Below are 71,285 nucleotides of genomic sequence, written 5' to 3'. Positions count from 1 at the left end.
TGTGCATGACTTAGCATTGTGCTGCTTCGAGCTAACGACTAGCATCAGTGTGCTAACAAGCTTAAAAATGACAATTCTGACATACAGGAACCATTTTCACTGTTTTAGTTCAATGTTTAATATCTAGCATGAAACACAAAGTACAGCTGAGGCTGGTTAGGATGCTTTTATTTTGGAAGTTTTGGTCATGAACTCCAAAAAGAACAATAAAGCATCAGTGTGCTAACATGCTAAAGTTGACAAGTCTGAGCTGCTAATGCTCAGCGGGAAATTTTTTAGATATTAAACATTGAACTAAGGTTCATGCTAACATGCTAAAAATGACAATTATGTCATGCTAATGCTAAGCTAACCATTGTCACCTTCTTAGTTCAATGTTTAATATCTAGCATGAAACACAAAGTACAGCTGAGGCTGGTGAGAATGCTTTTATTTTGGAAGTTTTGGTCATAAACCCCAAAAAAGCAAAAAGAAAACCGTAAAGCATCAGTGTGCTAACATTGAACTAAGGGTCATGCTAACATGCTAAAAATGACAATTATGTCCTAATAATGCTAAGCTAATCTTTGTCACCATAGTTCAATGTTTAAAATCTAGCATGAAACACAAAGCGCAGCTGAGGCTATTTTGAAGTTCCGACATGCTAATGCTAAGCGGGAACCATTTAAACCATTTTACCCCCCCGCCCCACCCCTCCTCTCTCTATTTCACCCAACATGCCGAGAGTCATAATTTGCTTTTCCACTCGGCGACACACTGACATCGGCGCCATCCATCAATCGGCGGCTCCTGCAGGAGGCGAGTTATGACTTCAGATCAGTCGGCCTTTTCAGCGCCAGTGATGGATTCGTGTGGAGGGTTTGTCAACACACACGGGAACATTAAGCGTGATCACCACCTTCACACGCCAGCGCGTGACGGAGCGCTGCGACGTCAGGATGGATGGGCCTCGACTCTGACTCTGGATTTTGCATATTATGCAGAACATGCTTCTGCTTTTTGCATTCAAAGGCCTTAAAAACGGATATTATTAGGTTCTTGTTGGGAGTTATGGGCTCCAACATGAACAGACGCTCCATTATAACTATATCTGGATGTTTTATAGTGAGATGTTTCTGGATTTTTATGCATTATGCGCTGCTTTTCAGTGTTAAATTTACATTTTTTTGGTTTCTCTTTACCTTCTCCTTGTTTTCCGTCTCGCTTTACATCCTGTAAATCATCCGTGCGACATGTCACCGATATGATTTAATGCGTTTGAAAGATGAAACTTGATTGATTCATTTATGATTTTGCTTTCTGCGCTATTAGAGACATTAATAACATAGTTCAGAGCGTTGGATATTAAAAAGTCGTCCGTATTGTCTTTCAAACTGCTCCTCTCCAGATTCCTTCGCCAGCGAGGAGCGTGAACATGCAGACGGGACAATAACCGTCGGATCAATTCGGAGATAAAGTCATTATCGCATCGGTCGTCAGTGGCAACTGCCGTCCGACTCTCGCTCGGAATTCCCAGAATGCATTCTGCTGGCGGAGACGACGGCGCGCCGCAGTTTAAGATTGAATCAGGACGCGGATGAAAGCTCTGAAATACAACTATCGATTGACTTGAAGAGGAAAATGAATAAAAGCCTCAGACGAGCAGAGGAAGTGATTCTGATTCAGTTTGAAGAGAAAATAATTCACACGTCTGAAACCCAGAAAAGGATTTCACGAGTGCAGCGACGCGGTCTCTCTTTAGTCTGCCTTTCTTTCTTCTTTCTATCATTTTAGTTTAGTTTTAAGTTACACATGAACTCAAACTACTTTTAAAAAAAAATACATGAATAAATAAATTCATAAATAAAATGAATTACAATTATATTGTTTTTTTAATTTATTTTAATAAAAAAATTAAATAAAAAAATTAATTGATTTAACATTATATTATAAAATAATTAAAAATAATACATTTATATTTAAATAAAAAAAACATAACATATTAAAATATATTTTATATATAAAATAAATACACATAATTATACACAATTAATAAAAAAAAAAGAAAAAAATGATAGAAATTGGAAAAGAAATGAGTTCAATAAAGAATAACGACCGACGATACGAACAATGAGAAGAGGACAGTAAAGCTGTCAAGTTATGGCAGTTGCACCAAATCAATAATTATTAACCCAACAATAAAGAAAAGAGAAGAAGGGATGTTGTTGGAGTCATTGTGTGTGTGTGTGTGTGTGTGTGTGTGTGTGTGTGTGTGTGTGTGTGTGTGTGTGTGTGTGTGTGTGTGTGTGTAACAAGCACAAACTCAGACATGAACAGATTTAACTCAGAGATAATCCAAACTTTGCACAATTTGCATAACTACCTTATTGTTTTTAGGTCACATATGTATTTACAGAAGCGTGTGAAGCAGCGCTGCATTAATAAAAGCCTCCGTTTGTCTCACACAGATAAGACTTCAGTATTCAGGTCACCTTGCAGCGCTGTGGCAGTGTTAGATCGGTGCGTTGTGTAACGAGGCGACGCGTCACAACGCCGGATGTTTCACATCTGGATAAAAGCCACAAAACGCAAACAATAGTTTCATATTTGCTCTCGAGGGGCAGATTCGCTCTACGGGGAGGAGGGTACGACATCACCTTCATATGATTATTATGTTTTTAATTATTCACAAGAAGGTGTCAAGACAAAGAGAAGCAGAGACGCCGTCGAGGTGACTTGATGCAGCCAGAGAGGCAGAAAGGCTGATCTCTGTGAGCGCTGCGCTTTTACGAAATACTGATACTAGCTGAGCTGTCAGGCCTCCTCCTCCTCCTCCTCTTCCTCCTTCTCCTCATGTAACTTTGCCAGCTGGCAGATGGGAAAAAAAGAGAAAAAACAACAAAAAAACAGACAAACGAGACCATTACAGTAATGGCTTTGCAGCGTCAGTAGTCGTGCCGTATGGTTTCTCTTTTGCCGTCACCGAGTGGATCAGGAATCACTGCGAGGTTCAACAGTTCCCTCAGCGGTGCAGAACATTTAGACTTCTTCATGTTTTGCATGTTCTCTAAACTCTATATTTGTCCAACAAGGATTTTGTTTTCAGGTTTGAAGATTATTTAATTCAATGAGGATTTGTGAAAGTTGGGAAAAGGCTGCTTCCTGAGCTAGCGCAGCATGCTAGCTGTCAAAATGCTAAAAGTACCAAATATGTTGACACAGTAAAAAAAAGTATTGTTATCGAACCACCGGCTAAAGTCTCAAGCTATTCATTTATTGTGAAGCAGTTTAAACGACATTAATGTGAATAAAAAGTGATAGCTAGGTAGGTAGTAAGGTAGTTTCTTCTTTGTTCTTTCGGTTATTAGGACAAATTCATGCGTTGTGTTTCCATTAAAATACATTTAGCTGTAAAATGTCCCCATTTTAAATGCTGGTGTGACTGGACCGTTACACTATTTGATTCTAATTTTAAAAAGTTTCTCTAAACTGAACAATGGAGCTACTAAACCTCCGTTCGCACTCATCTCCCTGATGATAAGCGCCATCCCTCTCAGATCAGAGAAGACGTTAATGAAAATGAAGCGTGAACAATCGAGATTAATGGACGTGACCTCGTACAGGAGCTCCAAAAACCTCAGTTTTGAACCGAAGTGACGACGCTCTGATGCTAAAACGAGTCGTGTGCGCTTCGTGCGGTTTCTCCTTTGAGCCTTTTTCCTGCCGTCTGCATCAGCAGAGACGTGACAGAAGGACTCTTGATGAGCGACATGAAGAGACTCGAGAGCGTGACGGGAGATAAAAGTCGGTCTGACTGCTGCAGTTGCTTCAAATCTCTGGAAAAAAAATGAGCCCAAATAAGTGTGACGAAAACTGAAGACTGACAGGAGTTTGTTCTGTTTTAATCTGGGTTGGAACATTGTCATTTTAGCGGGAGACGCTTGGCGTGATATGAAATCAAAACGCTTGAAACAGTTTTTTAAAGATAAAGGCTCTTCCTCTCCGCCTCACACTAGCCCCGCCCCTTCAGCTCCAATCCTTTTTAAAATGGCTCAGCAGTCCTCATGTGATACTGATGATGCGTCGTCTCTACTGTGCCGGTGATGGATTGTGTTCGGAGGCTAAAAGGAGCGGTTACATTAAGCAGAACTAGTGTTTATTTCAATGGCGGATTGCAGGAAGGAGTAAAGACACGGAAAAGTGAATTCACCACAATGTCGAGCGAGTAAACTCAGCCCAAAAAAACGCTGCGAATGTTCAAACTGTTTTTTCGCAACGCTTTTGTTGTGAACGCAGCATCAGAACAAGTTCAACACGTGAATTTCTGAAGCTTTAAGATGTGAAAGTTGTGTTTCACGCTCTGAAGTGGCCCAAAAAGAACGGATATTTATTCTGGGTTTAAAATCCTGACTCAGGGGCATATTTCATACATCAATTCAGTCTACAAGGATTTGGCATCACTGTCTTTACAAACCTTTTGAACACGGCTTCTCTTTCATTTCATACATAAGCGGGATGATAAACCCTGTATTCACCTTTGTGACGACCTCATGCGCGCGGCTGACATTGGAGACGTTCACTGAGTCTTTAAATAAATCAATGTGAACGGCCCACGTTCCGTCTCGCGAGGTTACGTCTAATTGGATGAACATAAGCGGCGACGCTTTTGAATAGTTTGTGCAACATCGTTGAAAAGCACTCATAACACGGCGTGAAAAGAGAGAGACTGAATGTCACAGCAACCCGATTAGAGGAGGAAGTCACCTGAGCTCGAGTCCTCGTATCGGAGGATCGGCTTCATTCGGTCACGACGCCACTTGCACATCCAGGAACACGAGAATCACGGCTTGAGGCAAACTGCCGTGTACAACTGCTTATGCAGAAAGTTAGCCAACGGCTACTGCAAACAGCTTTTTAGATCTCGTTGTTCTGAGTTTGTACTCGTGGTTGATGCACTTATTGTTAAGTGGCGTTAGATAAGTCAACTAAATGAAATGTAGATAACTGCAACACAAAGAGCTCCGCCCCCAAAAGATGAGAATCCTTTATTAGCTCCGCTGTGGGGAAGAACAGCAGCAAGAGACATAGTAGAAATAAAAAAAAGGAATAAAAACAGTAAAATAGTAATACAGAAAATTAAAAATATATTTTCAAATGTAAATAATAAATACAAAAAATGTTGAAAATTTTTTAATGTATAAAATGTTTAAAAAAATGTAAAGATTTTTTTTTATGTGAATTTTTTTTTTAAGAAATTGAAATGGAAGAAATTGAAAACATGGAAAAAGTAAAAAAAAAAAAAAGTTGAACTTTAAACAAAAAAAAAAATAAACATGTAAAGATTTTAAATGTAATAAAAGACATTTTAAAGAAATTAAAATGTAAAAAATTGGAAAAAAAATGTGGAAAATTGATAAAAAAAAATGTTTTTAATGTATTTATATTGCATCTGTTAAAGTATCCATGGTGATTGAAGTCTACATTTTCTCATAAATCTATTAAAAAAAGTTGAATTATTAACTATTTAATTAATTCCCACAACATTAAATCATGTTCATTTTTTTTCCCAAAAATAAAACCTTAAGTTGAAAGAAAAAAAACCATCTCAGAGTAAAAATATTACATCAGCAAGTTCATTTACATCAAGAACGTAGTAAAACATGTTTTTAAATTCCCTTTTGTCCTTTCAACAAGCGTCTGAACACAGCGTCTCCGTCAGGAGAGAACATCCTCCGTTATGCTCGCTTCCAGAGGATTACGGCGCCGGAGCTGTGGGCGGGAACGTGGAAAACTATTTTCCATAACGCGTCTGTACGCGTGCGATGGAGGAGCTTCAGTGAAACGTTTGCAGCGACGCCTCAAAACGACACGCCGGCGCCATCAAAAGACGAAGCCCCGCCTCCCGTGTGCCGACCGCAGGGAGGGATGAGCGGGCCGAGCCGTGGGTTCAGGGTTTTCTCCTCTTCCGGTCCAGTCGGCTCGGTAGCGACCAGCTAGCTGCAGCCACAGCCCGCTAGCTTCAGGACAAAACGATGAAACTGTCCTCCTCTCCCTCAAAACACTGCTCATGAGAAAGAAGTAGCGCTCTGTAAGACCGTGGCCTTCATCAGACGTTCTTATCCCGAGCCGTGCAGCCATTTTTTAAATTTTTTTTACACCCAAATGAAATTATTTTCTTTTGTGGCCTTGTAATATATTCATAGAGCAGGAAAACAAGCAGAGGATCAAGATCAAGCAGCCCGGGAATATCAAATGGAATATATTCACGCGGCTGTGTGGGTTCTCTCGGTGACAAAAAAAAGCATATTTTATACGTAGGAGACACCCGAGGACTGTAAGTCACAAAGAGCAGCACACCTCCGCATGTTGACGCCGGCTGCGCTGATTGTGAGATTATTATTGCAGAGTCTGGATTTATGTTTATGTCAGAATGTGAACTGAAAGATCATTACTGCTTTTGTTTTACCGCTTCAGGCAGGAAGATATAGAAGCAACAAGTATACCGAGTCATTTTATGAGCATTTTGTGTGTTTATGAACACAAAATCAAACTGTCTGGATTAATAAATATCATTTGTCGAATGCATGTGTGCATTAATATCTGTAAACAAGCATTATATTCTATATTACATTTGATTCCATAGTTGTAAATGAGAACATTTTTTACCAAATAAATTACACCAGCAACTTCTTTTCCTTCAAGTTCAAAGATCAAAATCAACAGAAAATAGCAAACAAACAATTTCTTCAAACAATATGAGAAATGAATAGAATCCATACCTGTTGCTTCTGAGGTTCAACACGAGCAGAGAGAGCGGCTAAGCTAACACCAAACATTTTATACCCATGCTTATTGAAGCGTGCGCTGGTTAATTTGGTCCCTCCAGAAACACGGGTTGCATTTTGGGTTCCAGTTGGTTTGGTTGGTTTGGGTTCTGCCCCCTGCAGGTCTGGAGCCCACAGACTCGTTTTTTATAACGCACGCTTATCACGATTAAAGAGATTTAAGTGTTTTTTAGAAGACATTTATAACATAGTAAAATTAAATAAATAAAATGTATAAAATAAAATGTAAAATAAATAAATTATATAATTAAGTTATATAGGATATAATTAAAGTATATAATTACATTTAAATAAAATAAATAAAATATGTTTTATGTATATCATAGACGGCAGTGCATGTTTAATATGTCACACTAAGAGACAAAAGGTTATGTATACACTTCTATATTTAACTTTTGGCCCATTCTGGATGATCAATGCCGGCACACATGTGGATGAAAAGTCACTCCTAATTGGTCCATCTGGGAGACATTGATCCGTGCATTAGAGGCTGACGTGCAGCCACTATCAATAATATGGATCGCATCGGGAAACCATACCAACACACATCTGGATGCTAATTAAGCTTTTGTCTTCATCCCGCGATGCTCTGCTAGTCTTGCATGTAAAATATAAAAAAAGTCATCACCTGCATGCATTACTGTGTTATTCAATCATCTATTTATTAATCTGCGCGTGCCGCCATCGAGCCGCCATCGAGCCGCCATCGAGCGGCTCTAAACGGATCGTGCTCACATGACGACTCGATCTGATTTTCTTTTTGATCCGATCTAAATTGGCGGCAGAAAGCCACGCGCCAGCTGAGGTTCCCACAGAAGAAGCAGAAGAAAGAAAAAAAAAACAACATTTCCATTCCAACACTTCCTTTGAACTTTGTGCCTATGAATTCTTTTTAAGTTTCAAGGCTTTGATATTGTGGCTCTTTGACGTCCAGATGAGCAGAGGAGGAAGGTGTGAACTACAGAGGGATCGGATGTGTGGACCTTGAGAAGCAGGGGACTGAAGTTCCTCCTGCTTTATTTTCACCTGCACAAAAAATGGACACACAAAAATGCATCCGTGACTTTCCAACGTCGATCTTCAGGTGAAACGTGGACGCTCGCTGACGTGATTTTGAGGTATAGGTTTTTAGCACGGATGGCTAAAATCCCAACTACCGTTAAAGTCGGCTTACAAGCCGCTACTCGTCGCTGAAGCCAGCTTGCGCTGCTGCTAGCTCTTCGCTAGGTTCTTGCTAGCTCCCCGACAAGCCCCGACTCTGGCAGCGGGTATGCGGGCAGTAGCAGCAGCAGCGGGAAGCTAGCAGCAGCACTAACTTGCTACATTGGGGAGCTAGCAGCAGCGCTAGCTTGCTAAAGCGGGGAGCTAGAAACAGAGGGGAGCTAGCAGCAGCGCTAGCTTGCTACAGCGGAAAACTAGCAGCAAACTAGCTTGCTACAGCGGGGACACCCACCGAAGGTGTAGGAGTGGCTCGTAATCCGATTTTTACGGTAATCGTGTTTCATGAATGTCAAGACACTTTGCAAGATGGTAGAAAGAGAGAGAGAGAGAGAGAGAGAGAGAGAGAGAGAGAGAGAGCCTCTTTGACTGAGAAAAGAGAGGCTCTGGCGAGCCCTTGTAGAGAGAAAAAAGGTTTCACGTTTTATGGGGATTGTCGCTTTCCACCAATTTGACATTTCGTCCCGATGACGACGACGTTAATGCGAGCGACGCGATAATGTCAAGGACTTCCTGCTCCGTTCAGTGGCATTCAAGGTTCCCTCTTTCAAATCCATTCGGCATCAAAGCGCGATCCGCCGCCCACACGCGTCGACACAACAAGAGGCATCCAAACGCAGAGCGGCGGACGCAGCTGCCAGATTCAACACCCTCTCAAGTGAGAAAAAACCTTGCAAAGTGGCTGTTGACTCTCTGCACCCTCCTGTCTTTGGACAGCGCATTATCGCAAAGTGGCGAGTACAATTCCCCGATTCCCCTTCGTTTCTCATTAGAAACTCGCCTCCCTGTGCGTCTGTGTGTTATTGATGTGGGAATTGTTGTACCTGTGCTCCAGACGGGGGTGTATACTCATTGGCAGAAACCGCAGTGGATCTGCCACACTGTCTTTTCTTTCTTCCAGCTGTCCATTAGAGGTGGAAGCGGCCCCTCTGGGTGTTGCAGAAACAACCCGGAGGCTTAAAGGATCTCCGAAAACGAAGTCCCAAGAAGCCGCATTAGACTAAAAGCAGCTTGACAAGGACAGTTAATCATTGTTTGATTCAAATTTCTGCCGACAAGCACGACTCTGATGAGATTAGATCGTTTCACCTTTGGAGCCGGTTCTCATGCGGCCTCATTTACCTCGAAAGAGAGTTTTTTTTAAAATGTTTATGCAGGAAGCTATAGCGCGCACAGCTGCCAACTTCTGAGACGGGAAACACTTCGAGCCAATGACTCGAACAGAACTACTTTGGCCGTTAGTGTATCATAGAAATCAAATCTGTATAGAGTTGATCCACTCCAACGTGGTGTCAGACGCCGCGGCTCGTCAATGGCTGCCAGATAATAACTGTGAACTTCACAGTACGTTTGATACAGTGCAGGAACGAAAAAGAAAAAACTTCCAGGATGAATATCCTATTTCAAATGATGGATATCATCTCTCCACACGAACTGTTTGATCGGGGATCGGTGTCGGAAGCGTTGGGTTTCTCTGGTGCCGTCTGAGTGGTATTGACCAAAAGGCTTGTCCCGGTGCATATGAATGCAGAACCTGTGTGCAGAGTTTACACGATGGGGAAGCTGATGTTTGTCGAACAAAGTGCAGGATTTTCCACCCTCGTGGCTTCCAGATATCCTACAAGAACTTGATCTTCCTCCAAATGGAACCATCACAAAGTGTGACGATGCTTTTGTCCAGATATTGTATTACAACGTGAGTAAACAAAGATGTTCTTTTCTTCTCAACGCAGGTCTGTCTGTTGCTTTAAAAAAAAAACACAATGGCGCTGTTTAACAATGATTTGCATTGAAATTTGCAGCAGAAACATTCATGGTCCCTAGCCCCTCTTTAAACACCCACAAACAACAAATGACTCACGACGAAGCTTTAAAGTATAACGTATCACATATCCACCGGTTTAATAATTAAACACGAGGTCGGCGGCGCAGTCAGAGTGCTTCATATTCAAATCGAACAGCTGGTTTTTGGGATTCAATCTGCCAAACTTCACGTCTCATACTTCATATTTCTGGGCTAGTTTTCCCCAGTGATGATCCTTCATGAAGGATTAACACACACACAAACACACATTTAATAGCAAATGTCTTTCCACAAGGGGCCGGACGTCTCGGGAGGATCGACGGAGATGTTCTTCTTTATTTCCAGCCACTTGTGAGCTGAAGCTCGTCCCCATTAATAGCCTAATAGGATAACAATTCTCCCCTGTTACCCGCCTATTTGAATTACATTGACACGGCCGAAACCGCCGTCAGTGTAATTGATGTTCTTCACTTACTGCGGCGCAAGGTGAGTAATGGCAATCTTCCCCTCCGTTGCCGGCTCTCCCGCCATCCCCCTAATGGCTCCTCCGAGAGCCATAATGGCCTCCGAGGCGGGGAGTCGAGCGCTAATACGCTCGTCTCCGTGTTACTTAGCGACATCTCGGGGTCCCGTACCGGAAAGAGAGCGAGAGAGCCGCGGTCGGATCGGAAAAGAGCGCGATTTAGCTAACGGAAAGTCATCTTAAACTTCCTTTTTTTCCCCTCCGATAAGCAGCTGGAACTGTTGGGTTTGATGAAGCGATATCGGCCCGCCAGCTGCTCTGACGATCGGCGCCGCGGAGAGGACGTCCTGCGGTACAGTCATCCGAGAGGGAAGACGGATGATCCAAACGGTTCTGCCGTGTTTACTTCAAGGGTCTAACCTGGATCCAACCCAACCAGGAATAACGGCTGCTGGAAGGTAGACGCGTTTGAAGTGTAAATATCCCACCGGTCAAGGGACTGCCACGGAGAAGTCCGATAACGGCACATTTCTATTCATGCAAAACAACTTTGATTTATGGCGCGACATATTTTCTTCTTCTTCTTCTTCTTCCCAGGCTGCAGACAATGTTGTTGATCTGCCAGCTGGTGGATATGAGTAATCTGTATTCTTATTTTTATGGTTTGGGTTTGAAGCTGTATTAAGAGTTTGCTCAGCCAAACAAAAGTCAAGAGGGATCCAGAGGCTTTCCTGTGAATGAAATATCTCATATTCAGGACCAAAGTGAGCGAATAAAACTCCTCTTGACTCGTCGGCGTCTCCCTCGATGCTGAATTAGCCGAGCCCACGCAGTCAAAGGCTAACTGCCATTTCCTTTTAAAAGACACCGTCGATGCTCAGCGTGCATTATCTTTTCAAACTCTCAACCGAGCCAGTTAAGCCGAATGTCCCATTATTGCAGGGAACTTGTTGTGAAGCCGCTCTGTGCGGACATGGCTCATTTAGTATTCATTAGAAGGGCTCCCATTAGGCAGAGGGAGGCCCAAAGTAAATGTCTGAGGCAACATATTAAAGGATGAATCCAGCTAATTCCAATGGGGGCTGTAATTTACTAGTTTTGGACATCACGGCTGCTGATTTTGCGGAAAATGTGTTTCAGTTCATTTAAAACCGCGTCCATGAGGCAAATGAATCAAAGTAAGTCCAACAAAATCACATTTAGTTTACATGCAGCTTAATAATGCAAAATCAAATCAATGTTTTCCGCTGGATAAACACTGAGACTTGTTGTTTGCGTTGCTCAAACGTTCCCATGTTTACTCGGCTCGCAAAACAAAATGAAGGCAACAAACAAGCTGCAGTCCAAACGTCCTTTGTGGTTAGGAACCTTCCTTACGGAGTGAAATGACAGGAAGTACCGAAGTGGCCACCGTGAAAAGTGCCGGTCGAATTCTCTAAACGCAAAGGAAAGGAGGTTCAATGCTTGCTAACTTAGCTCCTTTAGCATTGGACCCACTGGAACTGCCCTTATGGAAGGAAAGGAGCTTCAATGCTTCCTAACTTAGCTCCTTTAGCATTGGACCCACTGGAACTGCCCTTATGGAAGGAAAGGAGCTTCAATGCTTCCTAACTTAGCTCCTTTAGCATTGGACCCACTGGAACTGCCCTTATGGAAGGAAAGGAGCTTCAATGCTTCCTAACTTAGCTCCTTTAGCATTGGACACACTGGAACTGCCTTCACGAAAGGAAAAGAGCCTTAATGCTTCCTAACTTAGCTCCTTTAGCATTGGACCCATTGGAACTGCCTTCATGAAAGAATAAGCAAAATGGCGACATTGAGCGGCGGCGGTCAGGCCAGATGGAAAAGGTCAACGAGGGTTGATATTTCACATGCAAGACCTGAAGAAAGTGGTTATTTTTCAGAGTTTTTGGAGCCTGAATCCACAAACAATCCCATTGAGCAGTTTTGAAACTCCGGCTAACGTAGTTCTGCCGATAAGGGCACCGGATCGATGAAGCTCAACGCTCGTCCTCAACGGAGGCGTCTGGGCCGTGTTTTTCTCCCCGTACAGGTGCGCTGACTTTATAATCAAGTTATTTTAATCAATACGGCGTCTGCACAGCGGCTGGTGTTCAACACTTGTAACCCGACACATCGGAGCTGCTGGAGCACGAGCCCACGTTGAATAATGAGCCTGAACGCATCCTGTAACGGCTCTGACAGGACGGAGGCTGCTGCAGCTAACAAGCAGTGTGTATTCCCCATTTCCCTGATATTTACACACAGTAGTGCGTAATTATGCAGCACACTGTCTTATTGCCGCGCCGGTGTTATTGTGGTGCAAAGACTTGTTTAATTACTTTTTGGAATCGGCCCTATGAGCATTTTTTGGGGGGAGCGGCGCTCCTGCAGACAAATAAAAACTCTGCCGGTGAAGAAACCTCATAAGCACCAAGCCTATTCTCGGACAACAGGTTTTTTAAAACGTTTCCTTAATTATCTCGGCAACCAAAAGGTTGTTTAGCGATCAAAAGTCCTTATAAACCCCCAACTAGAACCTGTTAAGTCACAAAACAGCCAGAGACTTTTTTCAAACTCCTGAAGCCGTCCTGGTCGGCCCACATTTCTTAAACTACATCATGCAGCGAATGCGAAAGCTGATGAACATTTCAATACCCAGCATGCCCAAATCGGCCAATGTTCTGCCATAAAATGTTTTTTTTCTCCATTTTTGAACCAAACGACACAGTTTTTTGACGGAAACTCCTTCCTAACAGGCCAATGATTTGTGTTATTTTGATTATTTGTTGCCGATTCAGATTCTTTAGATCCTAATCTTTCCAAAAAGGTGTGTCATTGGTGTGTGGGTTGTTGTAAAGACCCTGAACCATACAGTTTGAAACCCGCTTGACGAGGTAGTTTTGTAGAATCCGGCTCACACCATGCTGGGTGCTCATAGCTGTCGAGCTGCATGAAGGAAATGAGGAAAACGTGCGCAGGTCGAATCATTAAAAGCCGAGAATGAAGTGAGGAAAACCCCAAAGAACAGCACAACGAGTGCAAGGCCAAGCAAGAGTTACATGTCAGCTAACTGCAGTACGACACACACCGTGTGCTTTTCCCAGGATGCCCTGGGTTACACCTCAGCTTTGGTGTATCATATTCTTTGGGGCTTTTGTGCCAGTGCTCCTTCCCACTATCGGCCCTCGGCTGAACGGCATCATGGAGCCGACAGCCCAAAGAAGTGTGACCTACATGGGGGAGAGGGTGTGTGTGTGTGTGTGTGTGTGTGTGTGTGTGCTGGTTGCACTTCTACCCACCTCTTCCCTAAAGTACCAGGGAAGAGCACTCAAGGCGTAAGAGCCTCCGGACGGAGGAGTATAATTTATCAAATAATCATGGGTCTGCTCTGTGTTTCTATGCACACGGAGACGAGATGTTCTGCAGCAGCTTTCTCTGCGTGTGTGTGGGTGTGTGAGCCATTAACTGACTTCACTCTCTAACCCGTCCTGTGGGGAAGCTGCAGCTGGTGTGAAGCGTACTGTTGAGAACAGATTAGAAGGCCAACGACTACAACGAATACATGCAGCAAAAGGAATAAAACTCCCAACATTAGTCTGACTTTATTTCCCCTTCAGGCAGCCGGTGCTCAACAATGTGACTCAGCGATAATCTCACGAGAGCGAGGCGGCCGCAGATTTTATCGCCACCGATTTTGTGAGCAAGTCACAGGATTTGTCACCTGCCCTCTTCTTCTTCTACAATGTCCCTGTTAGCTTCTTCTTCTCCTCCTCATTCTTCCTCTGTGGTGTCTAACGGCAGCTCGCATCCTCTTCGTTGCATTACTGACATTTCTTCTTTTTCCCCAAACACCTTAACTTTCCCCATCAGTCGAGCACCTTCTTCTTCTTCTTCTTCTTCTTCTTCTTCTTCGCAGCTTGCAGGAAGCAGCCGCTGCGTTGCATGTGTGCTGATCACATGATTCAATCCCCTCAGTTCCAGCGAGGAGTCGCGTCTCCACGAGGGAAAAGCAGCTCGAGCCGAGGAAAACCGAGGAAGAGGAGAAAGGAAGGAGGGAAAATGTGTGCGGCTTCTGGATGCTGCCAGTTAATATGCACCCTTGATTTACATTTCACTGATACCAGCAGACGTTGACATATCTTAATCTGTCATCTACGACTATTTCCTCTGAGACGCAGAGAGATCAAAAATTCGGGAAAATGAATCTGCCTTTTTTTTCCAGCTGTATTTTAGTTTTGGACATATTTTTTTACACGCCACAAACCCTCAGATTAATATTTCATCCGCTGCTCGGGGCGGTGTAGACACAGTCTCTCATAATATTGCACAATAGCTTGTACAACCTCACACAGACGTGTGACAGCTGGTGGCGTCATCCTGTTTAGTGTTTCCAGCAAAGCACAGGCCTTTTTTCCTTTTTTTAAATCCACTGTAACACAGCCAATATTCACAGCCAGCTCTCTGCTGAGGTTCAGTTTATTCCAGAGGGATTTAATATTTCCTCGCAGCCTCTATGAAATCACCTGCGCTGTCTCGTACATCCTTCCCTGCTTATATTGGTTCAATGGACTCATGGACTATCTTGAGGTGCGAGATGAACAACTGGGAGTTATCACCAAGTTTCAAGTTCATTCATCCTCTGGGGTCAAGTAGAGGTCACTGGCGTGCACGCTCTTACTGCAAGTGTAGACATTTTGTACAAAAGGCATTGCAGCGCGTGTTAAATGAAAGACATTAAATTAAATCTGCCATTAGACGTGTCTGTAACTAACCTTCTGTTAATGCGGCGGCCCGAGGCGGCGCCGCGTTCTTTATTTAAAACTAAAAAGAAACAGAAAGCCAAATATATCCGCGGTCTCTCTAATTGAACCGCTCCAGCTTGACGTGTCGGGGAAACACTCGGCTTTTTCTGTTTTACAGCAGCGCAGCTCGTCAACTGATCCATGAGGAAACGCAACATGCAGCTTCCCGCCTCGCTGCTGCGGCGGGGAGGCGAACGCCGCGGTGGAAACCCGATCAGGACGGCAGCGATCGCATCACTCGCTTTACTGTAAACGGATCAAGTGTACAGTTAAGAAAACGCACGCGTGTGTGTGTGTGGTTATGTATGCATAAGTGTGTGTGTTGTCGTTCAGGTTGTCGGACTAGAGGAAGCTGTTTTTCACGTCCGTGACGTTCAAGAGCTTCAACGTTGAAGCAAATAGTTTCTTCTTCTCGACGTCTTAACGAGGTTAAAGAACAAACGTGTAAAACTTCTGACTCGTGCGTCGCTGTTCAAGCTGCTGTGAAGTGACTCCCGTTCACGCTGGAAGTGTTCTCGTGTTTTTCAAAAGGTGAAGTCTTGTAATCAGCCGCCCGCTGGGCTCCGACGCTGCACGCTGGTTTAAAACAAACAATTAACAACAGTTTGGTTTAAATTGATGAGGACGAGGGAGTCGCAGCGCTCGGTGCAGACGAGCTGGAGGGAAAGCACGGAGCGTTACTACGCCCTCGCATTGTTGCATCCAAAAATGTCATCACTTCATTGTGTGCTATTATTTGTCATAATCTGCATGTTCATTCATGAGTTCTGGCTAGAAATGTGTGTAACGCTGCTGGAGCCGCAGCGCTGGTGAGGCTAAAAAGTCTCCAAGATGTTGACGTCAACATACTAGAAGTATCATCCGCATGTTTCCTTGAAGCTTCCGCCTGAATCTGAAAGTAATTGTTTAGTTTGGCGACAGAAATGCAGAGGAAAACAATATAAAAGTTTGTATTGAACTAGCAAACAAAAAAGACGATTGAAGGAACGCGAATCTCTTCATTAAACTGAAAGGTCTTCAAGGTCAGTTGTTGCTTCTAAATTCAGTCTCCATTGATTCTTCTTTGCTAATTGACTGTAATGGAGAGGAGCGATGAACCCTGAAGTGACCTCTTTCCCGCTTGTTGTTGCAGCCGCAACATGTTCTGTGGGCAAAGTCAACAAGCGAGAGGGAAATGTCTCCGTCTAGCAGCAGCTGGAGAACGTTGCTGCATGTGAGGCTTCAACAGCACCAGCGAGCTGATAATGAGGCCGCGAGCGGGTCAAACCCTTCTGAGAGAAAACAAAAAAACCTCCAGGAACGAAATTAAAACAGACTTCAAAGTACGAGTTGAGACGTGAGCGATAACGATGCGAGGAGCGAGCACTTCACCGAATGAAGGCTTATGAGGGAACCGCAGAAGTTTCTCTCTTTTGAGTTTAAGTACACGGCGAGCGGATCCGTAAAGACGCCGTGAGAAGGACTGGATGTGGTGAAAGTCCTCTGATTGAAGGGTTTGTTGCTGGATGTTTATCATCTTATTCATATTTTAGACGTTCAGTTGGATTTCATCTTTGGTTTCGTCCGGTTTTTGTAGGTCTGTTGTCTTTCTTTTGTCTCTATGAACTTGTTTGATTATCGTTTGTCTTTTGTTTCTGCCCTGTCTTCTGTCTCTTGTCCTTTCCTTAATTGTCTTGTTTTGTTGGACCTTTTTGTCTGCTTCATCTCCTGTCTTTGGTTTTAAATCTTTTTGTCTCTTGTTTCTTGTCTTGTGGCTGTTGTTTCTTGTCTTGTATTTATTTTTTTGTCAGTTTTTTTCATGTTTGTTTTCTCCTCTCCTGCCTTTTGTTTTTATTCTTTTGTCTCATGTCTTGTCTTCTATTTTTCTCTCTGACTTTCCAGACTAAAATGATCTGTGTATGTTGATGTTCGTCCAACAGTTTTAAAGTCTTCTCATTCACAAACTGTCGTGCATTTACGATCTGTTCACGGTGACATACCGACCCAGACAAAAACTAATTCATGTTGGGTTTATTATCAGACTTTCATCCATGAAGTGAGTTTCAGACTTTGGCGTTTCAAGCATCAAGTTTAAGGTAGTACCTTTAGAAACATCTTCTAAATTCCCAAAGCCAAAGCTTTTATAGTTTCCTCTGATGAAGGAGATCTCAGCGTCAGTGACCTCACAACCAAACACCGGCTATTGAACCCTACGTACTTCTGTGTGGACGGATGTACAGATCTCAGGGAGCAACTTCACCTCAAAGGATCGCTCACAAAGTGGAGGGGTGATTCTGAGAGGGAACAATTTCCAGCAAAAAGACTCCAGTTAAAGTTGTTGTATAATGCAAAGCGTTGGAGAGATTTTGTCAGGAAGTGGATGCTAAAATATGTATGGTTTGGCCTTTGGTCTGAGACCTATGGAGAGATCATGAATAATAAATGAACTGGCTCCTATGTACGTATCTGTTTATGTCAGCTACTTTTAAAAGAAGTGCATCCCTGACATCCGACATTGTGGAAACCAGATCAAACCTTTTCTCACAACCTAAACCTCCATTTATTCCTGCTTTTTTAGAAAATGAATCTCACAAAAGGTAGCCTTGGACGAATCTTTAAACCTATCAAAAGTTGCCATGGTTTTTAAACAAGTATAGTCTGGAGGCCATAACTGTTAGAAGTTATTTAGTTATAGCTTCAGCATTAAATTGAGCCTCGTGTCTCCGTGTACAGTTGAGGGAAAATGGATGCTAATGGCTGACTGCAGTCACTTACGTTGTCATCAATCATGCTACTACTTGGCCTGACAGCGTTTCCCCCTGATGTCAAATTACAATTTTTTCCTGCATTTGCATTTGCATGTCATTACGCGCAGCCCTCCACATCGCAGAGGTTAAACCGCCAGTCAAAAGGATTCCTCCAAGGTTCCCTCGAGGAGCTCGACGCAGAAAGACGGTCACAGTTTGTCTCAGCTGACGAACTTACTCGGCTATTTATTCATGAGCAGCACGTCGGCTTCTCTCTCTAGCGTTAGAAGACGCCGGCGTCTCCGGTCGTCTCGCCGTCAGTCGTTGGATTTCAGGCTTGCTGAGTCTGAAAAATGAGTCTTTCGCATCCGTGATGGTGGGTGGACGGATCTATTTCCACTGTGAGCATCTTCAGGAATGTTTCTGTTTTAAACAAGACAATGCAGACAGCGCTTTCTCTGTTTTAGGCACAAAGTCTTTGAAGCCCTTGTTGGAAATCTTGAGAAACGAGCAAGATTACGCTCCAGTTTCTGTCCTCCAACATAGAAACCCGGTCCAGCAGCGCCGACTCTTTTCCGATCCAAGTAGCTCGCGGCAGTAAATCCACAAGTTGCTCAATTGGGGCAACGCCAAGAAGCCATGCTGGATCGTCCTCCGGGGACCAAGACAGTCTGTTCAAAGTGTCGTGCCAATCCGGTCGGCAGTAATCAAGACATTTTACAAGATGGTAAATGGCAAGGTGTCAAAGTCCACGTCCCACCAGAAGTATCATGTCAAGAAAAATGTTCAAAAGAAGATGACATCCCCGAACTTTAAGTGTTCCTGCAGGATAGTTCAAGGTGTTGGTTGGTTCATGAGACATGAGAACGCTGGAGGTCTTCTCATCTCACGCTCCAAAAAAAAGAAATCTTTCCCAAAGTATTGTCGGGACCATTTTCTGAAATTCAAAGAACTTTTAGTTTTCTATCCAACTTGGCTTGTCAAAAATAAAAAAGCAGCGGGGGACATTTTTCCACAAAATAACAGATTGCAGAAACGTGGCAGCGAGAGCCGAGGCTGGCAACCGCAGCGCTGTGTGTTTGGCTGTGAGCTTTGAGGAAAGTATTAATAAAATATGATATCTGAATTTAGGATTCTGTTAATACGACCTCTATTTTTTACTTTGTCCTATTTTTTTGTGTGTTTTTTTGGCCGCTCGCAATTCAGCCGCGGCGCATCGAATGGATGTCGCTCGCACGGACACATCTGGCATTTGAAAATGAACTTTTTTATCTCCTGCCCGACCTCGTCCACACCGCGTCCTTCACTGCCAGCCTCTCTGGGATCAATGAGACCTGATGAGACGGAGCGTTTAGATGATCTCATTCAGTTCCAGGTACACAGTTCATTGTCCTCCTACTCAATGAAACCAGCAGCCGGACATCTTCCCCGGCTTCTGCACCACAAAGAGAAAAGGAAATGGACAGACGTGCAACAAAAAAAGCGGCAGATGAGAAAAATGTGAATATTTTAAAGAAGAAGAAAGGTCCGTTCAATATCTAGAAAGTTATGAAAGCGTTTCAAAGACTGGAAAGAGAAATCCCGTGAAGTTAGGTGATAAAAGCTGACGGATGAGAACCGATGGGTTCAAGGCTACGAATATGAAACTGTGTGTGTGTGTGTGTGTGTGTGTGTGTGTGTGTGTGTGTGTGTGTGTGTGTGTGTGTGTTGCTCATCACATCCTGGAATAATAATACTCCATGGCCAAACTTATCCGACTCAATAGACGGGTTTTGCTTTGACTCTATTGCCAAGAAAAGGTGTCGCACTGAGAACCCAAAACCCAGAAAATAAGAACACAAACCTGATGAAATAATTTATCGTATTTAAGTTACTCGATGTGTTCTGACGTTAGAAAAACCGTCAATACAGTTTGTTGTTTCCGTTGCAAAAAATGTATCTGGTTTCCTGTTTTGAGATGAAGTGCTTTTATTTTGAAGGCGGAAAAACGAATTTGAAACCGAAGTCGCGTAGTTTAACGGCTAAAGCTACGGTTTATACGGTCAATTTTTAATACAAATTAGATAAATGGTATTAGCACTTCCCCGAAGAGGCACAAGGTTAGTTTAAGTTGGAATGATTTGTATAACTGTCTATGTTTCAAGGTAGTTAGCATAAGCGTTGGCTAGCTATTAACGCTAGAGGAGTAAGCTAACAATTAGCATTTTCTGTGCCCTCACACAGCTCTTTGGTTTGAAAGAATAAAACACATTTAATAATCAGTCAAAGTACAAAACCATCTGTCGATACATAATAAGACCTTAGACGTGCCGTTACGGGTAAAAATACACAAATATATCTTCAACTGTGAAGCGAAGCATCCAGAAGCCAATATATATTATACAAGAGGCATTTCAAAAGTCTTGATATACAACCTCCTGGACATATTGGATGAAAGCGCAGAGGAAACAATACATTATTTGGCTGTTTGTGCGTGCAAAAAATGAAATTATAGCCGATGGCAAAGTCTGAGGGATTAGTACATTTTGCCTTCATTAAACTGTAATTGACCTAAAATGTGCCTTTGGAGATACTCAAGTTAACATGATTACTGCCCATTTATTTAAAATGACTTTGTGCAGTTGCTCGGTATAGTGACACAAAAAAAACTTTGTGCAAGATGGATGTTTTTGAGGGGACAGTAAGCAGTTTCACTTTCAGAAAATGAAAAGAAGAACCTCCATGACAGAGTCCCAGAAGAGAGGCAGCAGTTTTTTCTCTTGAAAAAAACAACCACAGGAAGCGTTTAATCACCATCCAGGACACACAACCGCTTCAAGAGAAATGCCTCCCGCACGCTGAGAAATGCAAACGGGAATGTAGAAAAATAAAACTCCACGGTGGAGCAATTTAGTGGATTTGTACAGTAACAGCCGTCGCTCGCAGAGGAAGTTGCACACGAGGACCGCCGGTACAGAATCCACTGGTCTCATCTCGTGCTGACGGGAGGCCGACATGTACAAGGTTACTGATTTGAAAGCTGCGTGTGCGTGTGTGTGTGTGCGTGTGTGTGTTCATCCTGTCATGCATACAGGGGAGTGGGTGTCGAATGGCGGGACCGTCAGCGGAAAAATATAACACAAAAAAAACTAAAGAAAACTCAAATGTTGGGATGAAAAAGCGTCAGAATGCAGCAAAACATCAAAACATGAAATCTAGCATGATGTCATAGATCAAAATGCAATGTTTAAAGTATTAACCGCTGTTCCTTAGTGTTTTAACACGCGTGTGTGTTACACAACATCTTTGGAGTTGCACCGGCCCTTTGAACATGCTTTTAAATATTTCAAATAGCACTGATCAGATTAGGAACGAGAGCCTATAGATCTCAGGTTTGTAACCTCACGCCGAATCAAAGTAACATGAGACGCACTTTGAGCCTCTCGCAGACCCGTCCGGGTGACCTTGGGATCATATTGAACATGCGACAGGGATACGTAGCACAGCCCACCAGTGTTTGTAGCTTAAATCAATGGAAGGTCTTCATTGGTTCCTCCCTTTGCTGGAGCATGCGTTTTAAAAAAAAAAAAAGGTAGAGCAGACGGCGATGTTTGGCAGATCTCAAAGGGATTTTTTTTTTGGGGCTGCGAATGAAAGATGTGTGATGTGTTTTGAAGAAACGAGAAGGTCAATTTGTCCTTGGCAGAGCTGGGAACTGAATGAAACCAGTTTAGATGATTAAAATTCGCCAGAAGTGCTGCGTTGAAGGAGTCGTTTGTGGAGGTTTACGAACGAAGAAAAGCAGCGCGGACGTTTTCAAGTGATCAGATCACACAGCTCAAAATATATACATTCCCTTCCTGAGAAGAGAATCCGTTCTCAGTTGCTCTATGAAAGATATTGGACTTCTTACGGGGATCAATACGATGTGATTTAGGGGCATTTTTTTCTCAGCATGCACCTTTTTTTCATGATATCTTCAACCCCGGTCTGTGCAGCCGTAACAAGGCGCAGCAGGTCTGTCGATCTTCAGATGTTTTTCCTGCACACTTCAAAGCGGTGAGCGTGGAGTTGGAGGAGGAACGATACTCAGCGAGCGTTTGGAGGACGCTCCATTTCATTGCCTTTAAAACACCCCGAGAGCAAAAACATGTCAGCAACGGAAGGTAAAAGCGGTGTTTGTCTGCTTGAACAAATGCAAGGTGCCGTAATCAATCAGTGATGAGATAATGACTTCCTCCTAATGAACACTTCCTTGGCCTAATTTACTGTCCTGGGAAAAACAAAGGCAGTGCAGCTCCACAGCGTTGTTTCTCTCTCGGAGGAGACGCTGTGACAGCTTTTCATATCGTGTATCCGACCAGCGTCTCATCGCAACGCTCACGCGGTTCTACATTTCTGTTGTCTACAGGATTTATGCAACCAGAAATGAGGCGTGGCTATGTTCCTGTAGTTAGCAGCACATAGCATCACTAGCTAACCTAAACTGACCCGGTCATGTTCCTGTAGCTACCAGCACATAGCATCACTAGCTAACCTAAGCTGACCCAGTCATGTTCCTGTAGCTGCCAGCACATAGCATCACTAGCTAACCTAAACTGACCCGGTCATGTTCCTGTAGCTAGCAGCACATAGCCTCTCTAGCTAACCTAAGCTGACCCGGTCACGTTCCTGTAGTTAGCAGCACATAGCCTCACTAGCTAACCTAAACTGACCCGGTCATGTTCCTGTAGCTAGCAGCACATAGCCTCACTAGCTAACCTAAACTGACCCGGTCATGTTCCTGTAAAACAGTTTTCATTTCCGCTGTCGCCTATGAAACATTAACGTCTAATTTTGGCGAAAAAGTGGAAAGGCAAATATTCGACCACCATTGACTTCACATGTGATCTACCTGTGTGAATAATTCACTACTATTTTAGTGTAAACACAGCATTAAACTGCAACTTTTATTCTCTTTTTTTACAATTTTTTATGTTTTAAAATGAATTTTCTTAATTGTTTTTAAATCTTTGTTTCTTCCGCATTTTGCTTTGATGCTTTTAATGGTTTTATGTGAAGCACTTTGACTCGCCTTGTTGTTGAAATGTGCGTTATAAATAGACTTGCCTTGCTTTACTTCCTGCTACTGTTGCCGTGTAACGACAGCTTTACTTCAACACGAGAGGAAAATACTGTAAAGCATCAGGAAGTGTAATGTTTTAATCAGCTTGAGGCTGTGGAGAATTTGCTCTCAATCAATAGAGCTCCAGCTAATTATATATATTCATTACTGTATCCAGCATTGATTAAAAGTGTCTCACGGACTCGTCAGGTGGGGATTTTATCAGAGCAACACTTCTCTGTAATGGTTGCCCTTTTCCATGTTCTGAAAGCGCCATTAGCTCTAATTATGAGTCTGACTGTTAACATATTGATTCACTCCTTAATTAAAAGCTGCTATAAATCCCATAAAGACACAGCGCCCCATTATTATCACTTTTTGTGCACATTTATGGCGGATTGAACTGAATAAATCAACATGTTTTGAGTGATTTTCAACAATCTGGCATAATGAGGCAGTGGAGGAAACACTTGCATCATCCAGAGAAAGAAGTTTTGTCTCCTTTGTGAAATAATGAACAAGTAGACCATGGAGATCCATCTGTGGAGCTCCAAACTGTGATATTAGAATCAAAATGACCTCTTTAAATGAAAAGCCCTCTGCATTAACTCCTCTCCTCCCCCGCTGTCCCTCCGCATTAGAAAGTAAGATGTCTGCTGCGAGCGGACATGGTGAGCATGTCAAATTGACGGGCTATTTTTATTCCAAAAGCAAAGCCGAGGGAGGGGACGGAGTCTCTTTATGAAAAGCCTCGCCTCAAGGTAAAGCTTTCAAGAGACAGATAAAGTGACTGTTTCCTGTAGGAAGAGATTTAAGCAGCTTTTCTTTTATAGGATTTATTTATTTATTTATTCATGTCCGGAGTTGAATTTGGACTCAAGGTCGCCTTAGAAGTCGACACAACGCTGCCAGCTGCTCTTTCACGACTTTGGCGCACCGATGTGTGCATTTCAGCTTTTTTATTTGGATTTTTTCAACTTGTACGTCCTCTTTGATGCATAGATGGAAAAATAAGTCTTAAATTAGCAACTGTTTTCAGTTTTGAATTGTTTCTCGAGCATTTAATCTTTTCATTTCTCGCTTGAAAGTCCTTCCCTGCTGCTGCTGCCAGACTGCACAACCAACCGAGCTCGCAGTAGATCACAAAAATTAAAAAAATAAAGATTTCATCCCGTTTTTGTGCATTTTTTATTTATTTTGTTTCACTGTTTATTATATTACTTGTAATTGTTTTTATTTTATGTCTCTTGTGTGTGATTGACGTGTTTTCTGCTCTAATTATGCAAACGTCTCCACTGCGGGACTAATAAATGAATATTTAATCTGATATCTAATCTGATCTACACTTACATCTACACTATTGGACAATAACAATACGTTGATTTGCTTTTACAGTCTCACAATAAACTGGGAGATTTAGCAAAGTTGTACTTATTAGATTATGGGTTCATTTCTCCTTGTGCCCCTGAGGATAGTACGCTTCCTCTCCAACATTAAATATGGAAATAAATTACACACTCGGTTCACTGCTGGCGTGAAACTTGCGTCCCGTGTGTGTTTTTGTGAGTCACCTTGTGGGACGGCTCATGTTTGATAAAACACCTTTTACTCACATTGTGCAGTTTTTTCAGTGACGTTATCAACGCTCTTCACGCGGCGTCCCTCATGAACACCGTCTGCTTTCCTCAGATAGCATTTTTTTTTTTTTGGGAACGTCCGACGGAGCCGGTCACATATTCATAAACATCGTCGCAGGACTGAGACGTCTGAGCGACGACAGGAGGAGGCTCTCGTTTATCAGCGAGCGAGTGTGAATAATGCTGCAGGGTTTAGCAGCACCGATAGCACGTCGTACAAAACGATCCGTTACGAGGGAAAGCCAAGAAGGGTCAAGCCGAAAACTGGACTAAAAGTTTTAAAAGTAAAAGTACTTCATGACGGAACCATGAAATGTGACTTTGTTTGAAAAAGGACTTAATTAAATGATTAAAGAGATCATTCTTAGTTATTTTCTGTTAATTAACTCATTGCCCTTTGTTGGGTTATTCAATTTAAAACATCTTGTAAAAACCCTTTATTTGTTTTGCATGTAAAAAAATACTTTATAGTAACCGCAGCTTTCAAATAATGTAAAATAAAGTTACAGTCGTATAAAATACAACCTTAGATTGTACATAAAACCCTTTTATATCACATGCTCAATTACATTTTGCAAGTATTTAACCGTAAATGCCAAATAAATATATGTTTTATATGTGGATCTAATGATCTCGGCCTCCAGAGTTTAAAGAGTCTTTACATAAGTTATAGTACCAAACTGTAATATCATGACATCCATATTTCAATCTGCAGCTTTTACTGACAAGGGTCCAGTCCAGTGTGAAGGAGTTGGTTATTAAAATCCTTCTCATAAGTGTACCAGACTTTAAACTCAGATGGAGTTTCACCCGTTTGTTATTTTCTTTCCCCTGGTGATGATTTTAATGTGTCATCACCTTATTTAAATATTAAATCAATGACTGTTGCTCGAATTTTAGGGGAAAGTTCCATCTAGGAGACATTTCAACCGATCAAATTGCATCACTTCCTCACTTCATTGAGTCTCCATGGCTCTGTTTACAGATCAGCATTCAGACAATAAGCCGTGGTACAATGGGACTCCCGGCGGGCGCTGCACCCTCCACAGATCTGCAAGATTGATCGATGCACAAACACAAAATTCGGGCTGCATTCGCACGCTCGATTGATGTCGTTTTAATATCTGCATTTGAAATGCCTCTTTATCATCCTGCCAACAGCAAACGGCACAGCCCCCTTCTAAGGACGGCCGACAGCCAGCGCTGAGAAGGATGCAATTTCCTTCGCTCGCCGACTCGAGTTTAAATGAGCCTGCTTGTCAGGGAGGAAAAGAACCAGACACTTTCTAAAATATGCCCATAAAAGAATAAACTGTTTTGACATCTCTGAAATGATGAAGTGAACTATTAAATAGAATTTGATTGCAGATAGTAAAACTGATTCTTGCATAAACAGTAATGACTTGAGTCATGAAAAGAGTGCCGACAAGGATAAAACAAGCTGTACCAGTCTGAAAGCTTTATATTAAGTACCATGTTGGACGCTCCACATGGAATAACTGCAAAATATACAAACCCACTCGTTTACTACATTCTTCAGTGTCCTTTAAAAGTATCCCAGGAAGAGGAAGAGGACGATGGCGGTCATCACACAGCCAGCATGGAGCAGGAAGTCACTAATCTGACCTGGCAGAGGCAGGAACGCGAGTCAGAAACAGGCAGCGCGACAGCAACGCTCAACACGGACAATCTGGCTTCTGGAGTGGAACACTGGCCGATATCTGTGGCTTAATTCATGAGGGACAGGTGTGTGGCTTCATGAAGTGATGAGGGACAGGTGTGTGGCTTCATGAAGTGATGAGGGACAGGTGTGTGGCTTTATGAAGTGATGAGGGACAGGTGTGTGGCTTTATGAAGTGATGAGGGACAGGTGTGTGGCTTCATGAAGTGATGAGGGACAGGTGTGTGGCTTCATGAAGTGATGAGGGACAGGTGTGCAAAGGGGGCGGGATCAGCTGACTGGCAGGAGGACGGGTGGAAATGTACCTGCAGGACAAGGGGACAGGAAAGAGGGGACGAGAGTTGAACACATCACCTGCAACGAGCATGGCTAACAACAGCGTGGCTAACAAGAGCATAGCTAACAAGAGCATAGTTAACAACAGCGTGGCTAACAAGAGCATGGCTAACAAGAGCATGGCTAACAACAGCGTGGCTAACAAGAGCATGGCTAACAACAGCGTGGCTAACAAGAGCATGGCTAACAACAGCGTGGCTAACAAGAGCATAGCTAACAAGAGCATAGTTAACAACAGCGTGGCTAACAAGAGCATGGCTAACAAGAGCATGGCTAACAACAGCGTGGCTAACAAGAGCATGGCTAACAACAGCGTGGCTAACAAGAGCATGGCTAACAACAGCGTGGCTAACAAGAGCATAGCTAACAAGAGCATAGTTAACAACAGCGTGGCTAACAAGAGCATGGCTAACAAGAGCATGGCTAACAACAGCGTGGCTAACAAGAGCATGGCTAACAACAGCGTGGCTAACAAGAGCATGGCTAACAACAGCGTGGCTAACAAGAGCATGGCTAACAACAGCGTGGCTAACAAGAGCATAGCTAACAGCGGGCCACAATGTTGTACATCATGCAGCATTTCATAAAACAAAATCTGTGTACTTTTAGTTTTTTAGACGTACATTTCTTGTTCCACTGGAATGAGCGATGCTCCGCCTCCGACGCTGTTTCCCAGTTCTGTTCCTGGTGTTCGTGGTTTCCAGACATCGTCTTCTGGTTGTGAAATGGAGCCGCATGCAGTCTTCATGCAGAGGTTAATATGAATTACCTTTTTAAATACATATTCCCCCAGAGCCACAGCCGCTTATTGGTGTCGCTCCAATGTTGTTACACGGTGTCATATTACATCTTTTATTGTGGCCTGTAAGAGGCGCTTTGTTTATTTCAGAAGGAAAAAGACAGGAACATTTTGTGGCAGAAACCGGTGAGAAGATGTATTTTTTCATTGGATAAATCTCATATTTTTTTAATACTTTTGCATTATAAAAGTTCTTGTTTGGGTACACATGTAAAGGTTGCTGCCATTCTCTACTTTTATTGTGCTGTAACCTTTCCCGACATCGACATCCCAAACGATGCGACGCTACACAACACTTTACAAGGCAGACAAAAACAAGTGTTGCCAGGGGAAGTCTTATTCAATATGTATTTGTCCTGCGGGCCTCTGGTGAAGAGCACGCTCGTCACCGAGGACCAAACCTGTGAGGTTACTCGTCCCAGAGAAGAGCACGAGATACCGAACCAAGAAATATGGATTGTTAATAATCTGTGACCAGAGCGCGTGTGTTTTCTACTGCATGAGAGGAAGAAATGAATGCTGGGACAAGGCCACCACAGAGAAGGCTTCCTGCACGCTGGACGAGGCCTTAGTTATTATATATATATATATATATAGATATAGATATATCTATATATATATATATATATATATATATATCACATGTTCTGAAGCAGATGGATTCAAGAGCATAGGACGCAGTATAATATATAATAATAACAATATATATTATAAAAATTAATATATATGAATATATATATATAATGCATATAGTGTATATATAAAATAGTAATATACACATATATATTGCAAATTATATATATTATAAAAATCAATATATATATAAATTTATATATTTATTTTTTGCTATTGATTTTTTTCCTATATGAATATCTCGCCCTTTGTTGACCTAATAAATCATCATAAAGTATAAATCACGCATCTCCAACATGCAAACGTTTCATGATATCAGACAAAAAACTTCTCAAGATTGTCCAATGTGTTTTTTTTATGATTTGCGTGACAAAAGAATTAAGAATACTTAGAAATGCTGAATCACCAAATCTGGTTTCCCCAGCACAGCGTATGTTTTTTGTTCATTATTCACGAGGGATAATTAATGTATTTTAAAATATGTATGCAAATTAAACTCTTGTACATTTTTCACCCATCGCCGTTAAATGTAAAAGCCCTAAATACATATCACTGGAGCATTTCCTTAATTAATATTCCTTAACTGAATAAACAGACTATTAATAAAACACTAAAGTTGCAGCTTCTATGAACATTTAAAAGAATGTCAGACAAATAAGCTCAAAGCCCCGAATGAGCGGCTCAGCAGGAGCTCTGCACCGCTACATGAGCCGCCTCGTGTACTCCATGTTGTAAATAAACATGTTTTTTTCCCCGATGAAAGGAATCCAGAGCCCAACATCTCGGAGACGAGCTGCTGGGAGACTTAAACACACTCAGCTCCTGTTTCAGTCGGGAGGTAAAAGATCAAACAATGTTCTTCAATAAGTGTGATGAGACAACTTCCAGTGACTCAAGCCGTCACAATAATCCCTCAGAGGAGGCACATCGGCTCTCTGTCCGTGTGAGAACACAACACTCGCAATCAGTGCAGAAAAACAGGCAAAACACACTCGGCGGGGGATGGGAGGGAACTTAACGGGAACTTTGGCACCTAATATAGGAAATACAAGTCGGACAAGCGGACACCAACATGGCACCGAGCTCCAACTAAACAGTGTCCTCCACTCATGACGAATCTGTGTGCTTCAAGGGAGCCGAGTCTGAACTTTAGGACTCAATAGATGCTTCTGTGAGCAACTGCAAATGTTCAAGTAATCCAATAAATAAATTGTGTCTATGCTGCTTTTTAAAGTCTTTGGTCGACAAATACGAAGGAAACACAATTCATGTGATTATGTGCCATAATCTGAAGGTACGAGCTGTACAGAAAGAACCTGAAAGTATTGTGAAATGATGAAATCAGCATTAGAAGCGCGATGGCTTCCTGCGTCGTGCTGCAGGCCGACATCCTGACAGACTTTCATCTATTCGCACGCAGCAAAGGTGTGAAATGTTTTAGTGATTAGTGACATTCATTGTTTTTTAGAGAAAATTATCTTTTTCGAGAAAATTGGCTTACTCAATAAAAAAAATTTTTGGGAGAAAATTCGGATGAGATTTGATTTTTGGAAAAAAAAAAATTCTCGAGATAATTATCTTTTTCCAGAAAATTTTATTTTTCGCGAATATTTTTTTTTTTCGAGAATTCCATTTTACGAAGAAAATTTGCTTTTTCAAGAAAAAAATTTGGTTTTCCGCGAATTTTTTTTTTTTCGCGAAAATTTCATTTTTGGAAGAAAATTTGTTTTTCATGGAGAAAATTTGCTTTTTCGAGATTTTTTTTTTTTTTTGTGAAATTTTTTTTTTTTCGTGAAAATTCACTTTTTTTCGAGAAAATTTGGTTTTTGTAGAAAAGTTTGGTTTTTGGAGAAAAATTTGGTTTTTGGAGAAAAATTTGGTTTTTGGAGAAAAATTTGGTTTTTCACCGAAAATTTCATTTTTGGAAGAAAATTTCCTTTTTTTCGAGAAAATGTGCTTTTTCAAGAAAATGTGCTTTTTCAAGAAAATTTGCTTTTTTTAACATTTCAGAAGTACGAAAAAAGTAAAAAAAATAACTCCGACAAGCCTTCAGGACACAAACGGCGCTCTCCTGGTTCAACGCCGTTGACTCTGAGCCTCATTACCAACAGTGGGGTTCAGGTCTTGGTCACTGGAAGCCTGGCTGGTGCTGCTGTGTCTCCTGCAGTCAGAAAAACATGTTCCTGTGAAAGAAACGAGCTGGTTGGGAACCTCGTGACGTTCATGGCTTTCTCATTACGGAGGAGCATTAAACTAAAAACACACTTTACATCTCTATGAATTGAAAGCAAAAGAAAGGCCCGTAATAGCTGGAGGACAATACGCTCGCATAATTAGGACTTTAAATTCCCAATTTGCCGAACGATAAAGATCCTGCTGATTCAGTGGCTTCCTTCAACCCAACATTTGATTGAGAGCTTCGCCTCATCGATCTGATGGCGCCCCGGGGAGACTTTTATTTCTGCTGAGAAGACTGAACGACAACGCTGATTACAAGTCAGAGTTCGTCCAGACTTTCACCAAAGGCGGGAAAAAAGGAACGGAGGGTTCAGACATCGCCGTATTTAGAAAAATTGATATCAAATGAGAGATATATATGGACGCGCACGTAAAAAAACACACAGAAGGGAGACGTGCTCTGCCTGAGCTCAGAGGCTTTGCCAGTAATTCATAGACAATTTCTTTATTCTCCCTCCTCCATGTCAATAATAATAAGCAATGCAACATTAAAAAAACAAAGTCTTACCAGCAAGCAGTTTTGACCTTTATCAAACGTCACGATCGGGGCGACTTATCATTCGCTGCCACTGCTGAGCCGGTGTCTGGTGAGTTGGCAACAACAAAAAGAAAGAAGTGTATCAATAGCAAAGTGAGTTAGAGCTGCCAGAGCGTCGAGTGCAGAGAAAGCCCTGCATCAAAAGTATTCCCCGCGAGGGCTCAGAATGCCAGTAATATTTCAGATTATTTGTAAATAGATGCAATATCTCCAAATCCAAAGTGTGTGAAGCGAACTGTGTGATGTAAGCGCAGATGTGTTTGCAATCTGACGGCTGCAGGGTGCAATATTTCAGAATTAGTAATGTGACTTCAGCTAAAAGCTCTAAATGTGATAGCAGGGGAAGTGCTGAACAACTTCTTCCTCTTCAATTAGCTTTCTGTTAGCATCTCTTGTCTTAGCTTGCTGTTAGCATCTCTAGTGTAAGCTTTCTGTTAGCATCTCTAGTGTTTGCACGCAACAACAGGACGGCGGTGATGACGGGCGGAGCGTCTCAATGCTGATTGGCTAACGCTCAGCGTCACGCCAATTTTTCGGCAGAATTGGGAAATTCAATTGCGTCAAATGATTTTTTTGGAGAAAATTTGTTTTTATTGCAAAAATTAGCTTTTTGGAGAAAAATGTTTTTGTTGAGAATAAAAAAAAATTTTTTTGACAAATTTTTTTTGGAGAACATTTTTTTGGGAGAAAAAAATGTTTGGAGTAAAAAAAATTTTTGGAGAACGAAATTGTTTTTTGGAGAACTTTTTTTGAGAACAAATATTTTTTTGAGAACAAAAAATTTTTGGAAGAAAAAAATGTTTTGGGAGAAAAAAAAAGTTTTTGGAGAAAAAAATGTTTTTGAAGAAAAAAATGTTTTTTGAAGAAAAAAAATATTTTTGGGAAAAAAAATGTTTTTGGAGAAAAAAAGTTTTTGGGAGAAAAAAAGTTTTTTGAAGAAAAAAAATGTTTTTGGAGAAAAAAATGTTTTTCAAGAAAAAAAAGTTTTTGGAGAAGAAAAAAGTTTTTGAAGAAAAAAAATATTTTTGGAGAAAAAAAATGTTTTTGGAGAAAAAAAAGTTTCGGGAGAAAAAAAAATGTTTTTGGGGAAAAAAATGTTTTTGGAGAAAAAAGTTTTTGAAGAAAAAAAAAATTTTGAGAACTAATTTTTTTGTGAGAAAAAAAAATTTGGGAGAAAAAAATGTTTTTGGAGAAAAAGAAGTTTTTGGAGAAAAAAAATGTTTTTGAAGAAAAAAAATGTTTTTTCAAGAAAAAAAAAGTTTTTGGAGAAAAAAAAAGTTTTTGGAGAAAAAAAATGTTTTGGGAGAAAAAAAAAGTTTTGGAAGAAAAAACAGTTTTTTGAAGAAAAAAAATATTTTTGGAGAAAAAAAATGGTTTTGGAGAAAAAAAAGTTTCTGGAGAAAAAAAAGGTTTTTGGGGAAAAAAAGGTTTTTGGAGAAAAAAGTATTTGAAGAAAAAAATAATTTTTGAGAACTAATTTTTTTGTGAGAGAAAAAAGTTTTTGGAGAAAAAAAATGTTTTTGAAGAAAAGAAAAGGTTTTGGAGAAAAAAAAAGTTTTTGAAGAAAAGAAAAGTTTTTGAGAACAATTTTTTTTTTTTTTAAACCAAATTTTTTTGTGAGAAAAAAAAATTTTGGGAGAAAAAAATGTTTTTGAGGAAAAAAATTTTTTTGAGAACTAATTTTTTTGTGAGAAAAAAAAATTTGGGAGAAAAAAATGTTTTTGGAGCAAATTTTTTTTTTGAGAACTAATTTTTTTGTGAGAAAAAAAAATTTGGGAGAAAAAAATGTTTTTGGAGAAAAAAAATGTTTTTGAAGAAAAAAAAAGTTTTTGGAGAAAAAAAAAGTTTTTGGAGAAAAAAAATGTTTTGGGAGAAAAAAAATGTTTTTGAAGAAAAAACAGTTTTTTGAAGAAAAAAAATATTTTTGGAGAAAAAAAATGTTTTTGGAGAAAAAAAAGTTTCTGGAGAAAAAAAAGGTTTTTGGGGAAAAAAAGGTTTTTGGAGAAAAAAGTTTTTGAAGAAAAATTTTTTTTTGAGAACTAATTTTTTTGTGAGAAAAAAAAATTTGGGAGAAAAAAATGTTTTTGGAGAAAAAAAAGTTTTTGGAGAAAAAAAAGGTTTTTGAAGAAAAAAAAAGTTTTTGAGAACAATTTTCGTTTTTTTTTTAAACCAAATTTTTTTGTGAGAAAAAAACATTTTGTGAGAAAAAAATGTTTTTGAAGAAAAACAATGTTTTTGAAGAAAAAAAAAGTTTTTGGAGAAAAAAAAAGTTTTTGGAGAAAAAAAATGTTTTGGGAGAAAAAAAATGTTTTTGAAGAAAAAACAGTTTTTTGAAGAAAAAAAAAATTTTTGGAGAAAAAAAATGTTTTTGGAGAAAAAAAATGTTTTTGGAGAAAAAAAAGTTTCTGGAGAAAAAAAAGGTTTTTGGGGAAAAAAAGGTTTTTGGAGAAAAAAGTTTTTGAAGAAAAAAAAAAATTTTGAGAACTAATTTTTTTGTGAGAAAAAAAAGTTTTTGGAGAAAAAAAATGTTTTTGAAGAAAAAAAAAGGTTTTGGAGAAAAAAAATGTTTTTGAAGAAAAGAAAAGTTTTTGAGAACATTTTTTTTTTTTTTTTTAAACCAAATTTTTTTGTGAGAAAAAAAAATTTTGTGAGAAAAAAATGTTTTTGAGGAAAAACTATGTTTTTGAAGAAAAAAAAAGTTTTTGGAGAAAAAAAAATGTTTTTGGAGAAAAAAAATGTTTTTGGAAGAAAAAAAATATTTTGGGAGAAAAAAAATGTTTTGGGAGAAAAAAAAGTTTCTGGAGAAAAAAAATGTTTTTGGAGAAAAAAAGTTTTTGGAGAAAAAAAATGTTTTTGAAGAAAAAAAACATTTTTGAGAACAATTTTTTTTTTTTTAGAACCAAATTTTTTGTGAGAAAATTTTTTTTGGTGAGAAAATTTTTTTGGTGAGAAAATTTTTTTTTTGTGAGAAAAAAAATGTTTTTGGAGAAAAAAAAAGTTTTTGAAGAAAAAAATGGTTTTTGAAGAAAACAAACATTTTTGGAGAAAAAAAAAAGTTTTTGGAAAAATAAAAGGTTTTTTGAAAAAAAAAGTTTTGGGAGAAAAAAAAAGTTTATGGAGAATTTCTTTTTTTTTTTTTTAGCTTTAATGCAATGAACACATCGTATGTGTTTCTTTTATGCATCTAAAACCTGGAACGGGTCGTGCTGACGCTGACACAAGAGGAAGCGTATAAAAGGTGTCCAGTAAAAACACTTGTAACATGAACACCGTGAGGAAGGAATCTTCAGACCAGCTGGAAACCAGAAGCTGAAGGCCGCTGCTGTGCCGTTCATCAAAGCGCTGCAAGCTGTCCAGCAGCAGCACGAGCTCTGAAAGTTTAAAAACAGCACGAATGAAGCAGATCCTTCACATGTGTGAAGGCCGCTCAGGTGTTACAGGAACAACCCTGAGGGACCTTTCCTCTGACTTGGTGTAAATATTGATGGGCTGCGATAATAAAGATAATCAATGTCACAGCACTGTGAGGGGGGGGAGGGAGAAGAGGTTTTTCCTTACTAGTGTGTGTTCCTCACACTCTGAGATGAGCCGTAAAGCATTCAGAGATAAAATGTGAACCGTCACTCTTTCTCTCTTCCCACACATCCGCGTTGTAAAGAGGCGATGAAAGCGTCTTTCAGCCACACAGACACACTAAAAGTTAACCTTCAAAATCTAATTTAAAATGCCAAACAAGGGAGAAAAAGGAGCTTCCCTGTTTGACTGACGTGTCACCGGTCTGTAAAGTCTGCAGGAAAAAAGAGTCAAGTCAACCAAATAACCATTTTATCTGCATCTCAGGAAGCTGTGGCTCTGAAAAAGGATTCACATGAATAATCTCGAAGGTTGTGAATCAGTTGTTTTGGGGCAGTTTTCTGCTTTTGACGACTCAGTTGTTAAACTGTAGCGATATAATTGTTTAATATGCGGTGTCAGTAACACACAGAGTGTTACAGTCGTCTGTTCTTCCTCTGTGTGAACACTGTGATGCGTTTAAGAGGCGTGGGGCTACGCTGACATCTGGTGGGCGATGTGTGCGCCTGCAGCTCGTGTTTAAATAACCTTTCAGTCAAGGATCCATGCAATAATGATATTGATAAACCAATTGAAACCTTTTTGGACCCCTATCGATCGTTCGTTCGGTTGTTCCTATCTGCAACTTCTCGCGTCACTTCTGGTTGTACAAAACAAAAACAAGATGGCGGCCGCCAGAGATCCTAACCTGAGGCGACGTCCACTTCTTATAGAAAGACTAGGTGTAAAAATTTGGGATGGTTCAATCATAATTATGACTTACAGGATCCTAATTTTGTGGAAATTGGCTTCCATAGAAATCAGTGTCTGGTTTCATATAGAATATATACAATTTACTTCATGAAATTACACATATATTTTATTGAACATTTGTTAAATAACAACAAAAAAACTTTTCTTTTTGTCCATTCATGTTGTATGAAAAAATACAAAAACAACACAATAGCCTCACAATAATCTACACATAATAATTAGATACAATGAAGTATCTGTAACATGACGTGAGCTCGCTCGCTGACGACGAATAATGTCAGCATCATGTGTATTATTTAAAGTAACATATACATATTATTTACAGTAACATTTGTATTATATACAGTATTATATGTATTATTTACAGTAACACCTTTGAAACAAGCAAAACAGTCGAGTCACAGCTGTAACAGTGAAAATATTACATTTTTCAGTCAGAAACACAACTTCTGTTCACGTCCTACAAGTCTCACGCATTATTACTTCAGGGTTTTAGGCCTTTTTTGCTGGATTTTACATCATTTCTTAAATTCACCATTTAAAGGCACTAGCATATGAGATACATACCTGTGTGTTACATCAAAAATTGCAGAACAATCTCAGCTCTCTGTATAATGAGGCATCATTGTCATAAGGCACAAGTGTAAAGTGGTACGTAGAAAAGGCCTCGAGGGAAATGATCCTCGCATGAATCTTCAGTCTCACGTCTTCGTTGCAGCTTCACGTCGCGTGACACCGAGCAGCGTTTCTCCTGAGCGTCCACTCCTGGGATTAGTTTTGCGTCCGCTCGTCTCTCTCAGATTCGATCGTCCTCGCGATCAGAAAAGGATCCTGGAGCTCACAGCGACAGATCCCTCCTGTGACTCTCGTTGAGGAGCACGTCGCTGTTGGAGCCGTCGGATATCCCGCTGTCCATGAACACGGAGTCTGTGGGAGGGGCCGACACCAGATTAGAAAAAAAGCTTAGAGATACAGATCGGAAGGTAGAGAAACGCGACGTACCGCTGCCGCTGGTGGCGTCGCTGATGACGGAGGTGCTCCGGGAGGTGAGGGGCGGAGCCGTGGTGATTGCCGTGGTGACAGACACACCCCTGTTGTTCTGCGTGGCCGTCCGACTCCAATCTGCAGAAAAGGGTGTGTGACCGAAACGTGTCAGCGGGGTCGATATTTCAGGATGATTATTAGTTTGAAATGATGCAGATGTAAAGTCAAACTCTAACCCAGAGCATAGCACAACACGAGAACCTTTCAATATGTGAACATTCAACATGTGAACATTCAACACGTGAACATTCAACATTCTCTGTGTAAAAGGTTGACTTTGATAAAGTGAAGCAGAACAAAGTTAGAGAGGGTTTTGAACAGAGAACATTCAGGCGAGGACTCATTGGGGCCCAATAGCCCCATTGGGTCCATTGGGTCCATTGAGCCCATTGGGTCCATTGGGTCCATTGGGTCCATTGGGTCCATTGAGCCCATTGGGTCCATTGGGTCCATTGAGTCCATTGAGTCCATTGGGTCCATTGAGCCCATTGGGTCCATTGGGTCCATTGAGCCCATTGAGTCCATTGAGTCCATTGGGTCCATTGAGTCCATTGGGTCCATTGAGCCCATTGGGTCCATTGGGTCCATTGAGTCCATTGAGTCCATTGGGTCCATTGGGTCCATTGAGCCCATTGGGTCCATTGAGTCCATTGGGTCCATTGGGTCCATTGGGTCCATTGAGTCCATTGAGTCCATTGGGTCCATTGGGTTCATTGGGTCCATTGGGGCCAATGGCGCTATTTGAATTTTCTCAAATACCAAAGCATATATTTCACTTGTATAATACTTATAGTGTTTAATACATCCAAATACAGCAGTTTTGGGCTTTTCTTTTCATAAAACAAGCTATGATTTACAGTTTTTTACAACAATCGCTCAGCGCAGTGAATCACTTCATACTGAACGTGTGTCAACTTTAACAGAGTTGTGAGTCTAAGAGGGGGCAATTTAGAGTGCAGTTTCTTGTCTGGTGTCTGTTCCACCGCCCACCATGAAGAGCCCTCATGTGTCCATTCAAACGATCGCAGGTGGAGGAACCTACCGGAGTTCTCAGCCAATCGCAGTCTCCCGCAGCAAAGATACGTTCTCCACTGCCTGCGGACGCTCTCCTTCACCGCGCAGTGTAGAACGAAGACTAGGAATCCTGACCAAGACAAATGAAACTGCTTTTATAATACATGTACAGATTATGGTTTGGCTAATTTGAATAAAACCATATCAGCTTCATCATAACGAAGAGAACCAGTACGTTCCCACGAGTCTGACCTTGCAGAGAGTTGAATATGGTGAAGAGGTACACAAAGGGTAAGTAGAGCGGCCCCCAGGCGAACAGGGCGAAGCCCCAGGTGAGGCCCAGCAGGACGACGAGGCCGGCGATGCTGCGCAGGTCCGTCATCACGCTCCGGTTGGGCGGCTGGTTCTGGGGGTTCTGCTTTTTGATCCGGGACAGCTGGATCATAACGACGATGAAGACCAGCAGGCACAGACCGAACATCAGGAGGAAGTAGGCCACCACGGCCACGTAGAAGGCGATGTCGTTACGCAGCCAACAGCTACAGGATAAAGACACAGAAACGTTGAACTATATTAATGTAAAGTTAATAAATAGCGCATCGCTTACAGTCTTCTAGGTCGTTGTTCGTGCCGATTGAAGACTTTTCCTCTTCTAAAAAGGAACTTTTTTTTGTTTTATTTCACCAGGCGTCGGACACGGTTCTTTAGTGCATCCCTTCCCTCCAGCTGGCTCCCCAGTCCAGCCCAGGACCCCAACAGGAGGCCCCCCTGAGGGCCCCCCCGGGAGGCCCTCCTGTATGTGCCCCTGGAGGCCCCCAGGTATAAATTTGAGACTGTTTCCTTTTCCGGTTAAAAGTTCTGGACTTACAAGTCGTCTGAAGTGCCGTCTGTGTATTTTCCGTATGTGACCAGGCCATAGTTGTCTTTGTCCACCGCGATTACAACGATCACCACCAGAAGAGGAATGCCTGCAAGAAAGACCAGGATGTTGATCCTCACATCCATGAAAGAAACCATCTTGACGATTGGGAGCCGAGTGTCACCCACCCCAGCCCATCAGGGAGAACTTGAGCATGTATCTGCTGAGGTAGGGCGTGAACACCCGGACGATGCTCAGGTACATGTGCAGGGCCTCCAGCCCCGCCCAGGTGAACGACGTCAGCAGGAAGTAGTGCAGGAAGAAGGCGGTGCTGATGCAGAGCCCGATGGCCGGGTAGAGCGCCAGCCAGCCGTCCAGGAGGAAGACCAGGTTGAGGAGGAGGAGGGACAGGCACAGCTGGACCAGGATCTTGGCGGGAATATCCCGCAGCAGTTTGCTGAAAACGAAGAGGTTGTTAGCACAGGCGTTAGCATTTTAATTCATTTGCCCTTCGGACGTGAAGCTCGGATTCAAGTAGTCTCGCCAAAGACGTTGATTCTTACGGGAATAACAGATACGTCATCAAGGTGAGAGCCAGGAAAAAGACAGAGATCCCACAGCCGATGTAGGTGATGAAAGTAAGGATTTGCGCATGTTGACGGTCAATCGTTACGTCTCTGGACAAATCCTTTATTCAGGAAACACACAAATATATAATGAGTGCACATTGTACAACAACCATGGAGGAAAAGAGTCAGTTCTGTTTCTTTAACATGTTCATACAACATTATTGATACTTGTTATTGTCAATATAGCCGGGCAGAGGCGGGGTTCACCAGATCGCTATACGTAAGGTCATCGTCAACATGTCACACACAGATAAACCAAAATGCACACAAACCAGCAGAATTGCAAAGGATGTGAGATGGTTGCAGCTGCAGGTTGTTTCCTCTGTTGTGGTTTTGACGACAAAGCAGCCAGCAGAGCTCCAGCGTCCTCCACCACCTGAACCAGAGAAGCACAACAAACAGGGATATTCATTCCTCTGGAAATTGAACCAGCTTGACCCACTCGATTTAAAATGCACACACACACACTCACCATTCTGATTCGTGACCCAAAATGCACAGGAGGCAGTGTAGTTCTCCTGCGAGAAGCAGAAAAGCATCACAGAGGAACTTTAAAGCGATCTGTCAATACTTTCAATATTGTTTAACCATTTATTGAAATGTCTTTTTAGGTCATTTAGAAGTAAAAACTTGTTTTGTTCAATCTAAAACCTACTTTTCTACCTAATTACTTATGGCTTCCAAACATTCCAAAAAATATGTTTAATGTCTTAAATAAACACTTTTTTTCAAGGAGTACAGTCACAGTTTTGATTGGTTATCATTGTGAAACTAAACAATACATAATGTACCAAAACTACTTGGTTAAGTTTAGTAAAAGATAACGTTTTATCTTGAAGACTTTGTTTTAAATGGGAGAAAAACAAAAGTCTTGTTCTGCATCCATCCATCTCGTCGTCTGATGCAACATGGATTTACATTTTTAGGAGACCAGGCCGGGCATTTGAGTGGTGTGAGATTCTTCTCTTGATAAATGTGATCAGGAGAAAACTAATGATTTGTATGCGCGTGCACACTCACGTGTATGGGGTCGATGTTTCGGATGGTAAACTGGATGTTCTCTTCCAGGTTGCTGATTGATAGATTGGACACACTGGCAGCCAGGACTGGACTCACAAGAGTGTTGTTATCGAGTGCTGCATCCTGTAAAAGAGAGACAAACTTGTAACGGCTATTTCCTTTTTTTAAACCTTTTTTTTTAAAACCTTTTCTAAACCCGGTTTGAGATTAAACAACTGAAGGCTGCCTATGAATCATTGAGTGCACCAACAAATACTACCATCTTCTGTAAAACAATCTGTAAGCGATGACAATGAGATAATGTGATGATACCAAAATACCTGGAAGAAGGCAGATTTGGTGTAGAAGGTGAACTGGACCCTGTTGGCCTCCTGCTGCTGCTCAAGACTGAGCCCATTGGTGAGGGAGGAGGGCAAGAAAACAGACCCGAGAGCAGACCCAGACCTCTTGGACCGGGATCTACCAAGGGAACGGATCTGGACACACAAAAAACAACAAAAGGTCAATGTGAAAGTTTGGCACAGGTCACTTTGTCTTCGTTGTTGCATTCGAAAAAGAATGGGAAGTATCTATCTATATTTTTTTCTGGAAAGTTGTAGTGTACAAACCTTCCAAGTGGGAGTCACAAACTTGTTATAATTTGCTAATTTCAACATAATGAATCTGACTTGTTGTGGGTGCCAGTCTTGTGATTCATGCTCCTTAAAATGTCTTCTTACCAAAGAGAGAATTCCACGTACATAACAAGAATTCTCTTAAATCACTAATTTGTAAGACTTCTTGCATGAAACCCGTTGTGTCTTCTGAAAGGTAGTGAGACCGGATGCTGAAATTCAAATCTACCTGGACATTATCAGTGTTCAAAATGTCAACGGATGTAACTGGAAAGTTCGTCCCATCGACTTCCCTCACTGCCAAAACCAGCGAATCCGAAGAGATGATCTCATTGTCCCCATTGACGACGAGTTTAAGACCCAGATTATCCACCAGTCGAATCAGCCTGTTTGAAGGAGCGAAGACAAAACATCTCAGGAAAATCCAACGTATGGGAATATATGCGTCCATGTGGGTTGTGTGAGTTGTACCTGTTAGACGACTCGGACAGAGCCACGGCGTCGCCTTCCATCAGGTTGCTTATTACGTTGACAGCCTTTTGTCCCAGAGCCTGAGAGACAGTGGGGCCATCCAGAAGCTTCTCTAAGTCTCCCACCAACTGAGACACCTGCAACATCGATCAAATAATGAAGTTTACTTTGAAGAATTACCGAACAACTTTGTTTTACGCAACAAAAAGGTCGACGACGTCAATACATCAGTAGCGTCACCTGGGAGGAGTTGAGCTGAGACGCATCCTGTGTTTGATTCAGCAGCTGGTTGGCTTCTTCCACCTGGGCCTGTTGGGTTGTAGTTGTCTCTGCGGTGGCTGTGGGGGTAGTTCCTGCATCTTTAGTAAGCAGGAAAGCAAGTCGTCAAATCATTATCATGATATTTATAAATTGAATCAATAAAATAAAGGATGAAGTTTACTAGTTGAGGCCTTAATCAAAAAATCCTCTGATTATAATGCACAGAGAAGCTATCAAAGCGAAAATAAAGCAGTAAAACAAATCTATTCTTAAGATGCTTTTATTAATGGACGAATGGACTGCACTTCATAAGTAATTTCAACTTTTAAAGGAAAAAAAAGCCAATCTGATCTCCCATATTCCAAAGTTTAATTAGAGGCTTTAACCCAAACTGTAAATGATAACTATACATACCAGGTTCTGTTGTGGTTGTGTTCGTAGGCGGGCTGGTTTGAACAGTTGTTGGTGAAGAAGTCAAGGGAACCTCTGAAGTCGTGGTGTTGATCTGGGCCGGAACTGTACTTGAAGAAGTTGTGCTTGAAGTTGTCGCTTCAACGGAAGTGTTAGCTGTTGTACTTGTCAAATTGACTCCTGGTGCTGTGGTTGTCAGGTTGAAGTGTGTTGTTGAACTGCTTGCAGTTGAGCTGAGATTGATGGTGGTATTGACAACAGTGGAAGCTGTGGTAAAGGTGTCATTTTTGCTGGTTGTTGTGATGTGGTGTGACGCTGTGGTGTGGTTTCCAGTCTGGTTGTTCAATGGCGCTTCAGTCGGTTTGGTGACGTTAACAACAGATGTTACATCGTCCACAGTTGTGTTGGTGGTGGATGCCGTAGTGTGATTGTTTGAAGGTGTAGCTGTAGTTACATTGAATGTTGTGGTGTGATTGTTTAAAGGTGTAGTTGTAGTTACATTAAATGTTGTTGTGTGATTGTTTGAAGGTGGAGCTGTAGTTACATTGAATGTTGTTGTGTGATTGTTTGAAGGTGGAGCTGTAGTTACATTGAATGTTGTTGTGTGATTGTTTGAAGGTGTAGTTGTAGTTACATTGAATGTTGTTGTGTGATTGTTTGAAGGTGGAGCTGTAGTTACATTGAATGTTGTTGTGTGATTGTTTGAAGGTGTAGTTACATTAAATGTTGTTGTGTGGTTGTTTGAAGGTGTAGTTGTAGTTATATTAATTGTTGTGTGATTGTTTGAAGGTGTAGTTATATTAATTGTTCTTGTGAGATTGTTTGAAGGTGTAGTTGTAGTTACATTGAATGTTGTTGTGTGATTGTTTGAAGGTGTAGTTGTAGTTATATTAATTGTTGTGTGGTTGTTTGAAGGTGTAGTTCCATTGAATGTTGTTGTGAGATTGTTTGAAGGTGTAGTTGAAGTTACATTGAATGTTGTTGTGTGATTGTTTGAAGGTGTAGTTGTAGTTATATTAATTGTTGTTGTGTGGTTGTTTGAAGGTGTAGTTCCATTGAATGTTGTTGTGAGATTGTTTGAAGGTATAGCTGTAGTTCTATTGAATGTTGTTGTGTGATTATTTGAAGGTGTAGTTGAAGTTACATTGAATGTTGTTGTGTAGTTGTTTGAAGGTGTTGCTGTAGTTATATTAATTGTTGTGTGATTGTTTGAAGGTGTAGTTATATTAATTGTTCTTGTGAGATTGTTTGAAGGTGTAGTTGTAGTTACATTAAATGTTGTTGTGTGGTTGTTTGAAGGTGTAGTTCCATTGAATGTTGTTGTGAGATTGTTTGAAGGTGTAGCTGTAGTTCTATTGAATGTTGTTGTCTGATTGTTTGAAGGTGTAGTTGTAGTTCTATTGAATGTTGTTGTGTGATTGTTTGAAGGTGTAGTTATATTAATTGTTCTTGTGAGATTATTTGACGGTGTAGTTGTAGTTATATTGACTGTTGTTGTGAGATTGTTTGAAGGTGTACTTGTAGTTACATTGAATGTTGTTGTGTGATTGTTTGAAGGTGTAGTTGTAGTTATATTAATTGTTGTTGTGTGGTTGTTTGAAGGTGTAGCTGTAGTTCTATTGAATGTTGTTGTGTGATTGTTTGAAGGTGTAGTTGAAGTTACATTGAATGTTGTTGTGTGATTGTTTGAAGGTGTAGTTGTAGTTACATTAAATGTTGTTGTGTGGTTGTTTGAAGGTGTAGCTGTAGTTCTATTGAATGTTGTTGTCTGATTGTTTGAAGGTGTTGTTGTAGTTATATTGAATGTTGTTGTGTGATTGTTTGAAGGTGTAGTTATATTAATTGTTCTTGTGAGATTATTTGACGGTGTAGTTGTAGTTATATTGAATGTTGTTGTGAGATTGTTTGAAGGTGTAGTTGTAGTTACATTGAATGTTGTTGTGTGATTGTTTGAAGGTGTAGTTGTAGTTATATTAATTGTTGTGTGGTTGTTTGAAGGTGTAGTTCCATTGAATGTTGTTGTGAGATTGTTTGAAGGTGTAGCTGTAGTTACATTGACTGTTGTTGTGTGATTGTTTGAGGGTGTAGTTCTATTGAATGTTGTTGTCTGGTTGTTTGAAGGTGTAGTTGTAGTTACATTGACTGTTGTTGTGTGGTTGTCTGAAGGTGTAGTTACATTGAATGTTGTTCTGTTGTGGTTTGAAGGTGTTGTAGTTATGTTGAATGTTGTTGTGTGATTGTTTGAAGGTGTAACTGTAGTTACATTGAATGTTGTTGTGTGGTTGTTTGAAGGTGTAGTTATATTAATTGTTCTTGTGAGATTATTTGACGGTGTAGTTGTAGTTAAATTGAATGTGGTTGTGAGATTGTTTGAAGGTGTAGTTACATTGATTGTTGTTGTGTGATTGTTTGAAGGTGTAGTTCTATTGAATGTTGTTGTCTGATTGTTTGAGGGTGTAGTTGTAGTTATATTAATTGTTGTTGTGTGGTTGTTTGAAGGTGTAGTTCCATTTAATGTTGTTGTGAGATTGTTTGAAGGTGTAGCTGTAGTTCTATTGAATGTTGTCTGATTGTTTGAAGGTGTAGTTGTAGTTACATTTACTGTTGTTGTGATATTGTTTGATGGTGTAGTTGTAGTTACATTGATTGTTGTTGTGTGATTGTTTGAGGGTGTAGTTCTATTGAATGTTGTTGTCTGGTTGTTTGAAGGTGTAGTTGTAGTTACATTGACTGTTGTTGTGTGGTTGTTTGAAGGTGTAGTTACATTGAATGTTGTGTTGTGGTTTGAAGGTGTTGTTGTAGTTATGTTGAATGTTGTGTGATTGTTTGAAGGTGTAACTGTAGTTACATTGAATGTTGTTGTGTGGTTGTTTGAAGGTGTAGTTATATTAATTGTTCTTGTGAGATTATTTGACGGTGTAGTTGTAGTTACATTGAATGTTGTTGTGAGATTGTTTGAAGGTGTAGTTACATTAATTGTTGTTGTGTGATTGTTTGAAGGTGTAGTTCTATTGAATGTTGTTGTCTGATTGTTTGAAGGTGTAGTTGTAGTTATATTAATTGTTGTTGTGTGGTTGTTTGAAGGTGTAGTTCCATTTAATGTTGTTGTGAGATTGTTTGAAGGTGTAGCTGTAGTTCTATTGAATGTTGTTGTCTGATTGTTTGAAGGTGTAGTTGTAGTTCTATTGAATGTTGTTGTCTGATTGTTTGAAGGTGTAGTTGTAGTTACATTGACTGTTGTTGTGATATTGTTTGAGGGTGTAGTTCTATTGAATGTTGTTGTCTGGTTGTTTGAAGGTGTAGTTGTAGTTACATTGACTGTTGTTGTGTGGTTGTTTGAAGGTGTAGTTACATTGAATGTTGTGTTGTGGTTTGAAGGTGTAGTTGTAGTTACATTGATTGTTGTTGTGTGATTGTTTGAAGGTGTAGTTCTATTGAATGTTGTTGTCTGATTGTCTGAAGGTGTAGTTGTAGTTATATTAATTGTTGTTGTGTGGTTGTTTGAAGGTGTAGTTCCATTTAATGTTGTTGTGAGATTGTTTGAAGGTGTAGCTGTAGTTCTATTGAACGTTGTTGTCTGATTGTTTGAAGGTGTAGTTGTAGTTACATTGACTGTTGTTGTGATATTGTTTGATGGTGTAGTTGTAGTTACATTGATTGTTGTTGTGTGATTGTTTGAGGGTGTAGTTCTATTGAATGTTGTTGTCTGGTTGTTTGAAGGTGTGGTTGTAGTTACATTGACTGTTGTTGTGTGGTTGTTTGAAGGTGTAGTTACATTGAATGTTGTTGTGTTGTGGTTTGAAGGAGTTGTTGTAGTTATATTGAATGTTGTTGTGTGATTGTTAGAAGGTGTAACTGTAGTTACATTGAATGTTGTTGTGTGGTTGTTTGAAGGTGTAGCTGTAGTTACATTGACTGTTGTGATATTGTTTGAAGGTGTAGTTATAGTTACATTGAATGTTGTGAGATTGTTTGAAGGTGTAGTTGTAGTTACATTGATTGTTGTTGTCTGATTGTTTGAAGGTGTAGCTGTAGTTCTATTGAATGTTGTTGTCTGATTGTTTGAAGGTGTAGTTGTAGTGATATTCATTGTTGTTGTGTGGTTGTTTGAAGGTGTAGTTCCATTTAATGTTGTTGTGAGATTGTTTGAAGGTGTAGCTGTAGTTCTATTGAATGTTGTTGTCTGATTGTTTGAAGGTGTAGTTGTAGTTCTATTGAATGTTGTTGTCTGATTGTTTGAAGGTGTAGTTGTAGTTACATTGACTGTTGTTGTGATATTGTTTGATGGTGTAGTCGTAGTTACATTGATTGTTGTTGTGTGATTGTTTGAGGGTGTAGTTCTATTGAATGTTGTTGTCTGATTGTTTGAAGGTGTAGTTGTAGTTACATTGACTGTTGTTGTGATATTGTTTGAAGTTGTAGTTACATTGACTGTTGTTGTGTGGTTGTTTGAAGGTGTAGTTACATTGAATGTTGTTGTGTTGTGGTTTGAAGGTGTTGTTGTAGTTATATTGAATGTTGTTGTGTTGTTGTTTGAAGGTGTTGTTGTAGTTATATTGAATGTTGTTGTGTGATTGTTTGAAGGTGTAGCTGTAGTTACATTGACTGTTGTTGTGATATTGTTTGAAGGTGTAGTTGTATTTACATTTATTGTTGTTGTGAGATTGTTTGAAGGTGTAGCTGTAGTTCTATTGAATGTTGTTGTCTGATTGTTTGAAGGTATAGTTGTAGTTCTATTGAATGTTGTTGTGTGATTGTTTGAAGGTGTAGTTATATTAATTGTTCTTGTGAGATTATTTGACGGTGTAGTTGTAGTTATATTGACTGTTGTTGTGATATTGTTTGATGGTGTAGTTGTAGTTACATTGATTGTTGTTGTGTGATTGTTTGAGGGTGTAGTTCTATTGAATGTTGTTGTCTGGTTGTTTGAAGGTGTAGTTGTCGTTATATTCATTGTTGTTGTGTGGTTGTTTGAAGGTGTAGTTCCATTTAATGTTGTTGTGAGATTGTTTGAAGGTGTAGCTGTAGTTCTATTGAATGTTGTTGTCTGATTGTTTGAAGGTGTAGTTGTAGTTCTATTGAATGTTGTTGTCTGATTGTTTGAAGGTGTAGTTGTAGTTACATTGACTGTTGTTGTGATATTGTTTGATGGTGTAGTCGTAGTAACATTGATTGTTGTTGTGTGATTGTTTGAGGGTGTAGTTCTATTGAATGTTGTTGTCTGATTGTTTGAAGGTGTAGTGGTAGTTACATTGACTGTTGTTGTGATATTGTTTGAAGGTGTAGTTGTAGTTACATTGACTGTTGTTGTGTGGTTGTTTGAAGGTGTAGTTACATTGAATGTTGTTGTGTTGTGGTTTGAAGGTGTTGTTGTAGTTATATTGAATGTTGTTGTGTGATTGTTTGAAGGTGTAACTGTAGTTACATTGAATGTTGTTGTGTGGTTGTTTGAAGGTGTAGCTGTAGTTACATTGACTGTTGTTGTGATATTGTTTGAAGGTGTAGTTGTAGTTACATTGACTGTTGTTGTGTGGTTGTTTGAAGGTGTAGTTACATTGAATGTTGTTGTGTTGTGGTTTGAAGGTGTTGTTGTAGTTATATTGAATGTTGTTGTGTGATTGTTTGAAGGTGTAGTTGTATTTACATTGATTGTTGTTGTGAGATTGTTTGAAGGTGTAGCTGTAGTTCTATTGAATGTTGTTGTCTGATTGTTTGAAGGTATAGTTGTAGTTCTATTGAATGTTGTTGTGTGATTGTTTGAAGGTGTAGTTATATTAATTGTTCTTGTGAGATTATTTGACGGTGTAGTTGTAGTTATATTGACTGTTGTTGTGATATTGTTTGATGGTGTAGTTGTAGTTACATTGATTGTTGTTGTGTGATTGTTTGAGGGTGTAGTTCTATTGAATGTTGTTGTCTGGTTGTTTGAAGGTGTAGTTGTCGTTACGTTGACTGTTGTTGTGTGGTTGTTTGAAGGTGTAGTTCCATTTAATGTTGTTGTGAGATTGTTTGAAGGTGTAGCTGTAGTTCTATTGAATGTTGTTGTCTGATTGTTTGAAGGTGTAGTTGTAGTTCTATTGAATGTTGTTGTCTGATTGTTTGAAGGTGTAGTTGTAGTTACATTGACTGTTGTTGTGATATTGTTTGATGGTGTAGTCGTAGTAACATTGATTGTTGTTGTGTGATTGTTTGAGGGTGTAGTTCTATTGAATGTTGTTGTCTGATTGTTTGAAGGTGTAGTGGTAGTTACATTGACTGTTGTTGTGATATTGTTTGAAGGTGTAGTTGTAGTTACATTGACTGTTGTTGTGTGGTTGTTTGAAGGTGTAGTTACATTGAATGTTGTTGTGTTGTGGTTTGAAGGTGTTGTTGTAGTTATATTGAATGTTGTTGTGTGATTGTTTGAAGGTGTAACTGTAGTTACATTGACTGTTGTTGTGATATTGTTTGAAGGTGTAGTTGTATTTACATTGATTGTTGTTGTGAGATTGTTTGAAGGTGTAGCTGTAGTTCTATTGAATGTTGTTGTCTGATTGTTTGAAGGTATAGTTGTAGTTCTATTGAATGTTGTTGTGTGATTGTTTGGAGGTGTAGTTATATTAATTGTTCTTGTGAGATTATTTGACGGTGTAGTTGTAGTTATATTGACTGTTGTTGTGATATTGTTTGATGGTGTAGTTGTAGTTACATTGATTGTTGTTGTGTGATTGTTTGAGGGTGTAGTTCTATTGAATGTTGTTGTCTGGTTGTTTGAAGGTGTAGTTGTCGTTATATTCATTGTTGTTGTGTGGTTGTTTGAAGGTGTAGTTCCATTTAATGTTGTTGTGAGATTGTTTGAAGGTGTATCTGTAGTTCTATTGAATGTTGTTGTCTGATTGTTTGAAGGTGTAGTTGTAGTTCTATTGAATGTTGTTGTCTGATTGTTTGAAGGTGTAGTTGTAGTTACATTGACTGTTGTTGTGATATTGTTTGATGGTGTAGTCGTAGTTACATTGATTGTTGTTGTGTGATTGTTTGAGGGTGTAGTTCTATTGAATGTTGTTGTCTGATTGTTTGAAGGTGTAGTTGTAGTTACATTGACTGTTGTTGTGTGGTTGTTTGAAGGTGTAGTTACATTGAATGTTGTTGTGTTGTGGTTTGAAGGTGTTGTTGTAGTTATATTGAATGTTGTTGTGTGATTGTTTGAAGGTGTAACTGTAGTTACATTGAATGTTGTTGTGTGGTTGTTTGAAGGTGTAGCTGTAGTTACATTGACTGTTGTTGTGAAATTGTTTGAAGGTGTAGTTGTATTTACATTGATTGTTGTTGTGAGATTGTTTGAAGGTGTAGCTGTAGTTCTATTGAATGTTGTTGTCTGATTGTTTGAAGGTATAGTTGTAGTTCTATTGAATGTTGTTGTGTGATTGTTTGAAGGTGTAGTTATATTAATTGTTCTTGTGAGATTATTTGACGGTATAGTTGTAGTTATATTGACTGTTGTTGTGATATTGTTTGATGGTGTAGTTGTAGTTACATTGATTGTTGTGTGATTGTTTGAGGGTGTAGTTCTATTGAATGTTGTTGTCTGGTTGTTTGAAGGTGTAGTTGTCGTTACGTTGACTGTTGTTGTGTGGTTGTTTGAAGGTGTAGTTACATTGAATGTTGTTGTGTGGTTGTTTGAAGGTGTAGCTGTAGTTACATTGAATGTTGTTGTGTGGTTGTTTAAAGGTGTAACTGTAGTTACATTAAATGTTGTTGTGTGATTGTTTGAAGGTGTAGTTATATTAATTGTTCCTGTGAGATTACTTGAAGGTGTAGTTGTAGTTACATTGAATGTTGTTGTGAGATTGTTTGTCGGTGTAGTTGTAGTTACATTGATTGTTGTTGTGTGATTGTTTGAAGGTGTAGTTACATTGAATGTTGTTGTGTTGTTTGAAGGTGTGGTTGTCGTTACATTGAATGTTGTTGTGCTGTTTGAAGGTGTAGATGTAGTTACATTGAATGTTGTTGTCTGATTGTTTGAAGGTGTAGTTGTAGTTACATTGACTGTTGTTGTGTGGTTGTTTGAAGGTGTAGTTACATTGAATGTTGTGTTGTTTGAAGGTGTGGTTGTCGTTACATTGAATGTTGTTGTGTGATTGTTTGAAGGTGTAGCTGTAGTTACATTGAATGTTGTTGTGTGGTTGTTTGAAGGTGTAGCTGTAGTTATATTGAATGTTGTTGTGTGGTTGTTTGAAGGTGTAGCTGAAGTTACATTGAATGTTGTTGTGTGGTTGTTTGAAGGTGTAGCTGAAGTTACATTGAATGTTGTGTGATTGTTTGAAGGTGTAGCTGTAGTTACATTGAATGTTGTTGTGTGATTGTTTAAAGGTGTAACTGTAGTTACATTGAATGTTGTTGTGTGATTGTTTGAAGGTTTAACTGTAGTTACATTAAATGTTGTGTGATTGTTTAAAGGTGTAACTGTTGTTACATTGAATGTTGTGTGATTGTTTGAAGGTGTAACTGTAGTTACATTAAATGTTGTTGTGTGATTGTTTGAAGGTGTAGTTGTAGTTACATTAAATGTTGTGAGATTATTTGAAGGTGTAGTTGTAGTTACATTGATTGTTGTTGTGTGATTGTTTGAAGGTGTAGTTACATTGAATGTTGTTGTGTGATTGTTTAAAGGTGTAACTGTAGTTACATTGAATGTTGTTGTGTGATTGTTTGAAGGTGTAACTGTAGTTACATTAAATGTTGTGTGATTGTTTAAAGGTGTAACTGTCGTTACATTGAATGTTGTGTGATTGTTTGAAGGTGTAACTGTAGTTACATTAAATGTTGTTGTGTGATTGTTTGAAGGTGTAGTTGTAGTTACATTGAATGTTGTGAGATTATTTGAAGGTGTAGTTGTAGTTACATTGATTGTTGTTGTGTGATTGTTTGAAGGTTTAGTTCTATTGAATGTTGTTGTGTGATTGTTTGAACTTGTATTTGTAGTTACATTGAATGTTGTTGTGTGATTGTTTGAAGGTGTAGCTGAAGTTACATTGAATGTTGTGTGATTGTTTGAAGGTGTAGCTGTAGTTACATTGAATGTTGTGTGATTGTTTGAAGTTGTAGTTGTATTAATTGTTGTTGTGTGATTGTTTGAAGTTGTGGTTGTATTAATTGTTGTTGTTGTTGTGTGATTGTTTGAAGGTGTCGCTGTCGTTACATTGAATGTTGTGTGATTGTTTGAAGGTGTAGCTGTAGTTACATTGAATGTTGTGTGATTGTTTGAAGGTGTAGTTACATTGAATGTTGTTGTGTGATTGTTTGAAGGTGTAGTTATATTGAAAGTTGTTGTGTGATTGTTTGAAAGTGTAGCTGTAGTTACATTGAATGTTGTTGTGTGATTGTTTGAAGGTGTAGCCGTAGTTATATTAAATGTTGTTGTGTGATTGTTTGAAGGTGTAACTGTAGTTATATTGAATGTTGTTGTGTGATTGTTTGAAGGTGTAGTTTTATTAAATGTTGTGTGATTGTTTGAAGGTGTAGCTGTAGTTACATTGAATGTTGTTGTGTGGTTGTTTGAAAGTGTAGCTGTAGTTACATTGAATGTTGTGTGATTGTTTGAAGTTGTAGTTGTATTAATTGTTGTTGTGTGATTGTTTGAAGTTGTGGTTGTATTAATTGTTGTTGTTGTTGTGTGATTGTTTGAAGGTGTCGCTGTCGTTACATTGAATGTTGTGTGATTGTTTGAAAGTGTAACTGTAGTTATAGTGACTCTTGTTGTGTCATTTAGAGTAGATGTAACTGTAGTGATATTAAACTGTGTTGTGTGAGTCGTTGAAGGTGGAACTGTCGGTACATTGTATGCTGTTGTGTCATTAACTGAAGGTGTGACTGTTGTTACGTTGTACTCTGTTGTTTGATTTGGAGACAATGTAATTGTGTTAACTGTTGAACCAATAGAATCATTTATAATGTTTTGTATTGTTGTGTTTACAGATGATGCGTTTCGTTGTCCTGTGGTTGTGTTTTGCAGTGTTGTATTTACAGTGAGTTTTAACATAGTGTTATTTAATAAAGTTGTGTTCTGTACTGTTATATTGCTCGAGGCGATCACAGTAATGTCTTGTGAGCTTCTTTTGAGCACTCGCAGCGGTATTAAGGACTCTGTACTGTTCATCGTTTCAAGTGGAATGGTCTGAATCTTTGCAGAACCTTTAGCTGTCCTTTGAGTCGTGTTGGCCACAGATGGTGTGAAGGCGCCGGGAGTTGTTGTGACGTTGCTGTCGGTCAGAGTGTAAGGCTTTGTGGGGTTTTGTGTAGTTGTGAGAGGCTCCATAGGGCAGCTGTCAGTCAGAAGGACAGCACGGTTCTCATTTGCCTCACTAAAAAAAACCACAGAAAAATATTGTATGGAATAAATATGGAAGCCCATTCCCGCTACAAAAAAAAATAATTCTGACCCCAAAAAAAAACAAACTTCAGACCAAAAACTAAAAACTAAAATTAGGGACCAAAAAAAAAAAAAAAAAAAAAATAAGACCAAAAAAAAAAAAAAAGGTCAATAAAAAACTTTTTTTTTTTTAAATTTTTTGTTATTGTAAATATGTTTAAACAAATATGTATTGTTCATACAACAAAACAAGTACAAGTCACATAATAGTCCAATCTTGTTTCAATTCACCTATTCTTTTATATTCAAGTGCTCTTGTTATTTACCAAAAGATAACTTGGCAATGTCAAACACCCGTCAGCCTGTTGATGGGTTACTTTAAAGTAAATAATTCATTTAATATATGTGTGGACTTTGCATTTTACTCTGTTCTTAAAAATGGCCAATGGAGGGACAACAATGTATTTTGTGTGTACATATATGAGCTACAATTATATTTAGGCTGTAACTGTAATTTCTACAATTGTAGTCAGTAGTCAACTTCTCATTTCTCTTCTTGAATGAAATTTTTTTTTTCCGTTGCCTTTTTTTAAGTTAACGGCAAAAAAAGACAACGAAAAAAAAAAAATTAAATTTCTTCTTATTGACCCCTTTTTATTTTTTTTGGTCCTATTTTTTTTTCGTCAAAATTTTATTTTTATTTTTTTGGTCCTAATATTTTTTGGGGCGGTGTGGCGGGAATGGGCTTCCATAAATAAAATACTTATTGTAGGAGGAGAGAACCTTGAATATTAGAGATGCTCAACCAACAAAGAAACCAGTTTCCTTGTTCCATATTGGGATAGAATAGTTAAATGTGTCAATCAGATAACAATAATAATCCATGTGTATCCTTTCTTGTGCCTTATTACAGTCAGCTGAGGACAGATCTCGAAAGTCTAACAAGCTTGTGTGTCTCTTGTGCCCAACATTAATGAATAATATAATGATACAATCCCAAAAAGCCACCACCAAAGGAATGTTTTATTAATGTACCAGTTAAGCCGAGTGGGTTCAGGTTGGCACACATCAGAGATCTGCAGGTCACTGGCAACCCAGGTCAGGTTGGACGCCAACAGAGTACTGACAGCCAAACCAGGAGGACCACATACCACTGAGGACACACAGAGCACCAACAATAACACAGTTAAATGAGATATGTTTAATCTTTCAAGTAAAATGAGACTATGAACCTGCAGACTAACCCATGCGCGTGAGTGGCCTTTCATTTGTGATGCTGCTGTAGCCGTCAATGACTTGCTGCAGAAGTCTTTTAAGGGCGCAACCATTGACGGGTCCAGACATCTCCAATATCACCATGCAGCTGTACAACCTGGACCCCAGAAGCAAAAAGGGTTGAAAAAAGATCAGATGCATTATATCTTTATTTTTGTGGGAACAGGCATTTAAAGGAAAGTGGTGTCTGTTCTCAATTTGGTTTGTTTGAGATGCTATTCTTTATGTGCAGATGAGATAATGTGTTCATAATAGACACCAGAAAGAAACATCTCTACCTCGGTTGCGTCCCATGGCATTCCAGATGAACATGCTGGATGAACAAAGTAATTGACGACGCATTATTAACAGCTCTTGATCAATGTGAGGAGAAGGACTTTTACCAAACTTGTATCTGCAGTAAGATTTACCTTGTAGCGCCTTAAAATGTCTCGGCACACTGACCTGGAAACAAAGAATTGTTCAGATGTGTCAATAATAACCCAAAAAATATTTTGACTTTCACTAAACTGTTCAACAATTCCCCAATGGTCAACACGAATAAATTGTAAGTGATAAAAAAAAGGAGACTTACGCTGACATATTGCTACACTTGGAGGCAACACTGAGTCCAGATAGCTGTAAAAGGGTTAGCTAGTCAGTACGTAGCATACATGTACAACAGGAAATATTGTTAAATCATATTTTGCTGTACATACCAATCTTTTTAAAAGGTTTTCATTAACAGATGCACTGTTAATCTTGATTCTTATGGCAAAAAACTGGCCTGAAGAGATAAAAAAGTAAATGTTGTCACGGCTAGCTTAAGACACACTTCTCACAGACCTTCTGAGAAACTGTATGTTCCAGTTAAAATACAGTATTTATAGTTAAATATATTTAGGGAAATACATGATACAGATCTTTCATGTTAGCATAGCTTAGCACAAAGTGACTGAAAGAAAGTATCTAGTAGTAGCAAATGAATTGAGCCAAGCTAGCTGTTTCCACTTGTTTTTGTGCTAATGCTAACCGGCTGCTGGCTGTCGTGTCACAGTTAGCAAACAAACTTTAGTTTGGTATCAAACTTCTCATCAAACCCCCAAACTGTGTCAAATTGTTAATTTAAAGTGTGTAAAACATCCAATGCAGTCCCATTCACACTGCGACACTCGTGGTACAAACACATGCCGGGATTCTGGCGGTTTTCTTACTTGCGGTGCTGCAGAAAGCATTGCAGTCGCAGAAGCGAGGCGCGTTACCTGAGGCACAGACACAACACAATTACACGCACAGACACAACACAATTACAGCAACAAAGGAAGCAGAGAAGTCAGTATAGGTGAAGCCAGCCTGTGGTTTCAATGCTCACCGCTGCAGGATTCAGTCTGAGTTCCCAGAGCCGGGTGGGAGTTGGGCTCGATGAGGGAGCTGAGTGAATAAACACTGATAAGATACACAGTGTACAGATGTACAGATACACACTCCCCCGGGGGGAAACAAAAGGTTTTTATTGCTCACCATGTAAACTCGGACGGTTTGTTTCCCCGACAGATTTCCTCCAGGGAGGACGTGGACGTACACCTCACAAAGCCGCCACTAGAGGGCTCCACATCCCCACAAGCGTCTCGACCTGAAGGTGGACGAAATCAATATGAGAAAGCTCGAAAAATAATCCCGTGTGTATGCTCTTCTGAGTTTGTGTTAAGGTGAGAGTTAGGCATGTGGTCATGAGTCATGACGAGGGAATGGATCACGTCAAGGAGACACACGGAAGTAAAAACCAACGCCGGTGAGAGGTTGTACTCTTTTGCCTTTAACGAGGGACAGTTTGTTTTGGACACACACACACACACACACACACACACACATACACACACACACACACATTATGTAACCTCATGAATGTGTGTGAATCCATGCACAACGTGTGAATGTGTGTATTGAGGGTGGTTTGCATTTGTGCGCAGGTACATCTGTCAACGTCTATAGAAATGCAAGTCCATTTGCTTATTTTGAGGTGTGTGTGTGTGAGAGTGTGTGTGTGTGACATAGTCATAGACATAGGCATAGTTTCTGCTCTAACACTAAAATAGGAAGTTTTTCATGCTTTTTCTGATGCAATTTCTTTCTATCCTGTTTATTATAAAAGTGTATCATCTGCATAATGATCTGCTGAGAAACACAAACATGTGTTTACTGTTTATATCTGGATGTATTTGTGATTCATCAGCTCAGAAAATGACAAATAGGGTGTTCAGACCACTAATGTGTTTGTGTTTTCTATATGTGACGATCGCCACGTCGGCAAAAAAAAAACAATTGATTGAAAAAAAAAAGCCCACCGACTCTCTCCACCGCTCCCGTGATTCTGGCTCGCAATTGTTTATCTCCAGCTTGCTGCAGTGCAGCGACTCCGGCGAGCTGCAGCTCGCACGCTGGGACGGCTCGGCGGAGCTGCAACAGCACATCGCAGGACGATTGTCTGGAAGCAGAGGATGCACACTTAGGAGGGAGGAGGGGAGGAGGCATGGAGGAGAGGAAACCAAAAAAAAACACCTCCTGACGGGCTGTTACCTGATGTTACTCTTTACACTGCAGTTCACCTGCACTGCCTGCAATGAGAGAGAGGGAGGAGAGAGAGAGAGAGAGAGAGAGAGAGAGAGAGAGAGAGAGAGAGAGAGAGAGAGAGAGAAGGAGAGAGAAGGTGTTGTCGTCAGCCTGACTTATAGGACTCGGTTGTATTCTGAAAAGTGAAACGGTGTCGTCTGTTTCTGGGAAGGTGCTGACCTGAAGTTGTCCGTCGCCGAGGCCGAACGCATTTGACACCTGAGAGAAAGAGAGAGAGACGGAGGCGGCAATGCCAGATGCGACATGTGAGCTTAACACACTCGGTTTAGTTGTTCAAACTGCGACAAATGCGTTCACATCGGAGCGTATTCACATGAGACGAACTTTGTAGAAAGTGTGAAGTTGGTGTCGGCTGTTTCGGTTCCCGCTACGCTCAGAAAATATCACTCTGAGTCTTTATATCGCGCTCAAATCGAGGGGAACGAGTGTAAAGAGGTGATTTCTATGCGGCGCGCCCGAATTTTGGATTTAAACGCCTTCAAACTCCTGCAACCTGAATTATATTGTTTCATTTTGAAGCCAATGTGCTGATTTAACGGAGAGGAAAAACACATACTGACACATCCAAAAGAAAAAGACACGGTGCTAATACTTTGAAGCCAGAGGGAGCGGCCTGACGCAGCATCCAGGCTCATGTGACAATGGAAAGATTGACGGCACAAAGTTAAATACATATAAGTGCATCTCAGGGTTGGAATGTTCCGCTATTACCAGCTGATCCTGTGCCAGCAAGACTTGTTTTGTGACGAGGTGGCAGCTCGCTAAAGCTTTGAAGCGGAGACCGAGTGGGAACCGAAAAAAGGTACAGGAGAAACCCTACGGAGGGCGCTGCCGCTTGTCGCTCTCACCAAGTTGCGGACGTCTTGTTCAGTCTTCTGGCCGCCGGCGGCCTCCACGCTCACGGACGTCCAAAAGTAAGCACCTGCAGAAAGAAATGAAGCCGCGAAGCTCATGAATACGGCTGAATGAAACGCTACGACGGGACAAAAAGGTGGATGTTTCTTACTTGTATTGGAGCAGAGTTGGCGGATGTTACAGTTGACTGATAGGGACCCAAGAGGAAGAAATAGTTTTTAGAAGTATTGAATTGGTTTGATTCTAATTAGCCGGCATTATAATATATCAAAACCGTCCAAAATGATGAACAGAAACATAAAAAGCAGCACTTTTTATCATCATTTACTCCTAAAATGATTCAGCCGATACCAACATACCTTTGACCTCGGACGTCCGGCTGCTCACAGGTGTTGCTAAGACAGGACTTGAGGTAGTTGAAGGCACCTCTGGAAAAAAGAAAGCAATGAGGGAATAAAGATGTTCAGTCATCATCAGGAGGAGGCACTGGAATTGAGACGATTAGAAGTTTTATTTCATCGGATGTCATCGTCTCGCTCACCAGGTGGAGGTGTGAAGAACCGTCCCAATCCGATTCTGGGCGCTGAAACAATGAATGTAAATTAAGGTTTTTCCCTCCGTGCATCAAGGCGTACGTCTACTTTCAGCTCTATCTGTCTCTCTATCAAAGCAGTCTCTCTTTGTTAGAACGATGATGGTAAAACATCGTTAACCTGACTTTAACTGTCCGGATCATTCAGGCGATGAAGCACATTTTAATGTCTAGGAGCTATTTTGGTTGAAAAAGGTATTAAAAAAATACTCAATAAGCATTTAAAGGACATTTAAAGGTCCTTTGTTTGTACGTCTCTCTGGCCTCTCTACACACAAGCACATACAAATACACAATGAGACAATTACACGCATGGAAGTGTGTGCGTCACGTGAATACACACCATCAGTTACGCTTCTGTAAGCCCGAGCTCTCGACCGTCCGTTGTCTACAGGACACATGAACACATGCAACATTCAGCATCCGGCATGCGCTAAGAACATGCACAACTACCGGGTGTTAGAGGTGGATTCATTAAATATGACAGATTGGAAAACATGCGGTGCGACGGTATGTTTTAGCGGCAATAAAGACGCTTAAATCCAGGATGAAACACGAGAAAATGTTCCGTTGCGTTCAGTTGTTGATGCAGTGAGTTAGTGGAGGTGATTCATGCAGCTGGGATGGAAGAAGAAGAAGAAGAAGAGCTCATGCGTGTCCTGTCTCACCGCCACACAGGAGGGCGGGGTCTCTCCGCCGGGCCCTGGCACTGGTCACGCCCCAGTAGCGAGCGTTCCAGCCGATCACGGCGCCGTCCTCGCAGGCGCCGTGGCGGCCCAGGTCCGCCCACATGCGGAACAAGTACAGCTCCACCGACCCGACTTCGGGGGCCCCCGGGGGCCGGTCCCTGGGACGGCAGCCCAGCCGCAGGGCGCCGGCGGGGGGGATGGCGCCGGCGATGACCGTCCTCTCGGCCACCGTCCTCCCGTCCACCTGAAAGGTTTACACAGCGTGTGTGTGTGTGTGTGTGTGAGATGAGCTAAACCTGGAAGGTCACATGGCGGGAAAGAAACACGCTGAGACGATGATGAAGGTTTGAAATAAATTTGCCAAATCTATTTGAAAAAGATTGAATTAGTTCTCTGTCTTGCTTTCCTTTATACCAGGGGTTCTCAAACTGTGGGGCGCGACCCTCTAGTGGGGCGCGGAGGTATTACAGGTGGGGCGCGGGGCTGAAATGCAGATTCTTGAAAACAGGTTCAACGTTATTGTTATTATCTTAAAAAGATATTTAGTGTAAAACAGGTTATTTGTAGCCTCAATAGGTATTTTTGTTGCCAAATATCACCTATTTTTTTGCACAGATATAACTGTATTTGCATTGTTCTAACAAAGTGATTGCACATGTTATCAGTGTTTGTCTGAGGGAGAAATCTGATTTCAGTTTTCTTTATTCTGTTATTTGAAAAAGCACAGATGAAGGAGTCAGAAACACTGCGTTACACTGTACCTCCAAATAAAGAGGTTAGCATACTTTGGCTAAAGATGGCGTCGACGTCGCCATCGTATGAAGACCTCGACTGACACGAATAAGAGCAAAGTTGTGATAAACCGGTGGTTCTCTTTGAGTTGTCTGTCATGGACGTACTCTGCTGGGAAAATCAAAAGTTTACTCAACTCAGCGCCGCGTACTCGGGTCAACCGGTTTGTATTTCAGGCATCGCTATGTCTTTTCATTCCAAGCCCCGCCCACTTCATCTGGTATTTGTGCAAGATAAACTCCGGGTGTCGCGTAAACAATCAATTTTATGCAAATGCTCTTTAGAGTTGTGTGTGTGTGTGTGTGTGTGTGTGTGTGTGTGTGTGTGTGTAGGTGTGTGTAGGTGTGTACACCACATAGCAGTGGTGGATCATAAAGTACAAATGTGAGGTATTCTTTTATGTGATGCTACGTTGTACTTCTACTCCACCGCAATTTAGCAAATTGTACGTTTTGCTCCACTGCATTCAAACACAGCACCAAGAATAACAATCAAGTACAACAAGAGGCCTGTAGTACACACAACATGAATATTCTGGTTTGTACAGTCACAAAATGGCAAAATGCCTCGTCCTTTTATAAGAAAAACATGTGGAAAATATACATTTTCTGTGGGATTGTTATCTGTTTTTTACTAAGTAAGGCTTCTGCTATGGTCTCATTGTGTTTTCCAGTTCACAAGTTTAATATATTTACATCTGCAGGCAACGATTAGCAAAGAAATGCTCAGGCGGAAATAAAATACCTCGTACTTTGGTGTGTTCAAACTTATATAACTCAGTGTCAGCAGCACTGAAAGTGATTATGTATGGAGGGGGAAAAGCTTCAGAGTGTTACCGTTCAAAAGAGACCAAAACCATGAATTTACTCCAAATGGTTCAAGTAGAATTTACTTTGGGTAGTACTGGAAAGGCGTTTTAAGCTAATTTCACAGGATCACTAAGAGCCTCACTCACCAGTGAGTACTTGTATCCCTGTACTCGTGTACTTTTACCTCAGTAGCATTTTTGATTCAGGACATTTACCGGCTCACTAACATTCCTCGGTGTAGTAGAGTTACATTTACTGGCATACCCCCTCCTCCACCGTGTACTAGTACACCAAGTGTTACCTCCAGGCTGATGGCGTTGCCCGCTACGTCCCTCCTCAGGCAGACCCTGTGCCAGCGTTTCGGGGAAAGCCGGATGGGGAATCGGTGCCGGACTCTGAGCAGCCAGGCGTACAGCGCCTCGCCGTCGCCCTCCAGGCCCAGCTCGGGTTTGGGCGCGTGGACCGAGCTGTAGGAGAAGGCCACCCAGGCGCCGGGGGAAACCACGCGGATGTCCACGCACAGAGTCATCTGAAAGAGCAGCGGCATGGCGGCGCCGTCCTGCAGGGTCCAGTGGTCCTCGCAGCCATTTAGTACCGCCTTGGTGTCTCCCAGGAAGAAGCCTTCAGCTGGAGCCGGCCAAAGAAACACAGAATTACAGCTTTCATTGCTCTGCAGAGTCCCGACGGGTTGAGTTTAACCTAAAAACCCCAAATGCTTTTTGTCCTAAACACAATACTGACGCATTATCACGTTTAACCTTCTTCTGTTAGCTTTCTGTTAGCATCTCTTATGTCTTGAATCAGCCGTAAAATACACTAAAAACAATAATTATCCAATTTGTTTCTCATCTCTTGGTCACCTTGTTAGGCTTCCTTCATATTATTCCTTGTCGTTTGATGCTTTGTTAAATATAAGACATTGATCCATGGCACTTCAAAGAAAAGGGTTTAGTTAAGTAATTTACGTTAGCTAGTGCCGCCGATGCTAAGCTAATAGCACAACATGTTAAGTTACCTATAAATCAGTATATTAGCTTTTCTCAGCTAGCATTGGATTTCATATGGATGTTGGATCCATGGAGAACGTAAAACTATACTTTGTCGGTCGGGTGGAAACTGTTCTGTATTAGCAGGAACGTTTCCTTTATTAAAGTAAACAGGTTCCAAACTGGATCTCCCTCATTCCATATTGACTGCTACTCAACTCTTATAAGCGGACGGCACTCCTAGAATAATGATGACAATACACGGCAAAAAGGTTTCGGCAATGTTTGGTTACAAAGATTAACCTGTAAATGTGGATTAACCTACAAAAAAGAGAAAAGTTTGTGCCGCTACAACGAAAAAACTAACGATGGGAAGAAAAATAAAATTGGTGATTTCAAAAAAGCCCTTTTTACTTCTCAATTGGCCACGAAGGGGAGAAACCCAACATGGACGGCCACTCTTTCTAAGGGGAATAAGTCATATCGATGCATCTGCTGCGGAAAATGACAAAGTTGTACCATCATATTAAACGTTTACTAAAGGGAAACAGGAAACTTGTTCAGCTCAACAGTTTTTCTTTACAACAAAAGGCGATTACAATGAATCTCTTGTGCGGGATGTTTTGGATGATCTGAACGGGACCTTTTTGTATTTCTCAGTTGCCTTTTTTTACTCTCCAAGTCTTTTTGTTGCCTGAACCAAAGCAGCCGTCCAGCAAGCGTGTTTAATGTTTGGTATTAGACCATTAGGAAGTGTAAAAATACGCTTAACTCCATTATCGGAAACAAGGGTAGTAAACAATTGGAAAACCTAATAGCAGATGTCTTGATGACTTCAGTAAAGAGTCTCTCTCCTTTGCTATTAAGAGCGATTAAGAACCAGGCGGCAGCACGCGTGAATGATCAGGCAAGAATAAGGTCAAATTATTAATTTCCTGCCTCCGAATGAATCATAATGTGGTGTTTTGCGATTCAATTAAACCGAGGTGAGGAACGACATCGTGCTCGGCCAGATCGCGGCCTCGTTACTTGTCTTTCTGCCGGGTTACCTTTGGGCGGAGTGGCTGCCAGCAGCAGCAGCCAGATGACGAGGAGGAAGTGATGCGTCCATCTCCACCCTCCTTCAAAGCAAAGGTCACGCATCCTTCCTGGAAACACAAGGTGACACGAACGCACAAAGACGTGAGGCATCTTCTTCTTCGTTCCTGCTCCTGCGGGTTTTATTGTGGGCATCACTCGTTCATAACATATTCTTCAAGCTGTGAGAGTAAAAAGTTCCTCCCTTCCCGTGCGAGTGTGTGTCTCTAAAGGGGGATTTGACCGCGGGGCGTCATTGTGTCAGCCGTGGGATTTCACCCAATTTATCTTTCACAGACGGTAAACTAAAGCGATGTCGTAATACGTGCCGGCTTTGTCTGCGCTCTCGGATCGACTGCAGGGCAGGGGAGGCCCCGGCAGACCGGATTACACCGCTTTCAGACCTTCGCAGGCCGCAGGTCATTGTTGCTCGTCGCGTCTTTATCATGGCGATGGGCGACGCCTCACTTCCTGCTTCAAACGGAGATGCAACAGGATCCCGCACGCCATCATGTCTCCAATGTCAAAAATCATAGAATTAGAAGGAAGTCTGTTTCCTTTTGTCTTGAAGCGGCTTCATCCGGTGGTCGTTGTATCTTCTAATAAGGTTTATAGGGAGAACTTGTTAGCGAGAAGTAGCTTATTTACACACCAAGGACACAGAAAGCAACATTATCCTTCATTTGCACTCGTCTACGTCCAGTATTTTCTCCTTTTAGCTCCGTTTGGGTCTCAACCGACTCCTGCGGGGAATATCTGGCTTTTTCTGCCTCTGAAATTTCCACTTTGTTCAACAGCTATTGGCAAATTTTCTTTGCTTTCTGTTTCGTGCTTGAAAGAAATCGAAGTGTTGTGATTGTTTCTTAAAGACGGTAAAACATTAAAGCGATGAAAGTCGTTGAAATCGTTCCTTTCTTTCACATCATCATCGAGTGATTTATTGTTCTCTTGGAGACACGACTAGTGCAGCATTTAATTATTATCGGTGTAAATGGTGACACAGACACACAGACGGGTCTGAATCAGGTCACAAGGTACAAATCAAGAAAAAAAACATGGTATAAATTTGAAAAAAAAATAAAAAACATGATATGATTAAAAAACATTTTTTTAAAACATTGTATAAATAATAATAATAATAATAATAATAATAATAAAAACATGGTATATATTTTAAAAAAAATTAAAAAACATGGTATAATTAAAAAACTTTTTTTAAACATGGTATAAATAATAATAATAATAATAATAAAAGCATGGTATAATTAAAAAACAACAACCAATAAACCATGTTATGAATCCAACCCCCCTCCCTTCCCAAAAAAAAGTTAGGTTTTGACAAAATAAAAAAGGCCTTTAGATGACTTCACTTTATAGGCCAAAGGTTGAAAATTAAGTTAAATTAAAAACAATGAAGTATTAAATGTGTAAATCACCTCCATAGTCTCCTCAATACAATAAAAACTTGAATCTGATCTGTGACGTCTTCATGGTTCCCTTTAACTTGAATACAGTTAAAATACCAATTCAAGAAGTCTTTGTATTAATAATGTTTATGTTTTTGTGTGTTCCATGTTGCTGTATTTGTTTCACATGGAGTTACATGTAATAAAATGCGCTACGTAAAACTTACAGGAATTGACTTGACATTTAAATGAGCAACGATGATAAAACCGTATTAAAATGTTTCGGCAAAACTTTTTCTGACTCATCGCCCGAAGATGTTTTCCTTATTGTCTCAAACATACTGTTCTTTTTATGTGCCCTAGATCTATTTTTAATCTGCACATACGACACATTGCACACGCGTCCAATGACTTCACGGCGTAAAAGAAAAGGGAGTGTCGGCAATTAATCCTTTTGGATAAAATGTTGACGCGCAGGTTTGAAGGAAGCAGCGTCGTTTACACAAAGGGTCAAAGTTCACCCGCCTAATAATGTGGAAATGTTTGTACAATTGATATATTTTATCATCCTTCTCTTCCCGCAGCGTCGCGTTTGATCTGCAGATATCTGGAGTGCTTTGATGGAGAACGGATTGTTAACAGAGCTTTTAAACGTGTGTTTTCTCTGGAGGAGAAGACTCGTTTCATTTAAAACCCGTCTCCTCCTACACACCGAAGCCTTTGTGTTGTTATTGTCGTTCCTAATCTCATCTTCACACACTCTGACTTTCTATGTCTGAGCAGGAAAACATGGAGAAACTTCAGCATCTCTTTGAACCTCTAAACTGCCCCAAATCTTCAGATTAAAAGATTATTTAAATGTTCTGTGAGGAATCTTTAGATTTTCTTACCTGCTGCTTTTTCACCAGCTCGTGCACTTCTGGGCTGTGTGTGTTCAGGGGTGTGTGTGCGTGCACGTGTGCACACATCCCTCCATATTTCCCATGACGTTGTTTGAAAACCTGCCACCGAGACGTCTTCCTCAGTGTCTCCTTCTCTTCTGTCGCTTCCTCTCCTCCTCTCCTCTCCTCTTATGTCTCCACCTGCCTCTTACACAAGAGCATCGTCTGTAGCGTCAGGTGTGTGAGAGAGTGTGTGTGTGAGTGTGTGAGAGAGTGTGTGTGCCTAAACCAAGTCATGACACACCTCCAGAGGAGGAGGAGGAGGAGGAGGAGGAGGAGGAGAGATCGAAATAATAAACAAAGTTGAGCAGTTTTCTTTCTGTCCATCAGGTAGTTTTTTTATTATTTATCTGTTTTTTGTGTGTTTTTCTATGACGGGGAGGGCAGCAGCTGGTACAACAGGATGCAGAGCCAGACAGGTCCTGGACAGGGTATTAGCCTTTATCTGCGGTGTGTGTGTGTGTGTGTGTGTGTGTGTGTGTGTGTGTGTGTGACTGTGGAAAAGTGTGTGTGTGTTGCAGAAAAGACATTTTCATGGACAGCCTGGCTGATTATTTTACTACCAATAACAATAGAAGCACTTTTTAGTTGTTCGGCCTCTTTTTCTTGTAGTTTTGTGTCTTTTTGGGTGATTTTGCGTCACGTTTTAGTCGTTTTGTCTATTTGTAGTCGTTTTGTGTCATTATGTAATCAGTTTGAATTTCTTTGAAGTCGTTTTTTTGTTGTTGTTTTTCTGTGTTTTTGCGTTTCTTTGAGTCTTTTTTGAAGCTGTTTAGATCATTTCTTAGTGAAGGCCTTAAACTTGGGGCCCTGATAAGGTTGGCCTGTGTGTGTGTGTGTGTGTGTGTGTGTGTGTGTGTGACTGTAGAAAAGTGCGCGTGTTGCAGAAAATTGCAGAAACGGGCAAAAATGACACGGTAGGCTCAAGTATGACGCCGGATTCACGTAGACAAACCAGTCAAACATCTTCTCTCTTTCTCACACACATGCACACACACACGCACACACACACACACACACGCACACACACACACTCTGACGGCGTGGCTGTGAATTTCAGGAATGGCATCTGACGGCGGACCTAAAATGAACAAACAAAGACGCAGCAGCCTCAGGGCGAATCTCAGTGTGTCTTTACTTGTGTGTGTGTGTGTGTCTCTGTATGTGTGTGTGTGTGTGTGTGGAGGCATCTAGATAATGAATTAGTTGACCATTGGCCACAAGGGGGCGATAAAGACTACAGCGACGTCTTCTTTCCTCCACTAACATATCGAGTGTCGGCCTTTGTTCACTTTTCCTGAAACAAAGCAGCGTCAGTGGAGCGAAGCAGAACTGCAGCTCATGCTGCTCTTCAGTGACACAGCACTTTTTAGGTGAGTTATTTTCAGTCTGTCTGCGTGTGTGTGTGTGTGTGTGTGTGTGTGTGTGTGTGGGATCAGTTCAAGCTCAAGTGAATCACAATCCCACCGGCGAGCTTCTTCCTCTCTTCTCTCGTCTGCAATCATTCAAACTGAGAACTCCTGTTTTGTTTTGTTTTTGCTCCTGCGAGCGTCTTGTGTGCTGGAAACAGAGCTTTTGAATATGTAAATGCGACGCTGAGACAATATATTCCACCTACCTGTCTCCAGGGCCCTGTTTACACCTGGCTCTAACATCTCAGTGACGTGAAGGACTATTTCCTGGACTTTTTATTTCACGCTTTTCTCTTCTTACCGACCACTTCACAGCATATTACATCATTACCGCCGTAAGATATGGATCATAAATCACCTGTGGTCAGATCCTCCATGGAGTGAATCATCCACATCAATCACCACTGTGGATATACTATGTTTACACACTTCAGACACTTTGCATTTCGGCACATTTCTTATTCTTAAATGTATTCTGTGTGACTCCGCTTGCTGCTGCCACGACTAAACGTCCCCTCGGGGATGAATAGAGAACATTTATCCTGTTCACCCGTTCACACACTGGAGGCTTTGGCATTTCACCAACTGGAGGCAGCGACAGCGCTCTGGTGCCATCGTCTGTTATTAAAAAAGAAGGAATCAAAGACACTAGACGGACCGGGGATGTGGATCCAAAAAAAAGAGGTTTGCCGCACCTTTAATTCGTCTCCAGGCCTTTCTTTAACCCGCCAGACGCCGTGAGATTTATTAAAAGAAACCAACGAGCGAGACAAGAGAGGAGGAACAAAGGAGGAGCCGCCGCGGCCTTGATGACGCATTTTCCCGCCACGTCCTTGGCGTCGGGACGCTTTAGCGGTCGACGCTATGAAAAGAGAGAGAGACGCGGTCCGGAGCGTCCCGGTCGACCTCGGCGAGCGATCGAATTACAACGCGTCCGCTCCGCGAGACACGTCTGAACTTGAAGCGGCGTCTCGGGAGCCGGCGGGAAATCAGCAGTCGAGTCGTCTCCCGCGAGGGGAAAAAGGTCGCTAACGCCGAGTTTCGGCGCGACCCCGTTAGCCGCTTTGCAACCAAAGAAACATGGGACAAGACTGTTGAATAGGATGTTTTAGTGGCATGAGGTCAGGAACTACAGTGTCTGATTGTTGCTTCAGTGCACACACACATCTGCACTTAGCGGCTTCCATCATCATATTGTGACGCTCTTAGCTGCGCGACAAGGTTCTTTTTAATGCTTTTATTTAGAGAACAAAATGAAAAAGAGCAAAGGAAACGATATCGGGCCCTAAAAGAGATAAAACTAAAGTCAAAGAGCATCAAACTGAAGTAGAAGATGTCTTGAAATCCCAATAAAGACTCAACTTTCCTTCGTATTTGGCAAACAGAAAGGTATTTACTGGCTACAACCAGTTTAACCACAAAAAAGGTGGACAAATCCCAACCAGTTACTAACTCAATATCAGCTGTAAGAACTCAAAACTTGTGAAATGAGGCTCGACATGTTTGTGGCTCGACCGAGTGAACGATGGAGCCGCTGGTCGCAGATTAAAATGGATGTCAAAAAATTAAAATGAACTTAGATGCAAAATCGAACTGTATTGGTTGTTTAATTAAGAAAATTATTCAAAAAGGTCAAACGTGGGTAAGTGACATCATCATCTGACACTTTCCTTTATGACCGAATACCTGCAAAACTAATGGAATCATTCCCATCGCCCAGAGTTTCAAGCTAAGTAGCACACGTTAGCCCACATGCTAGCATGCCACATGTTAGCATGCTAAGAGTCCCACATGTTATCATGGCACGTTAGCCCACATGTTAACATCTTAGCCCACGTTAGTTCACATGTTAGCATCCTAAGATTCGCACATGTTAGCCAACATGTTAGCATGCTAAGTTTCACACAGGTTAGCTCACATGTTAACATGTTAGCCCACATGTTAGTCCACATTTTAGCATCCTAAGATTCGCACATGTTAGTCCACATGTTAGCATTCTTAGATTCCCAGATGTTAGCCCATATGTTAGCATGTTAGTCCACATGTTAGCGTGCAAAGATTCACACGTTAGTCCACATGTTAGCATTCTTAGATTCCCAGATGTTAGCCCAGATGTTAGCCCATAAATTAGCGTGCTAAGATTATAAACTGCGGTGGTGACATATTGCCACGTCCTCTGTGCATCTTTCAACTGATCAGCTAGTTTCTGACCTCGCTCCCTTCCTTGTCCTCAACAAGGCGCACGACGCATTAGCAGAAGCTTCACGTGCTCAAACCTCGTGTTATTTATTGTCGCCTGGACATCGTGCGAATGTCAACAGTGAATCTTTATTCTCTACATCCATCCTGGGAAATGTACTCGTGGCCCCGAACGGCCACCGCAGCGGCAGGAAGCCACGTTTTGATTGACAGCTGGATGCAGCGTGGGAGGTGTTGCTGGGCCGCGTCCTGAGTGTTCGACCCCGTGGGCTCAATCTGAAGTGTGAACCAACCGGCTGTTGCGTCTGGACTGAAAGGCTGCTTCATTTTCGCAGGACTGTTTTTTGGATTACAGCATTCTGTGTGTGTTTTGTTCCTCCTCCTAATGCAGCTGCAGTCTTTCCAACGAGTCTCGCCTTTTCTCCCTTTCCTTCAAATCTACCATTTTCTACAGTTGCACAGAAACGCGTTCAGCCCCGTAATCGTCGAGCGGGCGCGTTATTTATTTTTGGTCGTGCACGTGCCCTGAAGAAAAACCAACCGGCGTCGCTCAGCGATTGTGTCGCCTCGCTGACGGTCGCGGCGGATCCGGAACAAAGCTTTCATTCAGGGTGTCGGCGCGGGAGCTCGGATCAACAATAGAAAGCTCTCCCACACGCCGAGACCTGCGACCCGCCGAGATGAATCCGGGAATGAAAGAAGGGGGAAAAAGGCAACAAGCGCCTTTTGCCTTCACGAGGGAGGCAGGACAGCGGGAGGCTGAAAGAGAACAATGCAGTCGATACATTCCAGTCACAGCCGAGGAGAAAACGCCGGTTTAGACGTCGGCGTCGGCTTGTAAGCCACGTTGTAAATCACCTCCCTGAAGCTCTGACTGATCGCCGTGAATAAATCTCTGTATCGAGATTAAACACAACAGTAATGTACTTTACATTATTGTACTTCTGAGGATTTATCACGCAGTACTTTGCTGATTAATACCTGTTGACACTGAGTGTTTAATCATGACAGTAAAGGCTAGCGCTCTGTACATAGCAGCAGAACGCTATCGTACTGAGAAGAGAGGTTTGATTTGAAGCCATGCAATGAATACTACACTGTAAAAAAAAGATTGGAGGTTTTAGTTCAATCAACTCATTTCTTTAAGTCAACGATTTATTCTTAGTTGAATGAATTCAAATTGAAGTTCAGACAATTTAAGTTTCTTAGCTTGTCCAACTCAACATTTTAAGGCAGTGAGGTTACACGTTATTTTAAGTTGAACTAGCTTGTTTTTTTACAGTGTACGTGGTGAGGCTAAGGGCTAAATGTAAAGCCCACATAGTCCTTGACTTAGCCCGCAGTTAGCATCTTTAGCGTACAACAGAGACGGGTGTTTGGAAGCATTACGGGTCATTTTGAAAAACAGGTTGCAGAACTCAGTGTCAAGAGTTTTCATGGGGATATTTTTCTGTGGAAAGAAGTGGAAATTAAAGTTAACACACACACACACACACACACACACACACACACACACACACACACACACACACACACACACACACACACCTCGCGTGTCGCATTTCGTCTCAAATTGATTGATGGATGATGTCATGATGTTATCGGTTGAAATTGTAAAGCACACGTCATATTTTCGTTAGAATAGAGGGTTGGATTTTTTTTTCTTACATAACAAAAACGAAGAATTCGATCATTTTTTTTCAATTCTTTTAATTTTCGGGGTAAAACTCTAAAGTGCGGCTCGTCACTAAATGAGAAAATAAAGCCCTCCCCCCCTCCACCCTTTTTACTTTAATCAGCAGCAGGTGAAGCAATACATGGGAGTTGAAGCATTCATTCACGGACAAATTGCCTAAACTGTACACGCGCTGCACCGCTACGTTCACTCGCTAATGTTACGGCGCACATATGAATCATATCATATAGATGGCGTGGATATGGTGGCAGACTGGCAGGCGGTTGAAATCACGAGGGTATGAACCGCTTTTTTTGGTTTGAATCTTCTCCAAACTACAAAAAAAAAGCACTCAAGCCGCCATCTTTTCTGAGACGCCCTCTGGTGGCGGTGCTGTGCACTGCAATACATCACATGAATACGGCATCGGAGAAAGCATTCATGACTGTATTGATAATCATACAGTCTGTTTTTTTACACACCCTGGTATGATATCCCTCAAGATTGTTGCAGTTGCAATCCATATTTTTTGTTTCTTGCTTTTTTTTTTACCTCAAAAAAACATTTTGAAAAGTCATTATTACCCAAATCCGTTCTTTCCTCAGATGCGAGCGCTCGAATGGTTAAAATGCAATTTTGCGACTCGTGATATTGGAGTTACAAACCCATGGCAAAATCGTACGTACGTATGCACCTCCCACAAAAAAAGAGAAGAATATCAGAACCTGCATCAAAAGCCAAAACCACTTCCAAACACGTTTTCTTGATTTTGACTTTATTTGTCCGGCATTGAAGTAGAAACACTGGCGTCATACAGACGATGGCCTCGTGTCATTGTGGAGCCGTGTGTTGTGCGACGCGGTGAGACAGGAAGCTGCTAGCAAAACCGTGTGCGTCGGACCGAGAGCAACTTTTTGTTTTGTGACGCGTGAAAAACAAAAAACAAAAACAGAAATCGGACACTTTTCTTTTCTGCGACGCCGTCGCGCAGCCGGACCCCCGGGGCGGATCCCCGGCCTCTGATTGGCTGCTTGAGAAGGGGGCAAAAGAAAAAAAAGGGCTCATTCGCATGCCACACACACACACAGCGCTAGCAACAAGCAGGTAGCCATGGATACGCTGCATCGGAAACCCGTCTTCCTCTTTTGTCTCCCTCCCTCCATCCCTCTGTTCCCTCCTCCCCCTCTTCACGAGGATCGGCATCCTCGGCTGCAGATGCAGAGAGCGGCGGACCAATTCCCCAACCCACGGTCGCCATAGCAACAAAGGGGTCCAGAAAAAAAAAGAAAAGAAAAAAAAACCCCCAACATCATCATCATCATCGTCATCATCATCCGTCATCATCATCATCATCATCAGACGGTGGTGATCTGGTCGACCACTCGCGTGCTGTCGTTCATCTCGACGCACTCCACCTCCGGCCTCGCCGCCTCCCCGTCGGGCCGCCCGCCGCCGCCGCCGCCGCCGCCGCGGCTCTTGGCCGGCGGCAGGAAGGTGAGCAGCGTGGGCAGGAAGGCCAGCGTGTGCAGCGCCGAGCAGCCGGCCGTGAGCGCCAGGCAGCGGAACAGTGTGTGTGTGAGGTTGGAGCGCACGGAGCCCACGGGCACCAGGGCGGCGCCGTAGCAGACCAGCGTCTGCAGCGAGGGCACGCCGTGCCTCTCCAGCGCCACCCGCACCCAGCGAGTCCGGCTGTCGCCGCGGCCCGCCGAGAAGCCGCAGAGCAGCGGCCCGCTGCAGTCGGCCGAGTGGCCCAGCGCCGCGATCAGGCACAGCACCGACACGCAGTCCAGCTCCACGCCCCACAGCGTCATGAAGCCCAGCACGCCGAACTGCACCGACAGCAGCGTGAGGCCCAGCCACACCGACACCAGCGGCTCCACCACCGCCAGCGAGGACAGCCCCAGCAGGAAGAGCACCGCCAGCAGCGAGTGCCGCAGCGGCGAGCTGACGGCGGCGGCGTAGCGGTCCAGGTAGACGAAGGACGGGTTGAAGATGAGGAAGCGCACGCGCGAGGTCAGCGAGAGGCGGCGCAGCGTGTCCAGCAGCACCGACATCTCCTCGCGCTTGTTCTCCGTGGTCTTGGCCACCAGGAAGATGCGCGACGCCGCCACGTCGGGCTCCTCGCCGGGGCCCCGCTCGGCGAAGATGATGTCGTCGGCGAAGTGGGCGAAGCGCGGCTCGCGCA

The 71,285-nt window shown here is 41.4% G+C and overlaps 3 protein-coding genes across 3 annotated transcripts in view; 1 reads left to right on the top strand and 2 right to left on the bottom strand.

Annotated features, from left to right (window-relative positions):
- The first annotated feature begins 26,606 nt into the window (after nucleotides 1–26,606).
- Nucleotides 26,607–27,301, top strand: LOC137789104 (histone H1-like protein HC2). Its single transcript, XM_068582360.1, has 2 exons — nucleotides 26,607–27,141; nucleotides 27,282–27,301. The coding sequence occupies exons 1-2, from the start codon at nucleotides 26,607–26,609 to the stop codon at nucleotides 27,299–27,301; spliced, it is 555 nt and encodes a 184-aa protein (XP_068438461.1).
- A 7,966-nt stretch (nucleotides 27,302–35,267) lies between these two features.
- On the bottom strand, nucleotides 35,268–53,654 carry adgrg2a (adhesion G protein-coupled receptor G2a). Its single transcript, XM_068582359.1, has 25 exons — nucleotides 53,632–53,654; nucleotides 53,468–53,501; nucleotides 53,336–53,370; nucleotides 53,027–53,154; nucleotides 52,818–52,935; nucleotides 51,269–51,774; nucleotides 49,533–49,651; nucleotides 49,220–49,383; nucleotides 44,199–44,331; nucleotides 42,901–42,953; nucleotides 41,438–41,994; nucleotides 41,003–41,100; nucleotides 40,763–40,899; nucleotides 40,521–40,677; nucleotides 39,998–40,153; nucleotides 39,678–39,800; nucleotides 39,130–39,175; nucleotides 38,930–39,033; nucleotides 38,592–38,716; nucleotides 38,217–38,485; nucleotides 38,038–38,137; nucleotides 37,422–37,708; nucleotides 37,198–37,299; nucleotides 36,114–36,233; nucleotides 35,268–36,038 (listed from the first exon to the last, which is right to left on the bottom strand). The coding sequence occupies exons 1-25, from the start codon at nucleotides 53,637–53,639 to the stop codon at nucleotides 35,950–35,952; spliced, it is 3,768 nt and encodes a 1,255-aa protein (XP_068438460.1). The 5' UTR covers nucleotides 53,640–53,654; the 3' UTR covers nucleotides 35,268–35,949.
- Nucleotides 53,655–69,147: 15,493 nt separating this feature from the next.
- The window catches only part of ptchd1 (patched domain containing 1), a gene marked incomplete at its 5' end in the record, with an annotated part of 12,456 nt that continues 10,318 nt past the window's right edge, over nucleotides 69,148–71,285 (bottom strand). Inside the window, one exon of the mRNA XM_068582357.1 lies at nucleotides 69,148–71,285. This exon is cut by the window's right edge and continues 289 nt beyond it. Coding sequence (XP_068438458.1) covers nucleotides 70,456–71,285 — 830 coding nt within the window.

Source organism: Clinocottus analis, unplaced genomic scaffold (assembly GCF_023055335.1).
Source record: "Clinocottus analis isolate CAN_PGR_092001 unplaced genomic scaffold, fCliAna1.0.p SCAF_18, whole genome shotgun sequence".
In the NCBI taxonomy this organism is placed as follows: Eukaryota; Metazoa; Chordata; class Actinopteri; order Perciformes; family Cottidae; genus Clinocottus; species Clinocottus analis.
This window is presented reverse-complemented; position numbering and strand designations above follow the sequence as displayed.

Bases quoted from the DNA above. Each gene is read 5' to 3' on its own strand.
- adgrg2a (XM_068582359.1), bottom strand. The intron at 44,332-49,219 runs GTAATCTCACAG...TAATCTCACAAG, and splicing joins AACTACAACTACACCTTCAA to AACAATTAATATAACTACAC. The intron at 38,486-38,591 runs GTAAGAATCAAC...CTTCGTTTTCAG, and splicing joins ATGACGTATCTGTTATTCCC to CAAACTGCTGCGGGATATTC.
- LOC137789104 (XM_068582360.1), top strand. From the start codon at position 26,607: ATGGCTAACAACAGCGTGGCTAACAAGAGCATAGCTAACAAGAGCATA. The intron at 27,142-27,281 runs GTACATCATGCA...CGTGGTTTCCAG, and splicing joins TAACAGCGGGCCACAATGTT to ACATCGTCTTCTGGTTGTGA.